The sequence below is a fragment of the Heloderma suspectum genome, chromosome 5 (assembly GCF_057233095.1).
Source record: "Heloderma suspectum isolate Gila_16-S chromosome 5, 16-S_ref, whole genome shotgun sequence".
NCBI lineage: Eukaryota > Metazoa > Chordata > Lepidosauria > Squamata > Helodermatidae > Heloderma > Heloderma suspectum.
In genome coordinates this window covers 113,865,114-113,937,202 of record NC_139462.1, presented here as the reverse complement: position 1 = coordinate 113,937,202, position 72,089 = coordinate 113,865,114, and positions in this window count along the sequence as shown.

The following is a 72,089-nucleotide window of genomic DNA, read 5'->3' as shown; positions in this document are numbered from 1 at the left end:
GTAGATAAAGCTGCCCACAGCAGCAGCTGACATGAGTACTCTTACCTGGCAATATCTGCTGATAAATCTGCTCAGGAGCAGCTGCCAACAACTCTAGATACAGTTCCCCTGGAACCATACCACTTGACTATGCAACAAAGGGATGGCGGAATGCTCCCACATGTACCACACTGACCCTTTCTGACCAGATATCCCTCCTCATCTCACCTTATCATGGAATGCTCTGTGCTGCTCTTTGCAGGTATAGAGTTCACAACCATGAAAAGTAGCATGGGGATGTTCATAAGCAAGCAGCCAAACCTGAGCATCTTACTACATGAGTAGACTGCTGGGCTGGGACAGCACCAGCCTCTCTCTTCAAATGGAGCCTTCTCTATCTGACAGAGCTGCTGCACCAACCTGGAAGTGGAGCACCATTCAGTGATTTTTTTATTTTCTTATTTCATTTCTATACCGCCCGATAGCTGAAGCTCTCTGGGCGGTTCCGAAGCTCACCTGTGATTAAAGATGGGCAAGCTCACCCTGGATTAACTTGGAAATGAACCAAATTCTTCTTCAACAACAACTTGGAGGAGTCCAGGCAATTTTTCTGAGCCAATCCGATACCACCCTGTACATTTCAGCAAGCATTCCTTTTAACAAAAGGGTAAAGATGCTGTAGAGAATGGGATACCTACAACAACTCTCGGGCAAATTCAAAAGGAGAAGACAAGGACCCTGAATGGCTCCCCACCCTTAGAATTTGCCCCTGGAGCCTCTTTACCCTACCCCATAGAGCCATGTTTGGGTGGCGGCGGCGGGTGGGGATGGTGGCAGAGATGTGTGTGGGGGAAAGATGATCATTCCCATTAGCTCAAACTGTATTGCAAGCTGGAGGAAGGGGGGGGGGCTTGTTAAAAAAACATAAAACTCACCTCGCTTTGAGATTGGCGTTAATGAGCCCCTGAACATTTTTCCTGAGCCCAATTTGGCTCCTATTTGGGGCCTCTTGAAAATCTGGTGGCTGGAGCAATGGATCGGGAGCATTTCAACCAGTGGCTTCTTCTTCTGCAGCTTGTAACAGGACCCTCCCCAGACTGCCAGATTTGTAAAGGCTGCAAGAGATCTGTCAACTGGGGTCAGGCAAGAGGCTAGAGATCTCCCAGCCAACAGATCAAATGTTTGTTGCAATGTCTGTTCAGATACTAAAAGGTCTGTACTGGGGAAAGTTTGTTTCTCTTTGAAGGGGAACATGCATGAAAGCAATCTGGAAGTGGAGTACCAACTTGACTTGGCAGCTGGGTCAAACAGGACACAGGCTGGTTCAAACTGATTCTTGCCTATGGAAAGCTAGCACATTAGGGAGTTCCAGCATGGTTTTTCGCCGTAAGTGTGAATTTGAAGAATAACATGCCAGAAAGGGCAATGCCAAAGAAAATAATCCTTTTGAATTGTCATAAAACATCTCTAAACTCTCTAGAATTTTTTTTCACAATCTATACTTTTAATTAAAAAAAAACACACACTTGAAGGCTCTGACTGTTCTGTCTCCAACCAGCAGACTGTAAGGTAGCCTGCATTGTAAGAGATGGCAGGAACATAAAAGATTTGCCGTAGATAACCAAAACCTACTTACATGTTAACTATCTGTTTGTTTGCTGAGAATTTAGGATGGTGCAAATAAATTCAAAAGCACTGACTGTACTACAAGGTGGTGCTACAGGAAAAACAAATATTTTGAATGTGTCTGGTGTTGTATACATGGATAAGGACAGAGAAAGAATTGCTAGCTCCAAATCACATTCTAGACAAACAGCCCTGTGTTTATTAAAGCTGAGTGCCTACCATTGCAAAAAATGACTGATGCACTCGATTCAAAGAGCCAGATGCAGCCACTGAAAAATATCCAGTGTCTAGCCAAGTTTGCAAGCTGCCTACTACTGCCAATTTTCTTTTTGTCTGAAATACTATGCAGTAGCTCTCGTTAACTGAAAACATTAAGAGAGTATCTTATGAAAGATACATCCCTACCCAATGCATAAGTCCCACTGAATTCAATGGGACTTATTCCCAAGAAAGTGTGCAGGGGCTGCAAACCACAATTTTAATCCAAAGAAAACCAGATATTTTGATGTAGGCTGTTCCTCCATTTTTTAGGCGGCGGGAGTTATCTTTATGATGTGGGAGGAAAAATCAATTACTGTAGCATATACTCTGCTAACAATAAATTTCATCCAAAATATTCACTGTAGTTATAAGGTGTAAGAATGACCAGTTACCCTTATGTAAGTAATTCAGAGCCATGGTGGGGGGTGGAGTGGGTAGCCATATCCAAACCTAGGCCTGGATGGTGCATTCCCCACCCAGCAATTCTCAAGCCAGCCTTCAAATACAAACAAGAAGTTATACACTGGCAGCTAGTGGTCTTGAACATTTACACAATGGTTTGTAATAAAGCAAACTCCCCAAGTCCAGCAGCCCCAGTTTTGAATTGTGCATGTCCTTATATCAACCTTGTAAATAAGGTCACAAATTTACTCAACCACTGACCGTTATTATTATTATTATTATTATTTCTTTCCATTTTTATATTGCCCAATAGTGAAAGCTCTCTGGGCAGTTTACAAAAATTACAAACCAAAAATACAAGATAATAAAACATATATAAAATTGTAACATATAAAAATTAAAGCAATGGGGGGAGCAATCCTACTGATGCTAGTCAGTGGCTAGACAGCCATAGGATATGTGGTTTTCTGGGAACCGACCTCGGACCCTGCGCTCCAAGGTCTGTTCCCGGAGAACCGAGCTTCCCCCCTTCTGCGCCACCTCGCAGGCAGTGCGGAATGGCCTTGTGCTCCACGCTCAGATGAGGAGTGCAGAGCGGCCAAAACAGGGCATTCCAGAGGGTGTTCCAGGGCGGGGAAGGCGGAAATGCTGGTATGACACATCCCATGTGTCATCTGGCAGCCTCCTCCCCCACTCCACCTTCCCACAGCTAGACAGCTGAAATCGGCTGTCTAGCCACAAATGCAGGGTGGAAGTGCGGCAGGAACGGTTCCCTCCGTGCCTCTCCTGCCTGGCATTGGATAGGCGGTCGCCTCCAAGTTCGGATTGCACCCTTAAAGAGTTAAAAATAATTTCACTAAGTTACTAGACCTGATAAAGACAGCTGACATAAATGATCCATCATATTTATTTATTTACAATATTTGTATACCGCTCCATATCTAGAACATATGCCATTAAATGCCTGGGAGTAGAGGATAGTCTTAGGGTGCAATCTTATGCATGTTTAGACAGAAAAAAGCCCTACAATTCCCAGCATGCCCCAACCAGACATGGCTAGCTCGGGCATGCTGGGAGTTGTAGGACTTTTTTTTCTGTCTAAACATGCATAGGTCTGTGCCCTTAACCTGGCACCAAAAAGTTGACAGCCATATATTATTATTATTATTATTATTATTAGCCATATGCAATCAAATGGCTTGAGGAGATAAGACACAGGAAGAGAGAGAAAATTAATTTTCTTCTTCTACCTTATAAAAGCCTTCCTGTCAGATCGCCTGGAGTTCATTCTTACTCATCTCAGGCAAACAGTTGAGGAGTGGTACATAACAGCTTATTGACTAGTTCTCCTAATACATGTTATTTAATGTGTGAACAAGGTCACAGTGTGATCTGGATCTTACCTGCAAAAGTCACATTTACTCATCATGAAGCCTAAAACTGATTCTGAATTTCCCAGTTCTAGTAAGAGTTTGGTTTTAAAAATCAAGTTATTCCATTACTGAAGGGTAGTTTTGACCTGAGCAGGGAGAAGTGAACTATGAAGAAATAGCACCAAGCAAGTTCTTTTTCACTGCTGGAATACAAGGTGCATTCCATTTGCTGGCATATAAAGTTGACTTTGGCACTCACTCCAAGCTGTACACAGTTATAATAGACATTAATAGGGATTATATTTAAAGACATTGCACTGCCATTATAAGAGCACAGTCTTTATTGTAGTATCTGTTTCAGTACATTGTCTGGCTACAAGAGAGGTGGCAGACGCAAATATGCATTTATTCTGGCTCTAACAATGTGTGTGTGCATGCAATAACATTAAAAAGAAATATTGAAGGTCTGTACAACCTGTGAGCCAAGCCAAAACAAAGCCCATTAATAAAATAATTAGCTGGCCAAATGCAATGCTAAACTGCAGTTTAGAATTATGAGAACAATCTGCTGCAAACCTAGGGGCCGTACAATCTCCCCCCTCCTCCAGCAGGGCCACAAGGAGGGGATCTGCTTCCATTTTTGGTCAACTGTAGTTTGCAATGTCATCCAAACTCAAACTGTGGTTAATCTTAAATGCGGTTAGTGGAAACAAGTCAACTTCAAATAATAGCTTACAAAGTTGGTTTGTTTCCAGAATTATAGTTAGCCACAGTTTAGAGTTTGGATATCATGCTAAACTGTGGTTAATCTAAACACAGAAGCCAAAACTTCCAATCTCCTCCTCGCAGCCACAAGGAGGAACACGTGAACTGAAAGTTCATTCTTGTAACATTAAACTTTAGTTTAGCATTTAGTTTAGTATCCAAATGCAGCTATTGTGACCTACCAGGTGCTTAACAATTGCTTCAATTCCCAGATAGACAGAAAAAAGGAGGTTTATCAAGCATCCAGAGAGCTGCCATACGCAGTTGGTGGGTCACAAGTTGTGCAGTCTGTTCTATTGCATATATTGGTAACAGTCTTTGAAATACCAGAGTTTAGCACATCGTTACAATTAAGAATGCACTTCACCATGGAAGCTGACTAAAAGTATAGGATTTGGATAAAGGCCACTTTCCAAAGTGATGCAATGAACACCTTTTCTCTTCCAACATGATTTGGCATTTACTAATGCAGGGTGTCAAGCATACACACAACACTTTAACTTACCATCTGGAGTACCCAGAATGGCCTGTCGCATCCTGGTTTCACTTCACACTATTCAATGCTTTCCAGGAGGCAAACATCCTGTCTTGGGCAATGGCAGTAGTCTGTGCCATAGCATCAGACACTGTGTGCAATGTAGCATTCTTGCCATGCTGCAATGTAGCATGGCAAGAACTGAGATGAGCATAATATCATGTTAAATTTACAAGAATATCACGTTAAATTTGCAGTCAAAAGAAGCCTATATCTGTCCTAGAGCTCCACTGTTTCAATAAATGAAGATCAAAACTATCTAACATAACACAGAAAATACCAGAGGGCTAGTACTCAGTTAAGTATCTACTTGGTTCTTCTGCAAGTGAATTTGCACTGGAGACAGATAGGGTGTTTTTTTTCTTCAGAGACTGAGGGTGCTATGAGAATGGCATCATTAAACATGGCTTGTACCTTCACCTTACTATCATATCTGGTAAACAGATTTTACAAGATTTGTAGTGCATCTCTTCAAAATATAATATGTCCCTGTTCCTCCAATATTTGGGATTAGGGGAGATAATGATGAAACACACTAAACTTAAACCCATGACCAAAGCAGCAAGATTAAGCACTAGCCATCTTGAACACTATTTTTAGTGGAAGGACAGGATATAAATCTAATACATAAATACATAAATACATAAGTATCTTAAAAACTAGATGCTAAGACTCATGTCTCATCATATAAAGTACTGGTGATAGGGCAAACTAACAGTGCAAAAGACGATATCCCAAGTACAACCTTGGATGTTACCACTAAATACTACCAACTGCTGTTACAATCTTCTCAACAGTCATCTGATGGTGTTCTTTGCAATGTCTCATGTTAAAGTTACTCAGGCTGTATTTGTACCTTTCACCCTGCACAGTGTTTCAATACAAGATCCTTTGTTGTTGTTGTTCAGTCGTTAAGTCGTGCCCGACTCTTCGTGACCCCATGGACCATAGCACGCCAGGCCTTCCTGTCCTCTGCGCTCTCCTGGAGAGTGGTCAAGTTCATATTCATTGCATCGGTGATGCTAGCTAGCCATCTCATCTTCTGCCGTCCCCTTCTCCTTTTGCCTTCAGTCTTTCCCAGCATCAGGGTCTTTTCCAGAGAGTTTTCTCTTCACATTAGGTGGCCAAAATATTTGAGCTTCACTTTCAGTATCTGTCCTTCCAATGAGCACTCAGGGTTGATTTCCTTTAGGATGGACTGATTTGACCTCCTTGCAGTCCAGGGGACTCGTAAGAGTCTTCTCCAGCACCACAGTTCGAAAGCATCAATTCTTTGGCGCTCAGCCTTCCTTATAGTCCAGCTCTCACAGCCATACATTACTAATGGGAAAACCGTAGCTTTGATTAGACAGACCTTTGTCGGCAAGGTGATGTCTCTGCTTCTTACTAGGGATGTACGAAACTCACTTACCTTTGCTCCGTCCCTCCCCGCGGAATCCTCGATGGGGGGTGAAGGCTATCCAGTCCTCCCCCCCAGAATCCTTGATGGCTGGCTTCACTCCGCGGCCAGGCCACGCAGCAGCCAGCCAGGGCCGTCCGCAGCCGGATTTCCAGCCGCGGACAGCCTGGTGAGGACGCAAATGGCAACCGCCGTAGCGGCCACCATTTGCGTCCAGCCAGACAACCATGATAGGCTACGTAAGAATTTACGTAGCCTATCACGGCTAACCTAAAAAAAAAAACCCGCAGCGTACGCAAATGGCGGCAGCTACGGCGTGCGCCATTTGCGTTCCCTATTTTTTACCGATTTATCTTAAGTAAATATATACGTAAGATAAAACAGCGGGGGGAAAAGGGGAACGCAAATAGCGTAGTGGACGCTATTTGCGTTCCTTTATTTTTTGCCATTCTAGCCTATGTAAATATTTAGGAATGCAATATATATTTTAGGAACGTAAATATAAAGGAACGCAAATAGCGTCCACTACACTATTTGTGTTCCCCCTTTTTTTTGCCGTTTTATCTTACGTAAATATTTACGTAAGATAAATTGGTGAAAAAAAGGGAATGCAAATGGCAGCCGCCGTAGCCGCCGCCATTTGCGTACGCTGCGGGGTTTTTTTGTTTTTGAGGTTAGCTGTGATAGGCTACATAAATTCTTACGTAGTCTATCATGGTCCAAGGATGGCAATGGCGGCGGCAGCAGCCCTGCCGCGGCCAGCCAGGAGACCAGCCGCCGCCGCCGAATCCGCCCCAGGTAAGTGCCGTCCCGGGGGGATTCCGCGGGGGGGCAGGGGGGCAGGAGACTGTTCCACCACGGATTCCGGGGGTGCAGATTCTAAAGAATCCGGCATCACTAGAATCTGTGGCGGAATTCTCCGCCATCCCTATTTCTTACTATGCTGACTAGGTTTGCCATAGCTTTCCTCCCAAGGAGCAAGTGTCTTTTAATTTCATGGCTACAATCACCGTCTGCGGTGATCTTGGAGCCCAAGAAAATAAAATCTGTCACTGCTGCCATTTCTTCCCCTTCTATATGCCAGGAAGTGATAGGGCAGATGCCACGACCTTAGTTTTTTTAATGTTGAGATTCAGACCAGCTTTTGCACTCTCCACTTTCACTCTCAACAAGAGGCTCTTTAGATCCTCTTCGCTTTCTGCCATTAGGGTGGTATCGTCTGCGTATCGGAGGTTGTTGATAATTCTCCCAGCAATCTTAATTCCGACCTCTGATTCATCCAACCCGGCGTTTCTCATGATGTACTCTGCATATAAGTTAAATAAGCAGGGCGACAATATGCAGCCTTGTTGTACACCTTTCCCAATTTGGAACCAATTGGTTGTTCCATGTCTGGTTCTTACTGCTGCTTCTTGGCCCTCGTACAGGTTTCTCAGGAGACAGGTAAGGTGGTCTGGTACTCCCATCTCTTTAAGAATTTGCCCCAGTTTGTTGTGATCCACACAATCAAAGGCTTTAGCATAGTCAATGAAGCAGAAATAGACGTTTTTCTGGAATTCTCTTGCTTTCTCCATGATCCAGCGAATGTTGGCGATTTGATCTCTAGTTCCTCTGCCTCTTCGAAACCCAGCTTGTACTTCCGGTAGTTCTCGGTTCACATACTGCTGACGCCTACCTTGTAGGATTTTGAGCATAACCTTGCTGGCATGTGAAATGGTAGGGATGTCAGAGAATTTCTCCACGAATCTCGGGGAGGCCGAATGCCAGCGCATTTGGCCCCCCAAAATTGGTGGAGAAACGGTCTGCCCCCCAGCCCCCCACGGCACAGGACTTACCTTGTGCGAATGTCCCTGGCGGCGGCGGCGGCTCAGCGGCGGTTTGGCGGCGGCAGCCAGTCTTCCGACCGGCTGCCGCCGCCGCCTTTTCCAAGTTAAAAAAAAAAAAGTGATAGGCTACGTAAAGATTTACGTCACCTATCACGGCTAGATTTTTAAAAAACACCGTGATAGGCTACGTGGACGTTTGCGTAGCCTATCACGGCTGACTGGAAAAAAACAACAACACATGCGTACACAAATGGCGGCGCCCATGGGCGCCGCCATTTGCGTTCCTTATTTTGGCACGTGTAGTCTACATAAACATTTACGTAGACTACAGCAAAAATAAGGGGAACGCAAATAGCGTTTGTTTGTGTTTTTTTCACTCAGCTGTGATAGGCTACGTAAACATTTACGTAGCCTATCACGGCTGACTGCAGGGACGCAAATGGCGGTGGCTACGGCCGCTGCCATTTGCGTCCTGGCAGGACAGGAGGATTCGTGGCCAGAGGGATGGGGCGCCTCCCCCCTGGCCAAAATTTCGGGGGGGAGGGATGGGGCGTCTCCCCCCCGGCCAAAATTTCGGGGGGGAGGGATGGGGCGCCTCACCCAGCCAGAATTTTGGGAGGAGGGACGGAGCGCCTCCCCCCCACCGTGAATCAAGCTTCGGGCTCAGGTAAGGGACTTTCATACATTCCTAGAAATGAGCGCAATTGTACAGTAGTTTGAACACTCTTTGGCGTTGCCCTTCTTTGGAATTGGAATGTAAACTGACCTTTTCCAGTCTTGTGGCCACTGTTGAGTGTTCCAAATGTGTTGGCATATTGAATGAAGCACTTTAACAGCATCATCTTTTAGGATTTTAAATAGCTCAGCTGGAATACTGTCATCTCTGCTAACTTTGTTATTAGTAATGCTTCCTAAGGCCCACTTGATTTCACTCTCTAGGATATCCGGCTCAAGTTCAGTGACCGCACTATCATGGCTATCATGGACATTAAGGTCTTTCCTGTATAGTTCTTCTTTGTATTCTTTCCACCTCTTCTTAATCTCATCTGCTTCTATTAGGGATGTCAGAGAATTCCGCCATGGATCTCGGTGAGGCCGAATGCCAGTGCATTCAGCCCCCCCGAACTCCGTGGCAGAACGGCCTGCCACCACCCCATCCCCCCGCGGATCCCCCCCCGGGACGAGACTCACCTGGGGTGGATCTTCCGGGTGGCAGCGGCTCTGGTGGCAGCACCGGCGCCGGCGGCCTGTCTTCCAACCGGCTGCCGCCACCGCCATTTCCAGGCTTGTGTGTAAAAATAAGAAAGAAAGAGACGTGATAGGCTACGTAAATCTTTACGTAGCCTATCATGGTTTGGTGGGTTTAAAAAAAAAAACCACGTACGCAAATGGCGGCAGCTACGGCCGCCGCCATTTGCATTCCTTCTTTTTACTGTCTTAACCTACGTAAATATTTATGTAGACTATGATGGCGAAAATAGAGGGGAACGCAAATAGTGTAGCAGGCACTATTTGCGTCCTCTTTTGATCAGCCGTTTTAGCCTACGTAAAGATTTACGTAGGCTAAAACGGTGAATGAATAAGGGATGCAAATAGCGCCCGCCACGCTATTTGCGTTCCCCTTTATTTTTGCCATCATAGTCTACGTAAATATTTACGTAGATTAAGATGGCCAAAAAGAAGGAACACAAATGGCAGCGGCCATAGCCACCGCCATTTGCGTACGCGGTTGTTGTTTTTTTGTTTGTTTTACCCAGAGCCCTCCGCGGCCGGAAATCCAGCTGCGGACAGCTCTGGCCTGGCCGGCTTCTCTGTGGAGCTGCCGCAGAGCACAGCCGGCCGTTCGAGGATTCCGGGGGGAGGAACGGAGCGCCTCCCCCCCTGGCCAGGATTCCGGGGGGAGGGACGGAATGCCTCCTCCCCACCATCAACATAATCCGCAAAAGGTAAATCACTTTCGTACATCCCTAGCTTTTGTTAGGTCCCTGCCTTCTTTATCCTTTATCATGTCCGTCTTTGCACAAAACGTTCCCTTGAGATCTCCGATTTTCTTGAAAAGATCTCTAGTCTTTCCCATTCTATTGTTTTCCTTGATTTCTTTGCATTGTTCATTTAAGAAGGCCTTCTTGTCTCTCCTTGCTATTCTCTGGAACTCTGCATTCAGTTGGCTATATCTTCCCTTTTCTCCCTTGCTTTTCACTTCCCTTCTTTACTCAGCTACTTGTAAAGCCTCATCAGACGTAGGCTTTCCCTACGTTCTTCAATTTAAGCCGAAATTTTGCAAGAAGCAGCACATGATCTGAGCCACAGTCAGCTCCAGGTCTTGTTTTTACTGACTGTATGGAGCTTCTCCATCTTTGGCTGCAAAGGACATAATCAATCTGATTTCGATATTGACCATCTGGTGATGTCCATGTGTAGAGTCGCCTCTTGTGCTGTTGGAAAAGAGTGTTTGCTATGATCAGCGTGTTCTCTGAGGAAAGAAGGGAAGCGAAAAGCAAGGGAGAAAGGGGAAGATATATCCAACGGAATGCAGAGTTACAGAGAATAGCAAGGAGAGACAAGAAGGCCTTCTTAAATGAACAATGCAAAGAAATCGAGGAAAACAACAGAATGGGAAAGACTAGAGATCTCTTCAAGAAAATTGGAGATCTCAAGGGAACGTTTTGTGCAAAGACGGGCATGATAAAGGACAAAGAAGGCAGGGACCTAACAGAAGCAGATGAGATTAAGAAGAGGTGGCAAGAATACACAGAAGAACTATACAGGAAAGATCTGAATGTCCCTGATAGCCATGATAGCCATGATAGTGCGGTCACTGAACTTGAGCCGGACATCCTCGAGAGTGAAGTCAAGTGGGCCTTAGGAAGCATTAGTAACAACAAAGCTAGCAGAGATGACAGTCTTCCAGCTGAGCTATTTAAAATCCTAAAAGATGATGCTGTTAAAGTGCTGCACTCAATATGCCAACAAATTTGGAACACTCAACAATGGCCGCAAGACTGGAAAAGGTCAGTTTACATTCCAATTCCAAAGAAGGGCAACGCCAAAGAGTGTTCAAACTACCGCACAATTGCGCTCATTTCACATGCCAGCAAGGTGATGCTCAAAGTCCTACAAGCTAGGCTTCAGCAGTATGCGAACCGAGAACTACCGGAAGTACAAGCTGGGTTTCGAAGAGGCAGAGGAACTAGAGATCAAATCGCCAACATTCGCTGGATCATGGAGGAAGCAAGAGAATTCCAGAAAAACATCTATTTCTGCTTCATTGACTACGCTAAAGCCTTTGATTGTGTGGATCACAACAAACTGTGGCAAATTCTTAAAGTGATGGGAGTACCAGACCACCTTACCTGTCTCCTGAGAAACCTGTATGAGGGTCAAGAAGCAATAGTCAGAACCAGACATGGAACAACCGAGTGGTTCAAAATTGGGAAAGGAGTACGACAAGGCTGCATATTGTCACCCTGCTTATTTAACTTATATGCAGAGTACATCATGAGAAACGCTGGGTTGGATGAATCAGAGGTCGGAATTAAGATTGCCGGGAGAATTATCAACAACCTCCGATATGCAGACGATACCACCCTAATGGCAGAAAGCGAAGAGGATCTCAAGAGCCTCTTGTTGAGGGTGAAAGAGGAGAGTGCAAAAGCTGGTTTGAAACTCAACATTAAAAAAACGAAGATCATGGAATCTGGCCCTATCACTTCCTGGCATATAGAAGGGGAAGAAATGGAAGGAGTAACAGATTTTACTTTCTTGGGCTCCAAGATCACCACAGACAGTGACTGTAGCCATGAAATTAAAAGACGCTTGCTCCTTGGGAGCAAAGCTATGGCAAACCTAGACAGCATAGTAAGAAGCAGAGACATCACCTTGCCGACAAAGGTCTGTCTAATCAAAGCTATGGTTTTCCCAGTAGTCATGTATGGCTGTGAGAGCTCGACTATAAGGAAGGCTGAGCGCCGAAGAATTGATGCTTTCGAACTGTGGTGCTGGAGAAGACTCTTATGAGTCCCCTGGACTGCAAGGAGGTCAAATCAGTCAATCCTAAAGGAAATCAACCCTGAGTGCTCATTGGAAGGACAGATACTGAAGCTGAAGCTCAAATATTTTGGCCACCTAATGCGAAGAGAAAACTCCCTGGAAAAGACCCTGATGCTGGGAAAGACTGAAGGCAAAAGGAGAAGGGGACGGCAGAGGATGAGATGGCTAGATAGCATCACCGATGCAATGAATATGAACTTGAGCACGCTCCGGGAGAGAGCGCAGGACAGGAAGGCCTGGCGTGCTATGGTCCATGGGGTCACGAAGAGTCAGACACAACTGAACGACTGAACAACATGCTCAGCTTTTCTTGCTTCATGTGTCCCTGATGGACCAAAGTTGATTCCATGAAAATCCAGATAATACTCCAACACACTTCTCATTCTGTTGTCGTGAAGACTCCCTCCTGGACTGCATCACTCCAGCTGCAGATGTGGAATTGCCTTGGTTCAATTATCTCCCATTAAAAAAAGAACTTCCTACACAAAAACCTATCTGCCAGACAGAAGGGTTTATCCTAGTTTTTCCTTGACATGGTAGTTTTCTACATGTAGGGAGACCTTTCTGTAAGCAAGGGGGGCAATGAAGCATGGCAATTTTCCACCTACACCCTGAAGTATCAGCCTGGAAAAGCTGTTAAATGTATAAACTGGCCTTAAACATTACATTGCCATCCTACAAACATACAACAGCATGGGCATTTAGAAGCAGGGTGCCAGAAATAGAGGACATTTAAACAAGAACAGGTAAGGGGGAGAACTAATTGGGGAAGAACCATGATTTCTGAAAATTACCTCAAGATTTTCCACCACTAAACCCCTAACATATACAAAACCGAATCCCATAAAAACTGAAGTCCTAACTATATCCTTAGAAAAAACATTTTAGTTGGACTATATTTTAAAAGCTGCAAAGTGGGAAGTTCCTTAAGTGTGTCAATAGTTTCAATAACAAAACAGCTTTAAAACTAATTTGGTTTTCATCATTAAACTTGACCTGTCTTTGTGTAATTTATACATTACAGAAGATTAAAATAGTCTGACGGCTGCACTTTTGTTGACTGTGGCATTTCCAAGCTTGTGCTTAATAAGAATTATCCCCCACCCCTATACCAGAGTGCAAACCTTTTCAGTTCAGTATGAATTCTTTTGCAGTTTCTTTATATTCCACTGAAAAGTAGGAAACCTACAGAAACTTCATACATCTAGGTTTTATTATCCTGTGAATCTATTAAACCTATCTGACAGATGGAGTTGGAGATGCTAGATCATCACATTGCAAAATACTTACTTGCTGACATTGAGAGGTAAGTGCTTTGGATGGGCCATAATGTCTGCCACACCAGCACTTTGCTAACAACCACGGTGCTCAAAAATAGTTCAACAGTACATAATACTGTTGCATTGTTAATGGTAAACACATATCAACCTGCACAGGGCCTGGGGGAGATTGCCCCCAGAGTCCCATGTAAAATGCCCTGCACTTCCCAGGAGGAGAATGGAAAATAAATATAATGCTTAAGTAACAGTGGACACTCCACCCATTACATGTTCTGAAGTGATCTGAAATATGACTAATCTACAAAAATAAATATAGATGGATGCATGGCAACCCTACTACTCTCTAGTCCATCAGCTTTAAATCTTTCCTTTGTACATGTACATCAGCCTGTTAAGACAGGCACATTTTCCTTCAGCTCTGGAAAGACAATAAGTGAGTACACAGGCCAACATACAAGTACAATGATTTAAGGTTGATGGACTAGCAAGTAGCAGAGTTGCTGTATGCCCATAATTTAACAGACTGTTCACATTCATATTCCAGATCAGTTCAGAACATGTAATGGGCGAAGGTAACCCAAAGTAGTAAGGATCAGTACTGGCGTGAGACATTGTGCTGCCTGAAGCAGAAACCAAATGCATGCCCCTCCCCGCAGCTTGGGCCAGCACTAGCTGTACTGCTCATAGCACTGCTTCAAACAGGTCACTTCTCCCTTCTGCATGGCAGGGCCAACCCTGATAGTGAAATAACCAGAAAGACTCAATGATGCTAAAAATAACCCCAACTCTAGTCACTGTTTTAAAACCCTAACCCTTTGTTATACTGCCTGAATATGTGGAAACCATTCTTATTTGCTTGGTATTTACAGCCCAACACACATTCTCATTGTTATGGACACCAGGTAGGGAAATGCATGAAAGCTTCAGAATTTGAACCATCCTACTATATTTCTCCTCTAACTCTGCAATTCAAAATGCGGACATGCAGAAAGACAGCAGGGAGTACCATTTAAATGTCCATGGCTACCACATGTACTGCTGAAAATGCTAGTTGCTTTTCAGCTTAAAAATTTAAACTTAAATGAATTGCCCCTTCAGCATAATCCAGGAGCTCTTTAGCATTTTCCTCTATTTTCATTGTAGACACACTGGAGAATGAATCAAGGAAGGATCACTGATGGTCTCCAGATGACAGTTTTTAAGAATCCATACATTAACCTTCTAACTCACTGTACAGGACTTTACACAACTGGAAAGTAGTTTTGAATGTCTACCACTTTCATGCATGTAGTTCTGCTCAGGAATAATTCAATCTTCTATTGAAGTACAGTTCAGTAGAGATGTACCCATGTATGAGAATTTACGTGACCCAACACCATTCTGACTGAGTTCCTAGATCTCAGTGAGATGAAATCTGCAGTGTGCAATGATGGCTTTTCAGACACTTGAATACAGTGCAGCAAAGCAATCGTTGTTTGTGATACAGATGTTGATTCACGATGTCATAGTGGGACAGAGCAAAATGAGCATCTGTATCAGGTGAATATGGTCAAACGGGATTTGCAGTATTTTGTAATACTTTTAGGTTTCGAAAAACTAATGTCTGTACAGACTAACATGTTTAGAACTGTTAAGGACATGTTTAGACCAACACAGTCAGGTCCAATGTGCAACATTTTCAATTTAATAAAGTTATTTGGGGCAATAAAAAACAACAGCCACTTCAAATAAATATTTCGAACTAAGTCCTGGGCTCATGACATTAACCAGGAATTTTGCTCACATTTCTAGCGTAATCAGGATGGTACTTGTACATATCAGAAATACAGGCATTTATATTACTACAACGTATTTCAGCTGTATAAAATATGCAATTTTAAGTACATCTCAATTAATCTCTGCAGTTTAAGAATAAGTTGCAGGAAGAAGAACACAAGTATAGTTTGCTCAATATCCAATCATGGAACAAAGGCGTCAAAATATGATTCACCTGCAAAGTAAGTATCAAATGAAGAACCGTTGTTTATCTAAGGTTCAGCTTAGGTATATTCATGTAAAATGTATCCATTTATTATGCCAGTCCACCAAATTCCATCTCAAATTGTTAAACACATGAAGCAAATCACATGTAATTAAAGGGGGAGTCACACGAACACCTTCATGTGTTGAAAGCTCATGCAACCAGATTATAGGATCACTCCAGATACACACTCACTGGCTGTGTATTTACCATGTATGAAATCATGCGATGCACTAGTATGCACATATGGTTGCTTTCACACAGCCACTGAACATGCAGCTAGTGTACACCATCGACAGGGTGTGGGGCTAGCCAAAATGACTTCTCATCCCTCTCACACAAGCTATGAAGGGTGTGAAGGGTTCATGTGAACCCTAAACTGCTAACTTCCATTAAGATATGTATAGCTTTAATATAGAATATAACTTTGGTGATCATAAATGAAAGAAGGAACTAAGGCTGAATCTAAACAGCAACAGTTTTTGAGGTGATTCCTTTTAAATCAGGATTTTCATGAAATCAGGTTAGCTCGTCCCAGGACAAACAGTGGCTGGTAAAGCGGTTTATACATTAAAACAAAACCTGCTTTCATGGGGCAAACAGCACCTGAAACCGCATTAGTTCGAGGTTGGGTGGGTGGAGTCCTGTGAGTAGAAATGAACATCATCAGCTGTGTAGGTGTGGTGCACCAAATGAGACCTCCCCCTCCACACACTCAGTGAGGTGCAATGGAGGACAAATTACTTCCAAGCAGGCATGTTTAGCAGACAGCTGTCCTCCATCTCCAGCCCTTCTCTGTGGGATTATTATTATTATTATTTATTACATTTCTATGCCATCCAATAGCCGGAGCTCTCTGGGCAGTTTACAAAGATTAGGGATCATTTAGGGGCCATCAACTTTTAAAATCAGATTTATTTATTTCATTTATATCCCACCTTTTTTCCTCTTTAAGGAACCCAAGGCGGCATACACAATCCTCCTCCTCTCCATTTTAGCCTCACAATGACAACCCTGTGAGGTAGGTTGGGCTGAGAGTCTGTGACTGGCCCAAAGTCACCCAGTGAGCTTCCATGGCCGAGTGGCCCAGATCTCCTGGCTCCCAGTCCAACACTCTAGCCACTACACCACACTGGCTCTCCAGTGAGACCCTGCATACCTGTGAACCTCCATAAGAGCACACCTTCACGCGTGCATAACAGCGCACTTGGAGGCTTGCTCTCCACCACTTCCACTTCCACAGTTAGTGAAGTGTAATTGGAGAGAGCTACTTCAGAGAAAACATATTTATGCCACACATGTTCGCAAACAAACAGTTTCAAAGCAACAGGGCTGGCTGCCCGCCCCCTCCACGCTCCCACGCTCAGTGAATATTTAAAACAAAGGAATTCTTCTGCTCCTTTACTTGGCAAAGTACAATTGAAGTTACTTCTGGATAGACATGTTTAGCCCTCTGCTCTCCCCACACCCTCCGCCACACAACTTTCCCTTCTGCCAATCAGCACCACTCCCTGCAATGCACACCTATCACACTTCAGGTCACAAAGACTCCCAAACCTCCACAGTTTCCAAATACCGGATTTTACAGCAAGAAGCAGCATGCTTGCAACTGAGATGGACATGCGTCATTTGCCACAATCGTCTTCAGTCCGCAGCAAGACAAGAGTAAATACCCCATGTAGATAGGTGCCAGGTGTCCCATTTTTGCTTCTCTTTCAGTTCTCTAACAATGTTTACTTATAAAGTGAACATCGTCATATATGGCATATATGAAGAATGAATTCTTACAATACTGAGTGTTAATATATTTTAAAAGGATTTATTCTCCCGTAATACATTCAGAACTGAGAAGCAGGCAAAGCTCTTTGTGAACAGCAATATCACTGTTCGGTATCATTTTTAAAAAATTAAAATCCCGTATTTAAAATTTTGTAGTGTTCCAATCTCTTTTCAGGATGACTGAAAATATCATTTGCTCTAAAAACCTTATGGCTTAGCAGTATTATCACTATACTGGAAGCACTCAGTGCCTGTTTCACATAAAGTCCTATTAATTTATCATTAAATGATCCAGCAGTGGTTCTGGAACTTCTAGGGGAGAAAAAACAATGGCCAGGAACCGAAGAACCATGAAACTAATTCTGCAAGTCTAAGTCTCCCTTAAACTGTTTTTCTGTCCCATCTCTCTTAAAACAGCAAACCTCCGCTCTCATATGGTGTGGCAACTTGCCTTTAAATCAGATGAAAGTTTCTAAAGCAATTTGGGCTGGAGGGGTGATGGTGGTCAGACATAGCAAGTGTGACTTGCAGTCATCACAATATTTTGTACAACTTTGGGGAAAACCCAGGAGAAAAACAGAAGTCACTAAATAGATGCATGTACAAAAATAATTAAAGGAGACATTACCACAAAATAAAAGCAATGGTGTTTTAATATATCTATATCTATACCTGTCGCATTTGTTTAATAAATTGGCCATGCTCCTTTTCTTTTAAATATGCAGAATAAGCCTATGAAGCATTCCACTAGTGCTGGGGAGGCCCCTCAGCAAGGCATCCTCAGTGGGCCCCTTAACCTGGAAGAGGTGGTATGCACACACAGAGAGTCTTCTCATGTCTCCTGGGACCTTGGGTTATCTGTGTACAGCAAGTGGCCATTTTGCCTGTTTCAGGGTCCCAACAAATGCCTGACACACACACCCCTCTCAGCCCACTCTGCTAAATGTCTGTGTATCACACTGTTTTTAAAGAGACATTAAGAAAAAGGCAGTTCTCATATGGATCCAACTTTGAATATTAAAATAATTGAGAAAGGTTAATTCAAGCAAAAGTCTAGGTAGCTCATGGATAAGTTGACCCTTATATTTAGGGCTGCCAACTTTCTTTCCTGGTAGGGCTCCTATGCCTTTAACAGCAGCCTGGCACACAGAAATTTAGCAGGTAAAGCTTTTTCTAGTATATTGATAAAGCAGTGGGAAAAGCTTTACTAATGTAACTTTTGTGTATCAAGCTGCTCTCAGGAGGGAGAAAGAAAAGCTGACAATCCAACCTATAACGCATGGAGCCTGAAAACTTTTTTGAACTTGAAGACACAGGGTAAATCCAGATACTTTTTTTTTTTTACCAACACCCTGGCTGCATCTATATGGCACCACTTTGAGCCTCCACCCCGTCGCAACTGCACAGCAATGCAGCTTCGAGTCAGCATGCCCCGCAACACACTCGCGATGTACTGTGCGCTTCCTTTATAGACTCTCCGTGCCTTTTTTTTTTTTTTTGCCAGTTTACTGAAATGTGCAGCTGTGCAGTGCTGTGAGTATGGGGGTGTGACACTTCAGTGGATGTTTTGTATTTGAGGGGCTCTGCTGTGTCTTTCTGTCCCTTTTTAGGTAAAAAGTGACTGTTTGAGGTTCCTTCATTTCTGCACCATCAGTTTGTCAGTTCCCCAGCCTGAGACTCTCACAATGGTTCGCACTCACAAGCATGAGAGCTACATGCCTAGCCATCGCTCCAAAATGGTGGCCAGAGCGATGTTGGTCCTTCCCCAAGAGCTCCCTGCCAGCCCTTGGGCACTGAGTCCACAACTGTTGCGAAGATACAAAGCTGCAAAACTGTGCAAAAGTGTGTTTAAATAGATGAAAACACCCCTCTGTGCCTCTGTAACTGCACAGCTGCAAAGGGATGGGGGGAGTAAAGGGGCATCACAGAATGATACAGGCACTACACATGCCTTTAACATACCCACTGTAAAATGCGAAGTCGGTTCGGGGAAGGAACAGATGGTCCGCAACCACGGGGGAACCCGCAGCAAACTCCCCAACTCACAGTAAAATGACTCCTTGGAACGCCGCATTTTCTGGGCGAAAACCACGGATGGATTGGCTGCAAAGTCGTGACTATGTCATCTATCACGAGGGACCTCAACTCGCACCCACCCCGGAATAAAAGTCCGGTATAGATGGGGCCGCTGTGGTGAGATCTATAATGCCTATCTGAAACACAGACCAATCTTCCGAAAAACTGGAAAATCTTTTTTGGTATAAATGTAGCAGCATCCCAGTCTGGCATACATTCAACCCATACAGGCAACTCAGTTCCATGAAGATCCCATGTATAGGCACTAGAAGTAACAGGTGAAAACTGACACCTGAATGCATCCCTCCTGTTTCAAGAGCAACAGTGCACAGGCAGAGTCAGCTATCCTTGTTTATGTATCTTCACTTCAAAGCCAATGCAGCTTTTCCATATTGGCACAAAATAGCTTGTTGCAAGCAATGTTAGAGTTCCAAGGGCAGAGAAATAATAACATGTTTGCAGGCTTTTGTTTTGTTTTGGCAACAGATGACCTTTGCAAGCTGTACGTATCGGCTGGTTTTCAAATTCCTGCATGTGCAAGTGGAGCGTGTCTCCTTGTGCACAGCGAATGGAGATCATTGCCAATTGGCCCTCCACCTGCAGCCCTCTCACTTCCTGAAAAACCACTCCAGAGGTTCAAAGGAACCCTCCAGAGTGGCATGCCATATGGTGGTGCTGCAGCACAGAGCATTTGGAACATCACCATGTGTGAGTGAGGCTTCTGCCCACACATGCGGAGTTTTAGATTTTTTTCCCCACCCTACTTTTTCTTCCTCCTTTATTTTAAGCACATTCTCACATCACATGGATTAGTGGGAACCCCATTTTCTATGATGAAAGGAAGGTGAGACATATGACTGCTAAGCAAACAAACAAATAACATCCTGGCATACAGAAATTTGGCCGGTGAAGCTTTTCCAGGCGTGGAAATACAGAGAATGCATCACCTGCTGGATTTTTGTGTTCTGGCTACTGTTAAATGTCCAGACACAGAGGGAACGGCAGGAAAGTTGACAACCCCAGTCTAAACACCTTTCAAACTGCCTTCTTATCTCAAAATGAAATGCTTGATAACAGGTATGCTTTCCAAAACCCTGGATATGATTTTTTGGAGAAACTGAATGCATAGTGTTTTTTATTTTGTTTTGTCATTCCAGTCTGAAAAAGTAAGTGGATGTGTAGTGTAATAAGGAATATGATTAAAAACAGGTCACTAATGCCTAATGGTAATCATATAAAATTATATCTCCGTGGAATTATTGCAATTGCAACAAGCTCCTTGATGTCCTCGTTTAATTTTTAAATTCAATATACCTCATATGATACTCATTTCATCTGAAAGATTCTAGGATTGTCTAGACTCAGAGATGATTAGGTAAGAAGAGAAGATTCAGTCAGTGTGTCTTCCCCCATCATGAAATACTTCTCTAGGAAATGGAACTGCTGAAAAAAATTTGCCTTCTTTGCAACTCCTAATGGTACAGGAGTCATCTGAGGTCTGCATTAAAAGCGCAATCCTATGGCTGCTAGACAATGAATAGACGGCCATAGGATTGTTCAGTTCTGGGAACTGAACTTGGAGCCCGTGCTCCGAGATCGGTTTCCAGAACACCACCTCCTCGCCACCTCATAAGAAGCGCAGTTCACCACGGGCTCCGGGCGCAGAAGAGCAGCGCAGAGCGAGGCAAAAGGGGAAGTTCCCAGGGGCGGGGAAGGGTGGGGTGGGCAGAGCGGAAGTGCCAGTATGACGCTTCCTATGCATCATCCAGCCTTCCCCTGCCCCCCCGCTCTGCAGTCCCACAGGTAGACAGCCGAAATTGGCCATTTAGCTGCAAAAGCAGGGCAGCTGGAGCACAGAAGAGAGGTTCCCCTCTACGTTCCGCCCACCCTGCATTGGATAGTCGGTTCTCTCCGAATTTGGAGGCAGCTGACTATCCACATAGGATTGCACCCTAAGTTACCCTAATGACCACCCTAAGACATATACACTCCCTATGCCTACTCCTTTCTTTCTAAGATCCTAATAAAATGCTTTTTAAAAAAGCAACATTAAACTGGTTTTCCCAGTAGCAACGTATGGCTGTGAGAGCTGGACTATAAGGAAGGCTGAGTGCCGAAGAATCGATGCTTTCGAACTGTGGTGCTGGAGAAGACTCTTACGAGTCCCCTGGACTGCAAGGAGGTCAAATCGGTCAGTCCTAAAGGAAATCAAACCAGACTGCTCATTGGAAGGACAGATACTGAAGCTGAAGCTCAAATATTTTGGCCACCTAATGCGAAGAGAAAACTCCCTGGAAAAGACCCTGAGGCTGAGAAAGATTGAAGGCAAAAGGAGAAGGGGACGGCAGGGGATGAGATGGCTAGATAGCATCACCGATGCAATGAATATGAACTTGAGCACTCTCCAGGAGAGAGCAGAGGACAAGAAGGCCTGGTGTGCTATGGTCCATGGGGTCATGAAGAGTCAGACATGACTTAACGACTGAACAAGTAAGGCTCTAGTCCTAAATATATTTATTTTGAATTAAGTCCCACTGAAATCAATGGGATTTGGATTGAACACGGCTGATTATGTGCTGATGTGTCATGGTGCACCTTCAACTTTGGCATCCTTGGTAAGTTTGCCACTCATCCACTTCTGATCAGATATCTCAGATGTGAACAGAAAGCTCAGACAAACAATCCAACTACCCAGGCTGGCTGACTTGTCTATATCACCCTGCCTGCCAAGTGGTAAGGAGAATGAGGTGCAGATTTGTGGGTTATCTAGAACTAATCAGACTGATTTACTAACAGAGCATTCCTAAGCATGTTTACTCAGAAGTAAGTCCCACTGAACACACCGTTATTTATTCCCTAGTAAGTTTGCTCAGGGACAGCAGTCTAGATGGTTCAATGCATACAGTCCTACATTACCACTTGGTTGGTAATGGCCATCTGTATTCCTCCCTCAGCCCTGCCAAGTAAAAACATGCTTAGGATGACTGTACATTACAGTTGTCAGTTTTTTAACTGGCCCTGCTCCTGAGCCATTAACAGCAGCCCCTAAATAATGAAGAGATTTAGGGGAAGCTTTTCCATCACTTTATTCCAGCAAAAAGATGTTAAAAAAAAATAAATTAAAAAAAACACCTTCTGAACTTCTGCATGGTAGAACTGCTGTTAAAGGCACAAGAGCAGACTAGATAAAAAGTTGGCAATTCTTGCTAAAACGGCGACATGGCAAGAAGAGATGTCTGAAATATCTTCAGAGAAACAGCATGCCTAGAGTAGCGCTCACCGTCGGGTCTACTCCGGAAAGGGCGGTTGCAGGAATGTAGCCTGGCTCTTTTATCCTTTGCACGTTTACTTCCCCACCACTTCCAACGGGACAGACTCCCCTGAACAAACGGGCGCAGGATGTCAACCCAAGTCACTTATTATAACTAATGCCAAGCGTGACGGATCCAAGTTAATGCAACGTGAGTTAGCAACAGCCGTATCGACGACATTTTGACAGTCACGTAAACGAACTCTTAATTTTATGTATAATTTCAAGGAAAAACAAAAAGTACCAGCAAGGTTCGCACAGAAACCACACGCAAACAGCCCTCCCTCTGACAGACTTCGCACAGAACGGAGCAAGGCTGCGCCCCGGCACTGAAGCATTGCACTGATTTCCCCGCCTTCAAACGACGCACAGGTTAAGACTCGGGGGTTTGTATAAGCTCATGCAAGGGGCAGGCAAAGCCGGCGAGCCCCCAGCCAGGCCAGAGCCGAAAGCCAAGCACGCGCTGCTGCTCTCGCAGCCCTACCGCCTGTAGAGCTGGCTTCCTCCAGCTGCGCGGAGATGCTGGCCACTCTCCTCACGTTCATGGCCGGCGGAGTTGAAGGCGCGCGGCGGCGGCAGCGGGCGACGAGTTCCCGAGTCTCTGTCCGCAAGCGGCGGCGGCGGCGACAGAATAGCGCGGGAGGTTTTGCCACCTCACCTCACAGGGCGGGGAAACGCGCCAAGCAGCCGAGGACCCTCCACCAATGCACCTCCAGCCCCGCTCTGCGTGGGAACCTCCCACCAGCCGCGCCGCAACAACCTGCTGCTGGCTGACTTGCAAGAGAAGAACCCGGCGGGAGAAAAGCCGTTGCGAAGTCGGCTGGAGAGGTGCTGAGTGAAGAGAGCCGGCGTGGTGTGGCGATTCTAGCCCCCGCTTGGCCATGGAAGCGGACTGGGTGACTTTGGGCCAGTCACAGACTCTCAGCCCAACCGACCTCACAGGGTTGTTGTTGTTGTGAGGATAAAATGGAGACGAGGAGGGAGATAATGTAAGCCGCCTTGGGTTCCTTGCAAGAGGAAAAACGGCGGAATAGAAATGCAATCAATCGATAAGAGAAAGCCCCTGACCAGTGGGAAAGCCCGTGGCCGCAAGCCTTTGCCTGTTGATTCAGAAATAAGTCCCGTGCAGTTCAAACGGGTCACTCCTTCCCAAGGAGGTGTGCACAGACTTAACGCATGCGGGGGAATGGGCCACAAGGCTAAGATCCTGAGCAGGGTTACTTGGCAGGGAGGCCGCTTAAGTGAATACGGATAGGATGCAGTGGAGGGTTTGCAATCCTAAACCCACTTTCTTGGGAGTAAGCCCAGTGAATTAGGTGGGCTGAGGACTTCCTTCCAAATAAGTGTACATAGGATTGGGCTGGGAAGTCTTCTAAGCCACAGATTTAAGGCTCCATTCAGGGACCACCATTAGGAAGGGGAGGCTGGTGGCTCCGATTTTGGTGAATCCATTCTGGGTTTCAGTCAGAACTCTAAAGGAGCTATTCAAGATACTGAACCTATTTGGGGTTAGGGTTCAGCACCTTGGATAGCTCCTGTAGAGTTCTGGCTGGTTCTGACTGAAACCCCAAATGGATTCACAGCCCCACTGAAATCGGAGCCACCAGCCTCCACTGCCATTACGTAGAGTGAGGGGACCACCTTAGGCAGCAGATGGGGGGGGGGTGGCAGCAGCAGGTCCTGGCCGTTGCCCCTCTGTTGGAGGATGGCACTGTGTATGCCACATGGCATGTTCTTGGCCCCCTAAATTAGCCTGCCACCTCAGGTGTGGTGGAGGATGTTATCCCCTCATGAGTGTTAAAGTAAGATTCAATTGCCGGTGCAGTTCACATTGCTACCTGAAATGGGGAGGCACCATCTTGTCCTTCACTTCAAGCAGCAAAATGTCTGGTGCTGGCCCTGGCCCCGTTCCTAATTTGCTGAGGGTGAGTCCTTTACTTATGCCTCCTCATTCTCTTGCTGGGCTCCTGTGGCTTTAAAAGCTGCATGGCAGGCAGACATCCAGCTGGGACCTTTCTCCCAGCACAGAGTTGCAGGGTGGAATGCTGCACTTGTTGAATTTATGCTTGCTACTGGCTGCAGTTGAAGGCATAAAGCTTCTGTCACAGGAAAAGGGGCTGCTATTCCCCACCACCACCCCAGTTTCTTTAACACTGGCATGACTGACAGGCCAAAATTGAACTGATGCCAACTTTCTTTAGCTGAGACATGGGGTAGCTGCACCTTTTGAATGTCTGCTTTATGCAGCTCTTAAAAGGCACAGGGCCTCTGGCAGCAAAAATGGTGGCAACAACCTTGCCTCCAATTTGTACCATAAATATCCATTCTCTCAAAGGAATGGACACCAGATAGTTCACTTTTATGTGATCTTTAAGATTTTGAGCTGCAATGCTATTTCCCTTTTATTCATTGTGGTTTTAAATTCAAACTTTCTAATCTACTATCTGGCAGTTGGAGTTCTTTAACATGTGAAAACTAGTACAAACATGGGGGGGGGACCCTGTGTCAAAACCTATCCTCCCCCCCAGTTTTAACCCTGGACACCATACAAAGGTCACCAAAATAGAAGGTTTTGTGTAATTCTTTTGAAAAATGTTCTATATTTGCTTTTTGCCTATCACAATAAGTTATGATCTTCAACAGATTCTATGTGGGGTTGGGAGGACTGACACTGTGACACAACATTGAATTTCCCAGCATCTGTTGAGTTGCAGGCAGCTGCAGGTCAAACTGGATACCACAACATCAGATACAGTTTGGGTCTGCCCCACTCGTGTATTAAGCAGAGTATGGGGGTATTCAATGTGAGAACAAAAGGGTTGCACAGGTGAGTAGGAGGGTCTCTCTTCTTCCCTCTCTACAGTGGTGCATTTATATCAATTCCCCCTGGATTTAAAAAAAAATATCCCATGAATAGGGCCACAATCCTATACACATGTACCTGGGAGTAGATCCCATTGAACCCAATGAGGGTTACTTCTAAGTAGACATATATAGGACATATACATGATGCAATGTTATACACACTTGCCTAAATAAATCTCATTGAGCTCAACGGGGTTTACTTCTGAGTAGGCATGTATAGGTTTTTCCGAAAGGAAAACCATGCTGGTACAGCCAGAAGTATAATACCTGAGACAAAAGATAGTCTGGGCCACTTCCCATAACAAGCAATTCTTCTAATAGCAAGAACAGTTTCACCAAGATGCTGGAAATGTTTGAAAGTATTGAAAATCAAACCCCACTTAATGCATTATCAGTCACAATTCCTTTGAATTAAAGGAGGTGAAGTAGCCTGACCTGCAAGATGTTCATTGCCTACGATTGCACAAAGAATGGTTTGTAGCAAAGGCCCCATGATAAGGAGAGACACCTAAGCAAAGAGAGGCCTTTGGTTTGATGTTTCCAAATACTGGAATAAAAATTGGTGTGCATATTCAGGATACAGTTCATACCTGTGATTTATCATTTACAACCTTTTTCATGTGTGGGTAGGTAGGTGGGGAGATATTTTTAAAAAGTAATTGAGATGTCAGAATGAAAGCTGGTGTGCTCAGCTCTCAGATATATTTCCAAGGGGCCCCCAATGAGATTAAAAAATATATTGTAATATATCCTTGAACGCTGAGAGGTCAGACTGAAATAATGTCATACATATATTCTGTGTTTCATTTCTGAACACCTCCTGGACTTCCATGCCTATTTTTAACAGAGGGGAGAGAAAAGACACAGAATACGTGTCTTTTCTGTACTGTAGTATCTCAAGTGTGGCCTCTCAAAACATAATGCTTTATGAGTGAAATTAACCTACTGTGGAATGGAACTCTTAAGATACAAGAGCCCTCTTCAAGTCTGGATCCATTTACCCTACTTCGCTACATATTCTGTGTGTTGCTGCTGCAGGTTATTAACAGAATTAGGTGTATGATAGCATGTCAGTCAAAATTCCTCTGCATTTACCAATTCAGAACCTCAGATCTGCTGTCTAAAGAGGTACAGCCAGACACAGGTTTAATACCTTAGTCAGAGCTACACCTAGCAGACTAACTTAGTACTGAAGATATGAATCCCTGCAAAAACCACAATCCTTTGTTAGCTTTGTATATGGCAATCAACCTCCAACCCCACCCAAATACCCTGAATGAGTCAAATAGTCCAACACATCCACAGCTCTTATCTTGCCATGTTAATCTCCCCTGTGCTTACAATTGTCCTGCTTGCTTTTACCACCTTTTTGAAGCTTACAAAAGTAAAAATAAATGCACTGTGATGGAAATTGTACTCGTTTGAACAAATCTCACTGCTAACAGTGCCTTCGATATCTGTCTTTACAACTGTGTTGTTAGCTCTACAAAAACTTGTATTTATTGGTTCTCCCGACCACCTCTTGTTTTAAATGTTTGTTGTTACCTTGTCTTAGGAGCTTAAAGGCACAATCCTATTGACTGAACCCTTGCTGCTTGGAAGCCCCTGAACTCAGAGGCCTCTGAGATTCCTGTGCCCTACCAGGCTGAAGCCAGCAGGGTGGGAGGAGCGGTGAAGGTGATCTTTGCCTCCCTGTCCTCCGATCTCTCATATTTTCACTAACAGGGCTTTTTCAGCCTGTCTAGCGAAGGCGCTTTTGAGGGAGAGGGAAGGAGTCGGGAGGACGCTCAGAATAAATCATATCCTGGCCTTTTTAGTCTCTTCCCCTCCCCACCCACTGAACTCTCCCTTTTCCCCCTCTGCGAAGTCAAGCCTTGGAAGGGGGAATCAGAGATCTGCCCTCTGGGAAGCAGCCAGCATGGTTCTCTCTGCACCAGCAGTGAGGGGACAGATCTCCGATTCCCCCTTCCAAGGCTGGAGCACTGTCTCTGACCTCAGAAGGGGTTTTCCAAGCCATTCTATGGCCCCTGGAATGCTTGCCCAGGGACCATAGAATTGCTCTCTAACTTATTCCTTGTTACAGTGACCTTCTTTTATTTCCAAACATGCAAAATGTTACTTCATTTGTACCCAAGGGTTGTATCCAAAGGTGTCATTTCACTAGTGCATGGGTGCACAACGTGCAGCTCCCAAAACATTTAGGGAAGCCCAAGGGTGCCCTCACTTTCCCACCACCACTGCTGAATTTTCTCCTGCCTGTACTGTTTACTCCCTCCCGCATAGATCCTCATACAGATTGCTCATCCCCTGTCACTGCTAGAAGTGCTGAAAGTGAAATTTGTTTCAGGATCACTTGGTTGTGTCTGTGCACATGCATGATGTGCATGTTTATATGTGTCCGTGCTTATATATATGCGCATGTATGTGTGTGTGGCCTATAGATCCCTCCAAGCCAGCATTACATGTGGCTCACTGGGCTGATGAGGTTGTGCACTCCCACTGGGCTGATGAGGTTGTGCACTCCTGCACTAGCACAAAGCTTCTACTGGTTACAGAAATCCCATTTTCTCCTTTGTGCAAGTATCAAATCCAGTACTTCAATTCTGCTCATGCAACCCATTGTACAAGTGTTTTCACAACCCATTATGACTTCATTACACTAACTGTTGCTTGCACTAGTTGTTGTGCTAGTGCTTGAACGACTGCTAGTGGAATGTCACCTTTTGTAATTTTTCCACTAGTTTTACATTGCAAGCAGCCCTTAGTCAAAATGGGGATCTAAGGGTGAAATCCAACATCAGACAAGCGGATTTTTGTTTGTGCAATGGGACTTTCCCTTCCTCAGCTCCCATGTGCTCCAGAGGGATCCCTAACCCTCCAGAGCAGATGTTAAAGGTGCAGGATGGGCTGCAGCAGGGAGAGGGAATTGCTCCCTGTCCCACTGAGGCCATTCTATTGGTAAAAAAGGTAAAGGTGTCCCCAACCAGTCGTGTCCGACTCTAGGGTGCGGTGCTCATCCCCGTTTCTAAGCCGAAGAGCCAGCGCTGTCCGAAGACGCTTCCGTGGTCATGTGGCCGGCATGACTGAACACCGAGGTGCATGGAATGCTGTTACCTTTCCCGCCGAGGCGGTACCTATTTATCTACTTGCAATTTCTTGCTTTCAAACTGCTAGGTTGGCAGAAGCTGGGACTGAAGACGGGAGCTCACTCCGTCACGCAGCACTCGGGTCTCGAACTGCTGTCCTGCCGACCTTCCAGTCTGCAGTTCAGCGTCTTAACCACTAAGCCACCGTGGCCCCATTCTATTGGTAGGAGGCACTAAATGCATACATACAACCCCAGATTCCCTCAGATTCTTGGCTTTCCCCCTTTTGCCTGAACATCGAACCTGTGAATTGGTGATGCTGGTAGTTTTTCTCTCAAGTTCATTGCCTTGGTCTGGAGTGATCTTTACAATGGATGTCATCTGAGGTTTGGGGGAGGAGAACAAAAGTATTTTAGTTTCAAAATACTTCAAAAGTTTCAAAAGAATAAAAAAAATTGCAAAAGAAACAAAGCAATGTATTTTAAGAGTATTTGTTGTGTTTACTTTTTGATATATAAATGATACCATCCAGAGAAATAGGTGCTTCTGAGGAGGAAACACAAGAAGTCTGAAACACAGGGTTAGGAGGGGGCTACTTAAGGGTTGATATGGATGGATATGGATGGATGAGACATTCAACGAATGGTGAGTATTTTTAGAAGCGAACTATTGTTGCTGAAACTTTCAAAGCTGATGACGTTTGCGGGCAAGGGCAAACTTCTGGACATCTGCCAGATTGGACGTTTGGCCCTCCAACCCATTTGAATTCAACACTCCTGGTTTAGATAATTAGCTATAAATACGCATATTGAATTAGAGAATAATAAATAATATAAATCTGATAGAATGGACAATTAGACAGAAACTATGAATGATGTATAACACTTCTTTATTGCTGCTAGAGGCATTTGTGGGATGAGTTACACAAGCTGTAGTGATATTCAAAAATGCTTTGGGAACTCTGAAATCACTTCAACACTAATTGTTATTAAAGCATTTGTTGTCATGATCAGGCTCTCCCTTAAATTGTTCCACTAATAACCCTTCCTTCATATAGTGTTGAATGTGTTTATAAAAAATGTATGCATTTAATGTTTTCCGTGCCCTGTATTGTCTTCTTGAGGAAACACAGAAAATAAACAAGGAAGCAAAGTACTTCAGAGAATAGACTAGCCAATTTCTGCTTCTGTATAGCTGAGGAAAGAAACAAAGGCATAATTCTAAGTGGGTTGTTTATTTGTTCAGTTGCTTCTGACTCTTCGTGACTTCATGGACCAGCCCATGTCAGAGCTTCCTGTCGGCCGTCACCACCCCCAGGTCCCCCAAGGTCGAGTCCGTCACCTCCAGAATATCATCCATCCATCTTGCCCTTGGTCAGCCCCTCTTCCTTTTGCCTTCCACTTTCTCTAGCATCAGCATCTTCTCCAGGGTGTCCTGTCTTCTCCTTATGTGGCCAAAGTACTTCAGTTTTACCTTTAATATCATTCCCTCAAGTGAGCAGTCTGGCTTTATTTCCTGGAGTATGATCTTCTTGCAGTCCAAGGCACTCTCAGAATTTTTCTCCAAGACCAAAAGCATCTATTGTCCTTCGCTCAGTCTTCCTTATGGTCCAGCTCTTGCAGCCATAGGTTACTACGGGGAATACCATTGCTTTAACTATGCTGACCTTTGTTGTCAGTGTGATGTCTCTGCTCTTAACTATTTTATCAAGATTGGTCATTGCTCTCCTCCCAAGAAGTAAACGTCTTCTGATTTTCTGGCTGCACTCAGCATCTGCAGTAATCTTTGTGCCTAGAAAGACAAAGTCTGTCACTGCCTCCACATGTTCTCCCTCTATATGCCAATTATCAATCAATCTGGTTGCCATAATCTTGGGTTTTTTGAGGTTTAACTGCAACTCAGCTTTTGCACTTTCTTCTTTCACCTTCGTCACAAAGTTCCTCAGCTCCTCCTCGCTTTCAGCCATCAAAGTGGTATCATCTGCATATCTGAGATCGTTAACGTTTCTTCCAGCAATTTTAACTCCAGCCTTGGCTTCATCCAGCCCAGCACATCGCATGATGTGTTCTGTGTACAGGTTGAATAGGTAGGGTGAGAGTATACAACCCTACCATACTCCTTTCCCAATCTTAAACCAGTCCGTTGTTCTGTGGTCTGTTCTTACCGTTGCTACTTGGTCGTCATACAGATTCCTCAGAAGGCAGACAAGATGACTTGGTATCCCCATACCACCAAGAACTTGGCACTTATTTCACATGCCAGTAAGGTAATGCTCAAGATCTTGCAAGGTAGACTCCAGCAATTCATGGAATGAGAATTGCCAGATGTACAAGCTGGGTTTAGAAAAGGCAGAGGAACTAGAGACCAAATTGCCAATATCCGCTGGATAATGGAGAAAGCCACGAGTTTCAGAAAAACATCTATTTCTGTTTTATTGACTATTCTAAGTGGGAGGGGGGACAAAAGAAGATTCATAGCAAAGTTCAGCATTCAGGTTTTACATATAATCAAGATTATACTGCAAAAAAGTAGTGGTAAGGGGCATTTGTCATTATTTTCTTTTTATAGTAGAAAACAGAAGGGAGAAAGAAGAAACGCTCCTCCTGTAGCAGAAAAAAGAGACCCTCCCATTGGTTATTACAGTACTATGGTAATGAACTAATGAAATCCAATACACAAATAACTGAATAATGTGTATGATTCATTATTGGTAGAATTCAATAAATCATGGAAGTTAGCAATATAGATCAGCCGTGGTACCAAGCTGTCATCTGTCAACAGTGAAATGTAACAGAGAGTCTACAACATCTTTGAAAAGGATCCAAATAGAACAGATCAGTTTCACAACTGAGAAGTTTCTTGAGTAGGAAGAAATGGCTGGCCCTTAGCCTGTCTCATATAGCCTTAGGGCACAAACCTATGCATGTTTAGACAGACAAAAAGTCCTACAACTCCCAATATGCCCCATCATAGCTGGCTGGGGAATGCTGGGAGTTGAAGGACTTTTTGTCTGTCTAAACATGCATCGGATTGCGCCCTTAATCATTTTATTTGTGCTTGTTTATGCATTTTTTTAAATGTCTATCCTACTCCTGCCTGTCCTAAAGGTGATCCCAATATAATATCAGTGCTGCAGTTGGGTAATTTTAGACCCTGGGGTTTTAATGGTCTTATAGGGGACCCTTTAAGCACACAACTCACATTTCTCTTTCCCCAGCCCCCCTCCAGTCACCTTTTCATGCTTTCAAACTGCTTCTGCATTCCTGACATGTTAGAATGACAACAACAAAACAGGTAGCCCTATTAAAAAAATATTCTGAGCATGTATAGTTTTGCATTTTAAACTCACTTAAATCATAGCATCCTCATGACTATAGGAATAAAACAGAGTTTGCTTCTGCTGCCCTCATTACCTGCTGTTCCTTGGGTGGTCATTTATTATTTTATTTTATAATATTTATATACCCTTTCCAATTTTAAAAATCCCAAAGCAGTTTATACCAATTATAAAACAACACATCATGAAAAAAGCACAATAACATTTAGACAAGTTAATGGTTAGGAAAAGCCAGGGTAAACAATTTAGTTTTTAATAATCTTCAAAAGCACATGGTCATCAGTGCCTGACGTATCATAGAGGGAAGGTCATTCCAGAGGAAGAGGGCCACCACAGAGAAGGCCCATTGCCATGATGCTGCCAGATGAGACTGCAGGATGTGGCACCTACAGCAAGGCCTCCCTTGAAGATTGTAGTGGTCTAATGGATCTGCATAGGGGGATATGAGCTTTCAGAAGACCTGATTGTAAGTTGCTTAGGTGTTTATATGTCAATAATAATACCCTGAACACTCAGTAGCATGCTGACAGCCAGAGCGGCACTTTCAGCACAGGTCTTATGTATACATGGCAAGACACCCCATTCAACAGCCTTGATGCAGTACTGTGCCCTAGCTGCATCTTGCAAAACACCTTCTAAAGCAGCCCCACATAGAGAACACTGTTGTACTCCAGACTGAAGGTTACCAATGAATGGGTCACAGTAGTTAGTCTATCCCTGTCCAGGAACTACGGATGGCGGAGAAATCTGCCACAGACTCCAATGAGCCTATCCTTATGTAGCCTATCACAGCCAAGGGCAGGGACACAAATGGCGTAGCAGACGCCATTTGCGTCCCTGCTGTTTGCCGTGATAGGCTACATTAATATTTACGTAGCCTATCATGGTTTAGGGCAGGGACGCAAATGGCAGCTGCTATGCCGGACGCCATTTGCGTGGCAGCAGCCGGAAATCCGGCTGCGGACGGGCCCGGCTGGCGGCTCCGTGGACTCGCCACGGAACGGAGCTGGCCATGGAGGATTCCAGAGGGAGGAATGGATAGCCTCCCCCCCCGGCAGACCCCTTCAGTGGATGGGTAAGTAGGTTTCGTACACCCCTACCAGGAACAGACACAGTTGACATACCTCCAGAAGCTGGTAAAAGATGCTCTATGCCATAGAAGTCACTTGAGCTTCCAATGACAATAATTAATCTAGGAGCACCCCCAAAATGTGTACTCGTTCCTTCACGGGGAGTGCAACCCTATCCAGAACAGGTAAACTCCCAAATCCCTGGACTAGGGAACCACTAGCTGCACTACTATATAATATAACTGTAAAAGTCCCTCTCTTTCATAGATGCATAGTGCACTTCTCCCAGGGTTGGTGCACAGAGAAGGACTTCTTCTGAAGACCCCAATGCACAGGCAGGATGAGCATGTAAACAGTTCTATATGAAGTACGGATTTCTCTGGAAGAGACATCTGTTCAAATTATTTGAAAAATTCGGCTTTTGGGTTAAAAAACAGTCTCAGTATGAGAGACTCTGGAAACTGACCGAGTAATACTTCATGCTAATGTGATAAAACAGAAAAAGCTAATAGTGATAACAACTTTGTTTTAGAGCTGAATACCTTAGAAGATTGTATTGTTTTTAGTCAAACAGGTTTTGCTTTGTTATTTAAAAGCCCGAATGCTTAACTTACACAGTACTGAGAGAATATAAAATGCCCAATGAAGATAATGACCTACAATAATAATAATTGTTAGTATGCATGGTTGAATATAAAATAAGGATATACCCAAAATGTAAATCATGGGTAAGATATTTTACCAATGTTAGAAGTTCCACATCACACCAGTCACTCCTAGGCTGATTTCACAGTGCCAAAGATTTACAGAGAACAACAGTTCAGGGCTACAGGGGAAGATCACCCCATTCATAGAAATAGATTAGGGCACCTACATACATTAGAGAGTCATAGGAGAGGGTTCCAGGTTTGTAAATCAATCATACAAAATACAATGGAACATGTATCAAAGAAAACAACTTTGGTCTCATTTACTCTGAGGAAACTACCACATTTGAAGTATGAGAGCCAGTGCAGCATAGAGACTGGAGCGTTGGACTAGGACTGGGGAGACAAGGACATATCCCCATTTCACAGGAGATTAGCTGTCTACATAAAAAAGTACTGGTGGTCTGGTATTATTGTTCCACTATATTAAAAAGGGTGAGAGACCTGACCCCCAAATTATAGGCCAGTTAGCTTTCTGGATATAGTATCAAAAGTTTATCAAAGGTTTTTGTTGAATAAGGTTGAAGCTTGGGCAGAGGAGAATGATATGTTAGTTGAAGAACAAGTTGGATCTTGACATGGGAAAAGAAGAATCGATCAGTGTTTGGTGCTTATCCATTTGATACATAAAAGTCCGAGCAGGTCAGAAGGAGGTTTGTATGTGGCCTTTGTGGCCTTTACTTTGGCATTTGATTTAATAGATAGAGAACATTTATGGGGAAAACTGTTACACATTAATAGACAAGCGTTTGTTTCTTATTCAGAAACTTTATTCCTATACTGACCTAAGAGCCCGTATAGGTCTGTCAGGATCCCTCTCTAATGAGGTTAACACTAGAAGAAAAGTTCAGCAGAGCTTCTTCCTGGTTCCCTTCCTGTTCAAGTTTTATGTGAATAACCTAGTATTTGGTTTAGGTTCTCTGGATTGTTTTCCCCCATCAGTTGGAAATAAAAAGATTCAGATTTGTATGCTGATGACATGGCACTTCTATCCACCACCTAAGTAGTTCTAAGGGGACTTCTAAACAAGCTAGGCAAGGTCTGTAGCTTGGAGAATTCAGTTATACATTGTTCTAAAACGAAGATAATGGTCTTTTCAAGGAGGAAGCACCTTCATAAAGCACATTATTAAGCAATGTTCCAGTTTCAAATACAGAGGATACACTTCTCCTCTAGAAGCAGTTGGAAAGCTCATATAGAGGCAGTAAGACTCTCCACTTGGACAGCAAAGTAATTCTAACTTTTGGGAGGATTAAAGGGGCCTCCTTGGTATTCAGCCAAGGTATTCCCTCAGCTCTTATATGGGGCTAAGATATGGTGTCAGGGACTGGTCTCTGTAGTTGAGCCCATCCAGAATGGGTTCCTGAAGGAACTGTTGGCACCGTCTTTGGGGGTTCCTTCCTCGTTATTGAGATTGGAAGTTGGACTCCCATCTGTTAAGGCAATAATTCTCAAAGTATGTATTTTGTTCCTGCCAACCTAGCAGTTCGAAAGCAAGAAATTGCAAGTAGATAAATAGGTACTGCCTTGGCAGGAAAGGTAACAGCGTTCCGTGCACCTCGGTGTTCAGTCATGCCAGCCACATGACCACGGAAGCGTCTTCGGACAGCGCTAGCTCTTCAGCTTAGAAATGGAGATGAGCACCACACCCTAGGGTCGGACACGACTGGTTGGGGACACCTTTACCTTTTATGTAAATTTTTGTGAACCGCCCAGAGAGCTTCGGCTATTGGACGGTATAGAAATGAAATGAATGAATGAATGAATGAATAAATAAATGTATTTTTTATGGTAAAAGGTTGCTGAATGCCAAGGAAGAAACCCTGGCAAAACAATAGCTTGTTGAGGAACTTGCCAAAGGTGGATGTGACCATTATTGGCTAACATGGGCACAGCTTTATTTTAGAGAGGCTCAGATTGCCTTCGTTCAGAAGGATAAACTGTTCATCAGAGAGAGAGTTTTTGAGGTAGCTTGTTATGAAAATATACGTGCTAGCCAATTTCAAACATTTTCCCCATGGTTCAGCCTTTTTAAGAGAGGATGATACTTTCAACAGTACCTTAAGCAGTTGACTTCTGTTGCCCTTAGAACTACCCTTCATTTTCAAACAATGCCCTACGCGTATTTGGAAGGGAAATATACAGGGATCCCCTATGCACAGTAGTTGTGTATTTGTGGCACTGGAGAAGTAGAAGACATAGTGCATTACTTGTTACACTGTCCCCTCTATAAGGAAACCAGGGTACGATTTCTGGGGGATCTTTTTAATATAAGAGCTGGATGGCCTCTGGCTGACATTATTTGTTGGCAGATTATAGTAAATCCTTCACAAACTGTTACAGTAGCAACACAAAAAATCTATCATAATTTTTTAAAGAATGTCTGCAGTGGACTGCAGTGGAGATCATCTGTTACAGACCTTTTGTAAATGTATGTCACTGTTTGCTTTGCTTTTATAGGTATATTTTGTACTCTGCATCAACACATTTTATATCGTATTGTATTTTGTAATGGCCTTTGTACCACAGACAAATTCATTTCAAATCCCTACTCAGCTCACTGAGTGACCATTGGGCCAGTTGTTATCTGCCAGCCTAACTTACATCACAGGATTGTTGTGAGAAAAGTATGATTCATTAGGGGGCGGGGGCGGGGATGAACCATGTACGCTGCTCCCAGCTCCTTGGAGGTAGGGCAGGATAAATATTAACAAAAATATCCGAAAAGGCCCACATAGGTAACACCACATTCACATTTGTCCATAAATTGGAGGAAAACTGTAAAACTGACGGTTGAAAAATAAATGAAACCATTGTACCAAGGGAATGTCAATATTCTTATCCAGTACGGAAGAGAGATTTTTGGACTGAGCTCTGGCAGAAACTAAAATTCTGAGATTTGTTTCAGTAACCATTTGCTCTGTGACACTCAAATTTATCTATTTCTAGCCTGAACTGGCTTTCCCACATTTGTTTCATGCTATTATTTCTGAATAACTGCAGAGCCTCAAAAGAGGCTCTAGATAAAGAATGATGCAGCAGATAACAAACTTTGCTTTGCTATATTCTTGGCGAATATAGGATTGCCGCTGTGATGACAAGAATAGAAGATGACATTATCACACATTCCAAATCCTCCTTTTATTCTTACAGCATCGTTGAATCCACATGGCCTGTTTTGTTTTGTTTTGTTTTTAACCATGTTGTCTCTCTTAATTTGAATAATTAAGTTCTCTGTTGTCATGGAAATCTTCTCCATAAAATCCTTGAAAACTAGCTCTGAACCTGGCTCTGCAGCATCTCTACATAGGATCAGCGGGATTCACATTGGTCTTGAGGTCTGCATGGAGTGAGGAAGAGATTACAGATTCAGCTGGATTAATTTCTTCTTGGTGCTATGCAGGTCTGAGATTATGTGAATGGTTCTGAGACAAAGAAGCAATGGCTGATCCCCATTGTAGAACAGCACATACAACTTAATCTCCAACTTTGCTAATAGAACAACTATCATGTTTCCTTTTTCTTCTGCGCTCTACCTAGCAGCTGGACTTCATATTTTAAAAAATGGGGATCTGCAGTTGCTTCTTTGTTCCAGAATCCTAGGTGTGACCTCAGACCTGCATAGCATACCTAGCAAAGATTAGGGGTGCTTCCAGATGGAGGGCTCTTAGCAATAACAGTCAAAAGACATTGTGCAGCTACTCTGCCTCTTCTTCCTTAACAGTTTTTTTTTTCTGGCAAAAAGAAAAAGGAGCAGTGGGAAAACACAGGAGGTTTACAAGTATAAGATTATGAAGTCTGTGAATGAGGCAGTTTGATTGCACAATAAAAGCCTTGTCTGGAAACTCCCTAAACCAATTAACAGCAACATTCTGTGCCTGTCTTCTTAGAAGTAAGTCTGTCTCAGTTCAATGGGGCTTATTTTCAAGTAAATACATATAGGATTGCAGCCTAATGGTGTGATCCTATGCATGCCTACTCAGAAATAAACATCATTGAGTCCAATGAAGCTTACAGGTCGGAGTCTCAATTGGTTCTTCGCTCCATTTTGGGCCTGAGCTTAGATGCAGACTTCATGGCTACAAAATGAAGCCAATGTTATTGTCTACAGACACACACACACCCTGCCACTTCCACCTGCCCTCTGCTTTGTGTCACATCCTGCCTGTTGAAGAGTTCTGGGGAACTCAGAGCTTGCTATTTTGTGTCATTTTGGTACCGATAAAGGTATTGCCCAGCTGTGCATTACATTCCTTGATTGCTATGGGCAGTGATCAATATGGGGACAGTACTGATCCCCATCCTGTACTGGGGACATAAGAAAATAAGAATTACCTTACTGGATCAGACCAAGGCCTGTCTACTACAGACCAAGGCCTGCCTACTACTACTACACTGTTACTAACAGCAACCAGGCATGGTTGGTAGTAGTAGTTGTATCCCAGCTTTCCATTAAAATAAACGTTCAAGGCATCTTACAATCAACTTGACATATTAAAAGAATAATACATTACAAAATAATCAACAATGTAATAGAAGAGGCAGCAGAAAAAAAAGTTCCTAGAAAGATGTCAGGGAGATTGAAATGAAACTCAGAAAGCCAAATTCCTCCCAGAAAAGAATGTCTTTGCACAGCAGCAGCAGGCTATCCGAGAGGGAGGGAGCTGAGCTTCCATTCGGCACAGCCATGTAGGCCTCTCACTTCCCAACCAAATGCAGCTCAGATGTTGGTGGGATGCAGGGAAGAGTCTCCACAGATCTCAAAGGTGGGTACTGGTAGGCTCAGATGGGAGAGGATGGTCATTTAAATAATCCTGGTCTCAAACTGTTAGGGCTTGCAAGGTCATAACCAGCAATTTTAACTGGGTCCAGAAATGGACTGGAAGCTTGTTGTAATAAAGGAGCCACAAATGCCCGATAATCAGCTCCAGTCCACAGCCAGCCTGATCAAAGTATTCTGGACCAGCTGAAGTTTCCAATCACATTTCAGAGGCAGTAGTCCAGTTGCAATGTAACTAAAGCATGTGTCACCATGGTCAGATCTCCTTTCTCTAGCAATGGTGCACCAACCAAAATTGGGCAAAATGTATTCCTGGTCACAGTTGCCTCATGGACATCTAGGTTCAGAGCCAGAGCCAGAGCCAGAAGAGCTTGAGAGTGCAAATCCACAGCCCTGTCTCCACAACAATGGAAGGAGAAGGGAGGAGTGGCTCACACGCATTTTTGTAGGAGCTGCTTTTGGTCTGGGCTGGGCTCCATGTGAGTGTGCCTTGCATCATTCTAAGTGGCTTCACATAACTTACTTCTGGGTGTGGGGTGAGGGTTTGTAGTGAACGTCATCTGAACAGCAGGGGCTGCTCAGCCAATAAGAGAGGCTCCCCCACTCCAGGCTCCATAAGGAAGGTGCAAAGTAGTTACTTCCCCTTGTGCGCATTTATAAGACAAGCCTCCCAATGAGCCCCCTTTGTAGCCCATTACTGCACTTGATCGCGGTAACAGAGGGGTGACAGAAACAACCCCCCCATGTGCATATTTGTAAGACAAGCCTCCCAACGAGCACCAAGCCTTATTGAACACAATAGGAGTTACTTCCAAGTAGACACACACATGCTTGTACTGGGAAAAGGGGGGGGACACAGAGATGGGAAACCAGCCCCCTTTCTAACTGCAGGATCTCTATAAGGAAGGTGTGAAGTAGTTACTTCCTAAGGCAATAAACCAAGCCATGGAGGATCGGAGGATCGAAATTGCATTTTACAGACTTTAAACTCTGTATTCAATCAGGGGGATCTCTGTAAATTCTTACGCGGGCATTCGGAGGGCAAACCTCATTGACCACAATGGGAGTTACTTCTGAGTAGACACTAATTGGTTTGTGCAGGGACGAGAAACACACAGGAAACACCCCTTGACTGGGGTCATGGTGAAAGGCACACCCCTGGGCAGGGCTAGCATACCTGAGGTCAATGCGGGGATTTGGGCACACAGCAGCTATACTGCCGAGAACCCAACTTGAGGAAAAGAATCGGACTTTAAGCAGTCTCAGGAAATCCAAGTTTTCCCTGATAAGCTCCAGGGTGGCTGCTAGATGGCCACAAAGTCATGTATCCCTAACGACCTCAACACACAGCAGGCTCAGAGTAAATCGCTGCTGGAGACACCCCCCATGTCTTCAGTGTGAGTGCAACAACATCCAAGAAAGGTTGAATTCCTCTCCCTAGATCAGCTGCCCTCCTAACCAGGTCTTGTCAAGATTAAGCTTCAGTTTATTCAACCCCATCTATTCCATTACCATTTCCAAGCACTGATTCAGAACCTCAGTTGTCTCTCTGGAATCTGATGGAAATGAGATAGGCTTTGCTTGAAATGCAGGAGCTCATTGTGACAGTCTCCAAGGGCAGTCCAAAAATTTCATGCAGCTGTATTGATCCATATCAACAAATCAGTTCTAGGAGCTTTCATCACCAGGAGCACTTCTTTGGTAAAGCGAATAGGTCCTAATTGCCCATTCCAGACCAAGTCATCCCAAATACTTTGCATTCCAACATGGAACCATATATTGTTGCTTGGAAAATTCATTTCCCGCACAGCTACAGTGAGCATCACAGCTAAGCTCGGAGGGAGCAGGGAATTCTGAGGGGGGATGGCAAATGACATCAGAGTCCCTGCTAATGAAAAAGTGCCGGGGCTGCCTCCCTGAGAGCCCTGCCTCCGCTACACCACTGATCTCAGAGTCAGGCGGTGTAGAGGGCAGGGCCAGGGTGCACAGCCCTGTCACTCTACCCATGTTAAGCCCTCACATGTTCAGGTGAATGCCTGAACAGGGCTGTAGTATCTGGTGTCACCTGCACATTGTTAACACCATACAGCCAGATTTAAATGGATCTAGATAATTCGTATCATCCAAGAAAAATAAATAGTGGGGGATTTCCTGGTGAAAAACATTTCCTGCCTTGGCTGGAGAGCAAATGGCATTATGTGGGGAGGGGAAGGGAGGCGCAGCAGGAAAATCAGATCAGGGCTCTACAGCTACTTTTTCTTCAAAATAAAAATGGACAAGTGAAGCATGCTTTTTTAAAAACAAAGTTATTATTGTAACATGTTGTTTTGCTAAACCAATGCACAGGGCAAGACTGTTGGAGAGAGGGCCAGACTTGTGAGCAAAGCCGACAGTGGGCCCCACATGGTTCTCTGTAAGATATAATTTCTTGCCATACATCCCTTATCCATTTTCAAAATGATTATTTCCAATATTTGGAAACCATCCGCTTTATTCCACTTTAATCTTCTTGTTTCTAGTGTAAGCAAATCCAGATTCTTTAGCCTTACCCATAGGAGTTGCATTTTACACAATTCCTTTAGCCTCTGAGCCTTTTCGTATGATCGCCACAGCCCGCTGTGGCTTATTTAAGCCCCAGTGGATTGTGTGCTGACAGCCATTGTGAGTATTCAGTTATCGTGATGTGTGAATTCGGACAGGGTGGGTTGTTGCCATGGTTAACAAACCACCAACAACCCATAGCCTGTTTTTGGGTTGTGGGTGGTTTGTTAACCACGGTTCAACTGTCATGATAAGCTGCAGCAACCGCCTGCCATGGCATGAATATTCACAATGGCTGCCGGCATGCACCACAACACACCATGGCTTAAATATGCCATGGTGGGCTGTGGCGATCGTGCGAACAAGGCCTCTGAATTTTTAGCAGTTTCTCATCTTCTTAACATTTGGTAGCCTTTATGTGAAGCTCCTGGGGGCTTGCTGGCAGCTGACAACTGCAAATACTTTAAGGATGCAATCCTATGCAAGTTTAGACAGAAAAAAGGCCTGCACCTCCCAGCATGCCCCAGCCAGCATAGCACAGCTGGCTGGGGCATGCTGGGAGTTGTAGCCCTTTTTTTCTGTCTAAACTTGCATAGGATTGCACCCTAAATTGTTCTATTTAGACCCTTGAGTCCCTCAAATAAATAAGCCAAGATTATTTTAACATCTCTCCCCCCACCAAATGTGATATGTGTGCATGTGAGTGTGTGTGTGTGTGTGTGTGTGTGTGTGTAAAACAGGAAGTGGGAGGAAGGGTTCTGTGTCCTTCTCTTATGCTTTTCACGACATCCCAAAGGTTTAGTGAGTAATGTGGTTACTCATAATGGTGTACTGCCACAGTATGATGGGGTAAAACATATGTTTTTAAGAAATAAGATATATATTAATTCCCCTGTTTGTGTGTCTGCAATCCCTCTTCCCTGGTGAGCCTGAGGGTGCATAGTTAATCACTGCATTAGCCTGTCATATCTGTTACCGCAGACCTGACACTAAAGTCACAGCCAGTCTCAAGAAGGCAGCAATTATTTCTTACTGAATTGCTGAGTCTAGGACTTCTGCTCAGTGCAACCTGACAACGTCCATCTACCTTTGGGGTGGGGGGTGGGGAGTGAGTGACAAGTATGTGATGAAATGGACAGTCTCACATTAGTTCTGAACTAATCTAAAAGCCACCCTAGTGAATAGTGCATTTATTTGTATATTTCAGAAATGTACAATTGAAGCCATTGGTTCAGAGGTAAAAGGCACACACAATTTCTTTATAAAAATTGATCCTAGTCTGTGTTACGAGGACAGCCAATTTCTCAGTTCTAAAAAGAAAAGTGGCAAGGTTTTGGTGTGTTTTTTTAAACCATGACAAAAAGATCAGAAGAGAACAGAAGTAAACACAAGCCCCTTCCCGATCCGATTTATGTCCCTTGTAAATGTTTAATTATTTTTGAGAAGGAGTCCATATAATGTTTAGTGAACTGTTTAATGAAATCAGTGGAAGGAAGTTAATCTAGGACCCTTGTATTTGCATTAGGGCAGGGCCTGTGGGTGGCCATACCCAGTCGAGTGATATCACTGAAATGTGTATTACCTGGTTGATGATAAAATTTGTCCAGCTCTGTTACAAATCAAACAGCTTTCCCCCAAGTGCTTCTCCAGCTTGGAATGAGATTCTGCATAAGTCAGTATACAGCAGACCCCAAGCCAGCTGCATTATAAACATTATTTAATATTAAACGTTACTATTAACTGTGCACTATCTTGTTTTCTTTTGGAAAGGCAGCGAGGCCTGAAAGATGTGCAGAACCATAACAAGCATGCACAGTACTGCATAAGAGAAAGGATGTAGCATAATTGACATTTATAACGGCTCCAGGGACAATACACAGCTTTCTGTGGAACGCATTAAGGAACTGCACCAATACAACCTCCAAATCCATATTGTCACCTTCTCCCTTAGCTAGGTTAAAAATAGGCTTTATGTTGTCTTAGAATATGTTATTCTTTTTTGATATAATAACTTTATTTTTTATAAAATGAAAAACAAAACAACAACAACAACAACAACAACATAAACACACAATACACATACACTAAAATATCTCTTAAGATTGTAAGATATCTACCTTTGGCTCCCCTTACACAACAAATGCTTATTATTATTCTCTACTTCTTATCTTAGTTGTATATCATACATTGAGTTCACAGACATTATCTCATTTCTCTCCTAATTTTTAATAACAACAACAACAAAAAGGAGAACTAACCATCTCAAAGTTCAAAATCCACATACATAAATATCATTTTTCTCTATTTCTTGTACAAATTCTATAAAAGGTTTCCAATCTAACATAAATTTAGTTGTTGATCCTCCTTTAATTATAATAGTAAGTTTTGCCATCTCTGCCAGTTCCATTCTTTTCATGATCCACTCACTCACAGTTGGTATCATTTCATTCTTCCACTTTTGTGCATACAATAACCTTGCAGCCGTTGTTATGTAGAGAAAGAGGGTTCCCCGCTTCGCTTTTACGTGTTTATGTTAGACCCAATAAAAAAGTCTCTGGCTTCAATTCTATAGTAGTCTTTAATATTCTTTGAGCTAAAGACTGTATTCATTTCCAAAATATTTTAACTTTTTTACAAGTCCACCATAAATGATAAAACGTTCCATCCTGATCTTCACATTTCCAACATTTTCCAGAAACACCCTTATACATTTTAGACAGTTTGAACGGTGACATATACCATCTATACATCATCTTATAAAAATTATCTTTAAGATTTGTACATAAAGTAAACTTTAGATCTTTTCCCCACATACTTTCCCACTCTTCCAAGAATATGTTATTCTAATGTATAACAAATAAAGGCCAATTCTCCATAAATGTATTTATTTAATTAATGTATTATATGTAATATCCCAAATTGTGATCCCCCAAATTAGAACAATATAAATTGTTCTCCAGTTATCTTCCTTTTCTTATTCATACTAACCTTAGATGTGAAAGCAATGTCCAAAATTCTGTAAAACCAAAGAATCCTGCTTAATGACAACAATTATTATTAGTAATAATATTACTTAATTAGAGCTGGTGTAGTGAATTGGCCAGCAGTGTCAACCAGATAAAGATCTTCCCCTAACTATGAATTCACTAGGTAGCAGTAGGCGAGCTACTATCTGAACCTCATCTCCAATCTGCAACAGCAGGATTATAATAGTGACCTACATTGCAGGGTTGTGGAGAGAATTACTGAGCTCACATGAAGCAATTTGAACACTCCGAAGTGTTAAATAAATGCTAAGCATGAATATAATGAAATAATCAGACAGTGCATGTTTTATACATGTTTTATCAGAAGTACATTTACTCAGAAATAAGTCCCACTGTGTTCAGCAGGGCTTATTCCCAGGTAAGTGTGCATAGGATTGCAGCCTAATAGTAGTAACATATTATTCTAAATTCTAGGAGCTTTTCTATATGAGGCTGTTAATCAATTAGGGTGCAATCCTATGGCCACTAGCCAGTGTCTGGACAGCCATAGGATTTTTTGTTTTTTAGGAACTGACCTCAGAGACAGCTCTCCAAGGTCAGTCCCCAGAAAACCGACTCCCTGCCCCCTGCCCCTCTGCCTCGAAGGCAGCACGGTTCATCCCTGGCTCCACACTTGGAAGAGCAGCATAGGGCAGGGGGAAAGGGGGTGTTCCTCTGGGTGGGGAAGGGACGGTGGAAACGCTGGTATGACACTTCCTATGCGCCGCCCAGCCCCCTCCCCCCCACTCTGCGCCACCCCATCTAGACAGCCAAAATCAGCCATCTAGCCACAAATGCAGGGCAGCTGGAGCACGGAGGAGCAGATCCCCTCTGTGATCCACCCTCCCTGCATTGGATAGTTCGTCGCCTCCAGGTTCAGAGGTGGCCGACTATCCCCATAGGATTGCACCCTATATCTACTTTTGGTTTTGTCACAGAATTGAGATTCAAGCACTACACAAAGAGCGTTTCCTTTCCAGCTTTTTTGCTATAAAACCTCTAGGTGGCATTGTGGTATAATGAAATAGCACAATTACACAAGTGGAAAAATTGTTTTCTCTAGTTTTCACAAATAATACAGCATTTTCCCTGCTCTAAAAAACTTACTGAAAGCGCCCTTTAAAAACAGAAGTGAAACTGGAGGGTCACAACATTGTCTAAAGTACCCATGAACAACCATGAGTAGGGAATGACAAGCACAGGATAAATGCCTTGTGTAGAAAAGCTCTAGAACATGTAGGGACCATACAAACTTAAATACAAGTCCTACACTGAGGCTTAGAAATCCAGAAGGATTAGACTGAACAGAACACATAACCCATTACAGGCATTAATTAGTTTAGGCAATGCTAAGATGGTAGTGTCATCACCAATTACTGCTGTTAAGAATCGTTACTTTAATTAAATGGTCAGGCTGTATTTTTTGCATTCAATTGCCATTTGACCCCACTGTTTACAATTTTTCCCTTTGCACACATATGTACATATATCTCCCAACTTCACTCATCTGATCAAATGGACTCTAGTCCACAAAAACTAATAACAAAATAAGTGTGTTTGTCTGTATGGTGCTACAAGACTTTTGGTTGTTTACACTGCAGTAGTCTAACATGGCTGCCCCTCTGGAAGTTGTTACCAAGCTATACTGGTGAACAGCAGGTCAACAGGGGCGGGAGGAGTCACACAGAGATCAAGAAGTTTCCACCACAGCTAGCCGCCCAGACCTGCAAAACTAAGTGAGAGAGCAGCAATGAAACCTGCTCCCTGAATTTTCCCCCTTTCAGAAAAAGGGGAAGCCAGAGGCCAAGAGAAGGCTTTGCTTCGATCTTTCACCTGTTCCCTCACAGCTTAAGACATCAGCACTCTGAAAGTGCTACCTAAAGACATTTGGCGGGTTTGCACATAACAAGAAGCCACAGTGGGTGAATTTCCCCATGTGGCTTCTTGTTGCAGCTGCAGTTGCCATTTTGAATATTCGAGCCATGGCAGGAGCACACTGTAGCTTGTCGTTCCAGGCGAACCTGGTGAGGGTGGGTTGTTGGGACGGTTAGCAAGCCACTTGCAACCCTAATGGGTTCTGGGTGGCTTGTTAACCACTCCAAGAACCCACTTGTGTCAGGTTGACACATAATGACAAGCTACAGTGCGCCCCCACCTCAGCTTCAATATTCAAAATGGTGGCTACCACCATAACAATAAACCCCACGGGGAAATTTACCCATGGTGGTTTCTCGTTACATGTGAACCAGGTCAGTACTTGCCAGATACTGATTATATATTTGGGGGTCTATGGACTATAGTCCCCCAAAAGAGCATAGAAACTCTTGATTAGATGTTGCAGGGGGGGGGGGCTAGAAGTACATCAATTAAATTTGTTTCATATTTAACAAGTTACCAATCTTCCAATCTTGAGACAGGTACAAAATGTTCTCTTCATATCCAGATGTTTGCCCCAGTAAGAACTGCATGATCAGATTATATAACCGTAACACTTTTATTTGATTTAATATGGACTCTCCATTCCGTGATAGACATTATCAATTAACAGTGGGATTTCATTATCTGTACAGTGTTTAGAAATAATTTACTCCATCCCTCAGGCTGTGGTTTTAAGTATTACAGCACACTGTCTTGGAATATAAAAACTTCTGGGTTTAATTGATAAAACAGAATAATACTTTTTTTTCTGTTTATCAGCCTAACTTCTGAGAAGGAAACTTCCTATAGATACTGATGGCTTTATAAGCCCTTGAAATATTCTAGCTTCTACTGCCCTCCAGTTTGCCCCTCTTTCTTCCCAATAAAGCTGGGGGAGGAATTTGGGGACATTTGTGGGGGATGGCAGGTGAAAGTTGTTTGACTTTCAGGTAGGAGGGATTGTAGCAGTTCAAGTTGTTTATGAGGTGGTCCAAGGGATTGTTGTTCTTTTTAAAAAAATTCAGCAAGGGAAGCTGCACCCTCAGCAGCACCCCAGCTGCCACATACTTTGAAACGGGGCCACTACAGCCCCTGTGAATGGTGCCACGTGGTGGAAAAAGATATGGCTATCCCCTTGGGCCCGTGAGTGCAGCCATCTTTTGTTCTGTACAAGCTCCCTGTGACATTCATGTAGCATCGTTCCCAGGGGTTTCAGTGGTCCCATTTAAAAGGACACCAGGATGCTATCAAGGGCACAGCTTGGCTTTTTAAAGTTTAGAAAGAACAAAAATCCCTCTGAGCAACTCATGAACAAGTGTAATGGCTACACCTCCACCCACCTAAAAGTCAAATGACTTTCATGGGCCCCTCACAAACGTTACCAAATGCCTCCCCCAGCTTTATTGGGAAGAGACGGGGCAAATTGGAGGGCAGCAGAATCTAGCAACAGGTGAGCAACACCACAAGAGGGATGGAGCGTTGGTATTGGGGTGCCATTACCCCTTCCCACACTTGAATGTGCCTGGTGAAGGGTCTCCAATAGCATCAAACATTGAGAGGAAGAGGTCTGTGCTTGAAATTATATAAAATCATGCTTTTTAACTGTTTGAGATTTTCCACTATAATCCATGGCTATAAACAATTTAATACAACACAGTAATTATTTAAAAGCTTGTGCCAGAGCTGACTGCCACTGTTGTTCATTAGGTAAGTGCAATGAATGACTTACTGTTGAATGATACAGACAACACACACATGCAAAATCCTAAAAATGGGTTTTAATGGTTTGTTGCTCAGCAAAAAGTACAGTTAGGCTGACATCCTATGCCCACTGACCTGGGAGTGGGAGTAAGGTCCATTTAACTCGATGGCACATACTTCTGAATAGGCATGTATAAGATCACAATGTTTGCGTGAGGTTTTCTGCCGGTTTGTTTAGTCCAGATGCTGTAATATTATTTTCAGCATTCTGCAAGGGAAGGAAGCATTTCCCTGCAATTCTTCATGTATTCTTCCATATCAGAGCCCCATGTCTGCCTCTCATAACTGTGTGACTTTCATTGCAAGTCTAGTAGACCCCAGAAGTGAGAGAGAGAGAGCTTCTCACATGACTCCAGAATTAAGAGAAAACATCTTAACAGGCAATCAATGACCTCAGTGACAATGGAGAGCCTTTTTAAAAAGGAAGTTTCACTGTAATACAGTCCCACTATAGTGCACATCTATTTTTATCTTGCTTTTAGCGATTTGGTAGAGACGTCTCAAATATATGCTTGCACTTATCAGAGGATTGGTTTATGTATGGAAGGCAATTCTAGGGGATGCTCTTAGAAAAAGAAGCCACACGTATGGATTTTCCATCAGTCAGTCCTACTCCAGAGGTAGGCTTCCCATTCACTGCCTTTCCTTCCCTAGGAATTGGCACTGGGGTGAATTTAGAATGGCTGCAGACATTGAATGACACAGCTGCTGTTTGTGCCACTCTGTCCCTGCTCAAAAGAAAAGGCTGCTGCCTGCAGGTTTCCAGGCTCTCAGTCAAGTAAGGAAACCAAATGCAGAAGCTTGCTTCCATATGTGGAACTCCTTGACTGCAGTGGGGTTTTGTGTTTAACATGCGCAGAGGTACCAAATGACAAACAATCCATAAATATTACGAACAACATCAACTGCGGAAGGAAAAAAAAACCCATCCCGCACACAGTATCCAACAATATTTTCTTTTTATCAGTAACTTGGAACATAAAAGTCAAACTAGATGTTACATATAATTGTGTGTTTCTTCCCTGCTTTCTGATTTAAAGGGAAATGGGAGGACACAGTGCTGAGGGGAACAGCAGGGAGGGGGAGGGGGCTTCCTAACCCTTGCACCCCTCTCAAAATCACTTCCTCAATTTTTCCCCAAAACAGGAAGAAAAATGCCTATCTCTTTATCTTTTTCCCTGCTGCTGGTAGGAAAGGAGCCCTATTGTCACTAGCAGCTCCTAAGACTGCTTTTCAGTTGTTGTTGTTTATAAAAACCACTGGGCAAATAAACAGGCAACTGCACTTAATGTGTAATTTGGTCCTAAGACTGGTATTATCACATAGAACAACACCCCACCCCACTTTTTTAGTATTTTATTTTTATGTATATTCGAATGTAATAAATAGAATTTAGTTTGTTAAAATTTAGGAAGTGAACTGACTTTAATATTAAAGAAAAGAAGTATGCTGTCACAGGTGATTTTCTAAAAAGTGTAAAAATTTACCAGGACATTGACATAATTTTGTTTCAAGCACAAAGCTTACTTCGGTGTAACATGAAGCAACCTTTATTAACAAAAAAAAGAGGTTTTCGCTAGCAGGGGGGTGCAAAGGGGGAGGACATTGACAAGGGGGGGGACTCAAGAGAACACACTGCAAGAGAAAACAGCAGGAGGTTCGGGGTGGGTCTGCTTACTTCAGAGTAACATCAAAATGTAAAGGTGTTCGCTAGCAAGGGAAGCACCGAAGCAGAGGACAGAGTTGGATATGGATATGCTTGGCTAAATTGGGGATAGGTGCTCTTGTGGTCTTGCACAACAGCGCAAGACACGAAAGAAAAACAAAACAAAACAACAAAGCTTGCGACTGTGTTCCTGCGTTTGTAAGGGCTCATAAAATTACTTCCTTTTTGCGATCTGATGCAGGATGGGGCGCGGATCAGTTTTGTTCTGGAAGCACCAAAGTAGAGGATGAAATTGACAAGGACATTTGCAAGAGGATGGTGATCTGAAAGGGCAGGGGACATTAATATCCATTCCCTTGTCATGGTCCGATCACTTACTTCCTAATGAGGTTTAGACTCTTGGTAGCCTTCCCCCGCTGCAAGGATGGGGGACCTATTAAAATGATCTGCCCCTGGAAGGTACTGGATTCCAATAGATTCCAGAGGGCTCTGGGGGATTTTCCTGCTGGTATGGCTGGTGCTCCTGTCGAAGCCCAGGTCGCTCTGTAGAATGCAGAGATGACTCGGGTGGTTGACACAATTGCACCCAAGCGCCCTCTCCCTCTGAGCAGAGCCCGGCCAGCTCCTTGGTATACACCTGAGCTGAGGGCAATGAAGCAAGAGGGGAGACGGCTAGAACGCAGGTGGAGGAAAACTCGTGCTGAGTCTGACTGAACACAGGTTAGAGCTCATTATCAAGCCTACTCTGTGGCGGTGAGGGTGGCAAAGAGATAGTTCTTCTCCACCAGCATTGCATCTTCTCAGTGTCATCCAGTGGAGCTTTTCTGAGTGGTTTACAGCCTGCTGAATTCTGGGCCAGGGAGAGAAACTGGAACCCTTGGTAGCACGCTGTTACAAGTTTGCATGGCACTTTGAAGAAAAAGTCACTCAGATTTGTCACAAGTTAGACACCATGATTAATTTACTTCCATTAGCATTCACTTCCATTAGCAAAGGCATTCAGAGCACCGTCGGGTCCAGTTTTATTGGATGAGTTTCAGTTATTGAGGCCTGAGGATGTGGACCAGGTGCTTGGCTGAGTACGGTCAACTATCTGTGTGCTCAAGCCTTGCCCTTCATAGCCCATCACATCAAATAAGGAGGGGATGTCTGGCTGGGTCCAGGAGGTTGTAAATTCCTCCTCGAGAGTGGGAGTGGTGCCAGCCTCTTTAAAAGAGGCGGTAATCAGGCCACTCCTGAAAAGCCTAACCTGGACCCAGAGGACATTATCAACTATAGGCCGGTGGCCAAAATCCCCTTCCTGGGCAAGGTGCTTGAGCGGGTGGTTGAAGGACACCTCCAGGCACTCTTGAATGAAATGGATTATCTAGATCCATTTCAACTGGGCTTCAGGCCTGGTTTTGGAATGGAAACTGCCTTGGTCGCCCTGTGGGATGACCTTTGGCAGGAGAGGAACAACCATGTGGATTCTCTCGGACCTCTCAGCGGCTTTTTATATCATAGAAAATGGAAAGGCTATCTGGGCTAGGAGTTGGAGGCACTGCACTGCAGTGGTTCTGCTCCTACTTGGATGGCCTATTCCAGAAGGTGGTGCTGGGCGATTACTGCTCTGTCCCTTGGCAATTGTGCCATGGGGTTCCACAGGGTTCTATTTTATCCCCCATGCTGTTCAACATCTACATGAAACCACTGGGGGAAGTTATCCGGAGGTGTGGGCTGAGGTGCCATCAATATGCGGATGACACCCAGCTCCACCTCTCTTTCTCATCAAACCCAGGTGAGGCAATGGCTGTTCTGAATCGGTGCCTGGGCACCATAATGGACTGGATTAGCGCCAATAAACTGAAACTCAATCCAGACAAGACGGAGGTATTTGTTATACATGGGGCTGCCTTTGAAAATGGTCCAGAAACTTCAGCTGGTCCAAAATAGGGCAGTGAGACTAGTAACAAGGACCAGCCAATGTGATCATATTATGCCAGTGCTCTTTCACCTGGACTGGCTGCAAGTCCATTTCCAGGCCCAATTCAAAGTTCTGGTACTAACATTCAAAGCCCTAAATGGCTCGGGGCCAAGTTATCTGAAGTCTTGTCTTATCTCATATACACCTGCTCTGACCCTAAGATCAGCATCAGCAGTCCTCCTCTGGGAGCCCCTGCCAAATGACATTAGGTGGGTAGTTACCAGGAGGAGGGCCTTTTCTGCTGTGGCACTCCAGTTGTGGATTGAGCTTCCCAAAAGATTGGCCTGGCACCTATGTTGTGTGCATTTCAGCACCAGGTGAAGACCTTTTTATTCTCCCAGGCATTTTAATGTTTCAGTTTGGTTTTATCTGGTACTGTATTTTAAATCTTTTGCTGCTAGCTTCTGTTTGATTATTTTTATATTGTAGTTTTAAGCTTTTATATTGTGTTTTATCAGTGGTATTTTATTGTTTCATAAGAACATAGGAACAGCCCTGCTGGATCAGACCAAGGGTCCACCTAGTCCAGCATTCTGTTAACACAGTGGCCACCCAGCGGTCGACCAGGAACCCACAAGCAGGACACGAGTGCAAGAACACCCTTGTATTTTGTATTTTATGGTTTTAATGGTTGTGAACCGCCCAGAGAGCTTCGGCTATTGGGTGGTATAAAATTTTAATATAATAAATACATAAATATAACCTGCTCAGTCCTTATTGGGCTTTCAAGGTAGGGGGACTGGTTACCCCCCTTTGTTTTTTTGTTAATGGAGGCTTTTGCAAACCTCCAGGGTTCCCTTGAGCATTCTGATATGTCTTTCTTTTTTCTCAATGACCTCATTTGGGCCAATCCTATCTGGCACTCAACCACCTGAGTTTGCTATTAATGCTGCTGTTATACTCACCCTCCCCCCCCCCTTCCCTTTCCTTGGTGAAATACATTTCCATTCTAACTTTGGGTGGGACAGTTTTATAGAAAAACGTCAAATAGAATGAAATCATATCATTTTTTTCTCACACCTTCTAAATCTTTCTGAGTATATTTTAATTGCTGCACTCCATCATGCTTTCTCCTGGCTCTCAAGACTACCAAGAATGCCAGAGGGACTGCTTGATAATAGACATTTAGGATACAGTAGGAATGATGCAGACAGCCCATATACATTGCTGTGTAGTAGCAGGGCTGGCTGTGTTATGCTGGGAATTGTAGGACTTCTTTCTATCTAATCGTGCATAGGATTGAGCCCTAAGATACTGATTTGAATATATATATTTTAGAAGGCATCTTGTGGACCTTTTTTAAAACAGCCATTCATAGAGAGGAGAACTAACATGAAAAGAAATGTATTTAATAATCTGTTTCAGTACTTTTAGAGCTGGCACGGCTAAAGTGACAGCAATTTGTGGAATTTAGCTGTATTCATAAAGCAGTCACCCAGTTGTTATGACAGATTTTTTTCTTTAAAAAATATAATTAACAAAGCCAAACAGTTTTGCGAACATCTTGTAGTTCACTGTGCCCATTACATTCTCTTTCCTGTCACTACTGTCATTTTGAAAACAATGCTGCCACATATGAATAAGAATCACTAGATGATGCATGGCAATTCAAGCAACCTGAAATGTATTTATGAGATGGTTCTTTGCCAAGTCTTCAGAAAAAACAATAGAATTGGCTTTGACACCATCCCATAAATATTATTAGAGTACAACTATGGTAAATACAATGATGCTACAATGCACACAATTCCCATGTTTTAAACATTACAAAATAGGACTCGATTATAAAGACCTGGATGTGCTAGTATGAAATGTTGTATTTAATCAAAGGTGTTATTAGAGTTTGCTCACAGCCTGATCCCAAGATCCAGAATACTTCGCTTTGGACACAAATTTTTCAATGACAGCGGAGCACCAAAATAAGTGGGATTGCACTGGTTCTGAGGGCCAGCCCCAGTGCCTCTGCCACAGCCTTTCTTGAGACTGCCATTCCTCCCTGTGCCCAGGCACACGACCGTGGCACCACACGGAGGCATGCAACAGGCTTTTCCAGTCCAGGCTGAGGCTAGTGTAGCTCCTGCGAGACCCATCACTGTGGGATCCAGCCTCTTTCCGCTACCTCATAGACTAACACTTCGAGCAGGAGTTGCTGCTGCCTCCCCTTACTGCTGCTCTTATTCATTTCCCCTGCCTAAGCCGTTACTGGCTCAGGACCCCTGCAAGAGCCAGAAGATAAACTTGATGTATGTTTGCTGCCATTGTACTCATCGCTCTGCACCGCCACCTCCCAATAGAGTAGGGGCGGGCCACTTATGGCCATCCAGATGCTTTGGCCTACAACTCCCATCACCCCTCAGCATTGGCAATGATGGCAAGGGTTGATGGGAGTTGTAGGCCAAAATATCTAGAGGACTGCATGTTGGCCAGCCCTGCAGTAGATGCTGGAGAAGGTCTCAAACTGCTACTGAGATCCTTCACTAATTGAACAATTGTGTTATCATGGGGTGCACTTGGTAGCACCCCCAGCATTTGGATCTGAATTCCCAGTGCTGTCATCCTTAGGGCTACTATTTTCCCAGTTCCAGTCAAGAGAGGAGGAGCCTGCACTTAGCCAGCATGAGGTCCTCCTAGGATATTTTAGCCTTTCAATGGGTAAGAGAGCAAACCTATGGCCCCTAGACTGCATCTGAGGGGCCATAGAATACTTCAGATTCCGAATCTGAGGCTGGAGAGAGTGCACCAACCTCAGATCCAGGAGTCCGAGCTCCTCACTCACTCCCCCTCACAGCCCATGTGGAGAGAACTGCCTTTATGAGCTCACAAATGCGAGCTTGGAGAGGAGGGAAGGGGGCAGTTTGGTGGGTGGGGAGAGGAGGAGACTGGGGTGGCTGGCTTACAAAGAATCCTCCAGCTACCTTCCTTCCCTCTCTGCAGAGCCCCAGCAGGGGGAGCGCGGAGGTGAAGATCTCCTCTATGCTGCTCTGCATAGGATCCCTGTCAGCCTCCAAGTTTGGAGGCTGACGGGAATCCCAGCAGGATTGCACCCTAAATCTCTAAAAGCTGTGGGGATTGCATGTAGATGTTGAACAGCATGGGGGATAAAATAGAGCCCTGTGGAACCCCATGGCATAATTGCCATGGCACAGAGCAATAATCCCCCAGCACCAACTTTTGGAGTTGGCCATCCAAGTAGTAGGAGCGTAACCTCTGCAGTGCAGTGCCTCCAGCTCCCAACCCAGGCAACCTATCCAGAAGGATACCATGGTCGATGGTATCAAAAGCTGCTGAGAAGTCCAGGACAATCAACAGGGTCGCACTCCCCCTGTCCCTCTCCCCGCAGAGGTCATCCCACAGGGCGACCAAGGTAGTTTCCATTCCAAAACCAGGCCTGAAGCCTGATTGAAATGGATCTAGTTAATCCATTTCATTCAAGAGTGCCTGGAGTTGTCCTGCAACCACCCGCTCAAGCACCTTGCCCAGGAAGAGGATATTAGCAAATGGCCTATAGTTGGTAACATCTTCTGGGCCCAGATTAGGCTTTTTTAGGAGTGGCCTGATTAACGCCTCCTTTAAAAAGGCTGGCAACACTCCCTCTCTCAAGGAGGAGTTGATAACCTCCTGGAACCAGCTGGACAGCCTCTCCCTATTAGATGTAATAAACCATGACAGGCAAGGGTCAAGCACAAAGGGGGTTGATCAGAGTTGGCCAAGCACCTTGTCTGCATCCTCAGACCTCCATAACTAAAACTCATCCAATAAAACTGGACCAGACAGTGCTCTGGGCACCTCTACTAGTGAAACTGCACTAACTGTGCTGTCCAAGTCGTGATGAATGTGAGTGACTTTATCTTCAAAATGCCGTGCAAACGTGTCACAGCATGCTACCGAGGGTTCCACCATCTCTCTTCCTGGCCCAGATTGCAGAAGGCCATGAACCACTAAGCAAAGCTCTGCTGGATGAGAAGCAATGCTGGTGGAAAAGAACTCTCTCTTTGCCACAGAGTAGGCTCAATAATGAGCTCTAACCTGTGTTCGGTCAGACTCAGCACAAGCCTTTCTCCACATGCATTCTAACTGTCTCCCCTCTTGCTTCATTGCCTTCAGCCCAGGTGTATCATGCCAAGGAGCTGGCCGGGATCTGCTCAGAGGGCGCTTGGGTGTGATCATGTCATCTGCCTTAGTCATCTCTGCATTCTACAGAGTAACCAGAGCTTTGACAGGACCACCAGCCATACCAGCAGGAAAAGAGCCCTCTGGAATCCATCAAAATCCCCCAGAGCCCTCTGGAATCCATTAGCCTCTGAGTGCAGACCATTTTATTAGGTCCCCACACTGGGAAGCCCTTTTATAGGCCCTCTATAAGACATGAAGAGGGGTTGTGTCTTACGAAAAGACTCGGGGTGTCTCCACCAGTGATTTACTTGGAGCCGGCTGCGTTTGGAGGTCATTAGGGATAGATGATGTCATGGCCATCCAGCAGCCACCCCGGAGCTTATCATGAAAAAAAAAGAGGATTTCCTGAGATTGCTTAAAGTCCAATTCTTTTCCTCAGGTCGGGTTCTCCCCAATGTAGTTGCTGTGTCCCCCAAACCCTGCATTAACCTCAGGTATGCTACCCCTGCCCAGGGGTGTGCCTTTCACCCTGACCCTGGTGAAGAGGTGTTTCCTCCCATTGTGCTGAATGATCCTTGCCCTTTTAATGCCCACAGAACTTACAGAGGACCCCCTCAACTGAGAAGGCACAGCATGATCTTGAGGCTCCAATTCTCCTTTGGTTTATTGCCTTAGGAAGAAACTACTTTGACCCTGCATTATAGAGATCCTGTGGGTTAAAATGGGGTCCCTGGGCAGCAACCCAAGTATACCCATAGTTTCCATCTTTGTGTTTTCTGCTCTCTTTCCCACAACAAACACATTACTGTCTCCTCTGAAGTAACTCCCATTGTGCTGAATGAGGCTTGCCCTCTGAATACTCGCATCAGAACTTACAGAGATCTCCCTCAATTGACATGGCACAGTTTAAAGCCCAAATTCCCTAAGTGCAGTAAAGCGTGATCTCGAGCCTCTGATTCTCCTTTGTTTGGTTTATTGCCTTAGGAAGAAACTACTTCCACCCTTCATTACAGAGATCCTGCAGGTTAAAATAGGGGCTGGTTTCCGTCTTTGTGTTTACTGCTCTCTTTCCCAACACAGGCATATGTGTGTCTACTCAGAAGTAACTCCCACTGTGCTCAATGAGGCTTGCTCCTGAAATGCAGGTGCATCTGGAGTTTCAGGGAAAAGGGAGGAGAGGGGGGAAGCCTCTCTTATTGGTTGAGTAGCACCTACCAGTCAGATGACATTCAAACTTTAGGAAGGAATGTAATATTTGGTCTGACTACGGCCTCATGCTTATGGAAGATGAGATACGGTGGATCAATATGTAAAACACAAAATTCTCTTGCCCTCCTTGAAGACATGATTGCCACAAGAAAGGCAACCTTCCAAGAGAGCAAACAAAGATCAACTGTAGCCAGGGCTCAAATGGTTTCAATGTGAAACCCTGGAGCATTAGTGTAGGGATGTATGAAAGTCACTTACCTTTTCACGAAATGTGATTCGAGGTGGGGGGGAGGTGCTCCGTCCCTCCCCCCAAAATTCTGGCCGGGGGTGGAGGCGCTCTGTCCCTCCCCCCTGAAATTCTGGCCGGGGGGGAGGTGCTCCATCCCTCCCACCCGAATCCTGGCCAGCCAGGTCTGTAAATGGTGGCGGCTGTAGCCGCCACCGTTTGCATCCCTGTAGTCAGCCATGATAGGCTACGTAAATGTTTACGTAGCCTATCATGGCTGAGTAAAAAAACAAAAACACGTGTATGCAAATGGCGGCGCCCATGGGCGCCGCCATTTGCATTCCTTATTTTGGCACGTCTAGTCTACGTAAACATTTACGTAGACTACGGCGAAAATAAGGGGAACGCAAATAGCGTAGGCGCTATGCTATTTGCGTTCCCCTTATTTTCACCGTAGTCTATGTAAATGTTTACGTAGACTAGACGTGCCAAAATAAGGAATGCAAACGGCGGTGCCCATGGGTGCCGCCATTTGCGTACGCGCGGTTTTTTGTTTGTTTTTTTACTCAGCTGTGATAGGCTACGTAAACATTTACATAGCCTATCACGGTATTTTTTAAAAATCTAGCCATGATAGGCTACGTAAATCTTTACGTAGCCTATCATGTTTGTTTTTTTTTTTTTACTGGAAATGGCGGCGGCGGCGGCCGGTCAGTAGACCGGCCGCTGCCACTGCTGCCGCCACACCGCCGCCACACCGCCACCGGAGCCGCCGCCACCAGGAAGATTCACCGAAGGTAAGTCCTGTCCCGGGGGGGCGGGGGGGCAGACCGTTTCACCACCAATTTTGGGTGGCTGAATGCGCTGGCATTCAGCCTCCCCGAGATTCGTGGCGAAATTCTCTGACATCCCTACATTAGTGAGAGACTCTACTGCGGAACCAGCATCTGTATTGGTGGTGCAAGATTTCTTAAACCCCGTAAGGATTGACGAGTGAGAGGATGGGTGAACACAGAGTAATGCTGTGTTGGGCCCTGGGCAGCCACCAAGTATACCCATATTGATAAGTATTTCAGTCTTTTTTCAAACAAGTGGTGCAAACCCCCAAGAATATCAGTATTTGAACTCAGAAATGGATCAAACTTATTATTTGCAGCAAAACATGCAAATGCTGCCCACTGGCTAGAATAAGAGCATCTCATGGTTGGCTTTCTTGCTGCATCCAACACTGCTTGTACTCCTGATGGTATTGACACCTGTTTGGTCCCTTCTGAATCCTCCATGCTGTCAAGTTCAGAGTTGGTAGATCTGGGTATCGGATCCAGCCTTGGTCTTCAGAAAGAAGGTCTGATACAAAACAGAAATGGAGAAACTCCCCTTTGAACAGATCCAGCAGGACTGTGAGTCACGTTGTCAGAAGGTTGCCCCTGCTGCCTTCTGAAATCCTCAGGTAGCCAGAATCAACATGCAGACAATAGGGCTCTTTTCCAAGGCTTTATTCCCATTCAACCTAATTACGCTTACAGATGCTAATTGCTTGATCCTATGAGTGAGACTTAAGAGAGCTGCGTATTCTAGAGTTCTAACCTTAGGAATCCATTGATCTCCATTTGGAGGGTCAGGCGGGAAACCTCTGTACTTATGGGCTAGGAGGAGAGAGTCCACCCCTTTCCCGTGGGGCATCAGGGCGCTGCTGTTGCCATCGCACCAAGCAGGCTGAGAGCCGCCTCTCAGCGCCCACCATCTTGTGCTTGAGGGTGCACCAGCACCTAGCATCCACAAACTGCTGTTGCTCTGCCCTCTCCCTGCCAGGGTCACTATCACTCTCAGGAATGTGTACTGGGAGGAGCTCTCCCCCTGGCTGCTCTTCTGAAATGTGCGTGGGTTCCTGTCCTGCGGTTTCTAACTCTTCCTCAGAATCAGAACTGCTTTGGGGCTCTCTGGGCTTGATCCAACCCTGACATCATCCCTGCTTCCCATGAGGGACAAGTTTCCTTGTCAGGGTGGAAACTGAGCTGATATAACCCCAGAGCAGTTCTAATTCTGAGGAGGATCAACAATCCGTGGGAGAGGAGCCAGCTCATCCCTCACAGGCACAGCAGCTGGCAGAGATTCCTCCTGCCGGCATTCCTGAGATAGATAGTGATCCTAGCAGTGAGAAAGTGTGGGAACAGGGCTTGCTAGGTGCTTGACACAGATGCAGGGAGCGACGAGCAATGGAGGGCGCGGAAAGGAGGCATAGCACCTATTTGGCGCACAAGCAACGGCCGCCTCCCGTGGACCCAAGGGAAAGAGGGAGGATCTCTCCCTAGCCCATACGTTCAGGGTCTTCAAGTGACTCTCCTTCAAATGGGGATCAACTGCCTACTCGGAGCATAGGCTACTCTACTATTCCTTGCTTAGTCGCTCATGATTAGCATCTGAAAGAGTCATTAAGTTGTAATTAAAGCCTTGAAAAGAATCCTTTTGTCTGTGTCTTGAGTTGGCTATTGGAGTCTACTGAAAGAGGCTGCTAGGGTGCTCCTGACACCCCTCATGCCCCCCTGGGAGCCACAGGCTTGTGGGGGTATCGTTGGTGGAAGCATCACAGCAGCAAAGGGCATGCAGATTGCTAGCGGGTTCCCAGGAACGTTCATCCAGCCCATAGCCTTTCCAGTCCACTAAATATTGCAGGCGCCTGCGGGAAAGGCGTGAGTCCAGGATCTCAGTGACCTCAAACTCCTCCCCCCACCACCAGCACTGGGGGCAGGGGGGAGCAGACTGAGTGATGGGGGTCGTTAGAGACCAGGGGGGAAAGTAAGGAGCGATGAAAAACAGGATGCATTTCCATGGAGGGGGGAAGAGCCAGGCGAAAAGTGACAGGGTTAATCTGGACCGTAATCTGGAAAGGGCCTGTGTGACATGGCTCGAGTTTTTTTACGGGAGAGTGAGAGGGGAGGTAGCAGGTGGACAACCAAACCCAGTCCCCCAGCTGCAGGGACGGACCTGGCTGGCGACGCCAGTCTGCAGTGTCTTCGTACGCCACTTTCCCTTGGTTAATGGAGTCCGGTAAAAAGGTGGTGCACCAAGTGCAGCTCCTCTAAAAACTCATGGGCCACAGGCACCGAGGATGGCCCAAGCGAGGAAGGGAAGGCCTTGGGATGGTACCCAAAATTGGCAAAATGGAATCTGGCAGGTAGATGCATGGCAGGCATTGTTATAAGTAGGGATGTCAGAGAAATCCATTTGAAAGTCAAATGGGACCGAATTCAGACACATCCGGTCCGCAGAACCCTCCCCTAGGACGGGGCGCACCAGTCCACTGGAACCAGAGCTCGTGCGGTACTTTTTTTTTTTTCTCTGCCGAAAATTTTATGAAGGTATTTACGAAGGAAACTTCACAAATCGGGACGAAAGATGGTGAAAGGGATTTTACGAAACTATTTAATAAATATGCAGTATCCTGCTACGGCGCGGCTTTCTTTCGCTGGGAGGGACGGGGTCACGAAGTGCACGTAGCCTGCCTGAGGCTGAGTCACGAACTGCACATAGCATCATCTCTTTTTTTTATTGTCTGTGTGTGAAGGTGAGGTCAGGTTCAGGTCAGGTGAGGTCAGGTGAGCGAGATCCCTCCGGGCTACCCCCCCACCCCACCAGGAAGATAACGTCATTGACGGGAGGGAACTCATCGACCATTTATCCCGCCTTCACATAGGACAGCGGTGTGTCCAGCAGCCTCAGTTGCTCCAGTCCAGACTCTAGACTAGAGACCAGAGGCGCCGCTGCTGCAGACAGACTGTCCGTCTCCAGCAGCTGCAAGGAGTGTGTTTCTGTGTCCCCCCGTTCTACGGCACTGCAATTCAACCTTTATTACAGTGAAGGTATGTTCTTTCATATCTTTACTTTACCTGAATATGCCCCTATGCTTAGTGATTTTGGGGTGGGTTGGAGGAGCAGGGGGAACTGGGAAGGCATCCTCCAGCAGCCTTTGTTAGGCCTGCCGGGAAGGACTCCATCCTCCATCCTCCTGGGCTTTCCAGGGTTAATCCACATGCTTTTCAACTCCATGTGCCCCTATGTATTTAGTGTTTCTGAGTGGGTTGGGGCGGGGGGAACTGGGAAGGCATCCTCCAGCAGCCTTTGTTAGGCCTGCCAGGAAGGATTCCATCCATCCTCCATCCTCCTGGGCTTTCCAGGATTAATCCATGTGCTTTTCAACTCCATGTGCCCCTATGTACTTAGTGTTTCTGAGTGGGTTGGGGTGGGGGGAACTGGGAAGGCATCCTCCAGCAGCCTATGTTAGGCCTGCCAGGAAGGACTCCATCCATCCTCCATCCTCCTGGTCTTTCCAGGATTAATCCACATGCTTTTCAACTCCATGTGCCCCTATGTACTTAGTGTTTCTGAGTGGGTTGGGGCGGGGGGAACTGGGAAGGCATCCTCCAGCAGCCTTTGTTAGGCCTGCCGGGAAGGACTCCATCCTCCAGCATCCTGTGTGTACTGTAGGCTTGTGTTTTTCAGGCCGCATGGATGGACTACATCCTCTATCCTGGGCTTTTCAGCCTAATCTGCTGTACAATATGCCCCTATTTAGTTAGCATTGGATGGCTGGATTGGTGGGTAACTACTTCTACACTGCACTATATCTGCGATTGTAGGCTGTTCACATGATTTCAGCTTTGCCACATGCATTTATGTCTCCTTCTGCCCAGAGACATGAACATGGAAAAAAGAGGATCCCGTGGTCAATCCAGCACTCAAAAGAGGCGTGGATGCCCGGCGAGGACATACACCACTGAGGTTGCATTTCAGCGGCATTTTAAGAATGAGATGGAAGAGGAGGAAGCCCAAGGTGTGACCAGCAGCGACAGCAGCCCCAGCACCAGTCCACCCCGCACCCGTAAGCCGCGCACACCACCAATTTCCGCTACAGAAAGTGGTACAGGCACAGCCGGCCACAACTCCAGAGGAAGAGGAAGAAAGTTCATGGATGGTGAGCAGAAGGGCAGTGTCTCCAAAGCAGATGAAAATGTTCCGAGGGAGACCCTACAGCAGCGGAATGAAAGTCAAGATATCTACGTCATTCCAAAGGATGAATCTGGTAAGACTCTGTCATCACAGGTGCTTGTAAATATCTGGATACATATCTTCGAATGTTTGAATAGTCCCTACATTAGCCTTCTGCAACCTGCAGCCTTCCAGATGTTTTGGGCTACAACTCCCAGCATTCTTGACCACTGGTCATGCCGGCTGGGCCTGATGGGAGTTGAAGTCCAAAACCTTTGGAGGGGAGCATTTGGGGAAGGGATCTTCTTCTTCAACACAACAAAACATACACGACTGTTTTACATTCATTCATATTCATTGCTGTGAACATATTTCATATTATTTAAATGTTACATGGTGCTCCAGTACTAAAGAAAACCCCAAGTCTTTAAAAGAACTGCAATACTTTCTCAAACGATACACCTTTTCGGTGGGAAAACACTTCAGTGTTTTGTGCTTGCTTTGTTTCCAAAGCCATTCATCATAGTTTGCTGTCTTGTTTGGGCTTGATCTCTTTTAACTAGAGCTGCAATTAGGGATGCACGAAAGTCACTTACCTGGTCTCGCAGCTTGCTTCGCGGTAGGGGGGAGGCGCTTCGCTGCTCCCCCCGAAGTTCAGGCCGAGGGGGGGGAGGCTTCCCTCCTCGCCCGGCCGAAATTCAGGCTGGGGAGAAGCGCCCCGTCTCCCCGGCCGCGAACTTCAAAAGAAAAAAAACCACGCCCCTGTGATAGGCTACGTGACGATTAACGTAGCCTATCACGGCTAGATCTGCAAAGTCAGCCGTGATAGGCTACGTTAATCGTCACGTAGCCTATCACAGGTGACTCTGAAAAAAAAAAAAGCGCTTATGCAAATGGCGGCCCCCATAGGGAGCCGCCATTCGCGTTCCTTATTTAGTCCCTGTAGTCTATGTAAAGATTTACGTAGACTACGGCGAAAATTAGGGCAACGCTATTTGCGTTGTCCTTATTTTCCCTGTAGTCTACATAAATCTTTACGTAGACTACAGCGACCAAATAAGGAACATGAATGGCGGCTCCCTATGGGGGCCGCCATTAGCCATACGCGCTTTTTTTTTTTTTAAGTCACCCATGATAGGCTACGTGACGATTAACGTAGCCTATCACGGCTGACTTTGCAAATCTAGCCGTGATAGGCTACGTTAATCGTTACGTAGCCTATCACAGGGGTGTTTTTGTTTTTTTTTTTACTTTTCTTGTAATGGTGGCGGCGGCAGCCGGTCAAAAGACCGGCTGCCGCCCCTGCCCCTGACGAAGACCTGCCGAACCGCCGCCGGGACCCGCTGCTGGGAGGGACATTCGTGAAAGGTAAGTCCCATCCGGGGGGGGCGGGGAGCGGGGGGGCGGAGAATTTCTCCCCGAACAACCTTCGGAGGACCGAATGCTCCTCAAGAATGATGAGAAATTCTCCCCCATCCCTAGCTGCAATGTGAATTGATTAAGCAATTACATTTCTGAGGATGGTTTTTAAAATGTTGCAGAAATCTGAGTCAGAGACTTATTTAGTCTCTTTAGTCTGACCCCCGATATGGCTACTACAAAAAGAGGGCCTGACTAATCAGGCACTGCTCCTGGGGGACCACAAATGCACCCTGGAAAAAGGCAGTGGGATTTGCCAAGTATGTGCTCAGGTCAGGACCAGCCCTATCGTTAGGGAGCAGCAAGGTGTTGTGGCACAGAACTGGGGGTGCTCCTCAGACTGCCTTGCAGCTCCTCAGCCAGCTTGTTGTCCTCTGGTGTGGTGGAAGAGGCTCTCCCATTGTCACTGTTCAAGTAAGATTCAGCTATCACTCTATGTAGGATGGAGGGGTGCCATTTTATCCTTTGCCTCAGGTCAGGAAGCAAAACGCTTTGGGCCAGCCCTGTAGATGCTGAGTCCCACACAGTGGTATAGTAGAGCTGATGCAAAGGAGTGGACCTTGCAAGGGAGCCAGATATCTCCTCCCCCGTGCTTTTCAGACTTTCACCAGTGAGGACACATTTAGATAACTCTCGTTGAGTTTCGAAGTCTGTACAGTACATTTTTTTTGCACCTTGTGTCATGTGTTTTTGCAGTGCTAGCTAGTGCAGTAGTAGCTTACATCTGCACCTTGTGTCATGTTGATTGATCGCAATTCCAAGCTATGTTTCATAGATTTCTACAACTACACAGTTTTACTCTCTTGGCTATTACTCATGTGTAAAAGTTGCATTTCTCATGAAACTCTGCTTCTATCTATTTTGAATCTTTACAGAGACACCCACAACCGTCCTCCCTGCATCAGACAGTGGAAGTGGGACAGGTGAACCAGGTCCACAGCTGCCTGCTGATAATCACCTCGTGGGTGGCGGCTCATGTGATTTTGAAAAAAAGGCCGGAGGAGTGTCATCAGTGATCCAGACAACGAAGATGATGATGAGCCCTTCTATATCAATGATGTCCCTGCTGAGACTGGGTCTGACTCTGTTCTCCACTTCCAGCCTTCTGGGTTCTTTGGGAGCAATCCCAAACCTCAGGAACAAACATCCCCTGCTAAGCACTGGTCAGCGCCATCAACAACACCAACAACAATACCATCCACAGATGAGCAGAAACGTGCAGCTCCCAATGCCACCTCATCTGGAACCGATACCCCCATTCCCCAAAGAAGAAATGGTGGTGGCAGGGTGAGCTCCTATGTGTGGTGCTTCTTCAAATTAGGGATGTTGGAGAATTTTTCCACGAATCTCCGGGAGGCCGAATGCCAATGCATTCGGCCCCCCGAAATTGGTGGGGAAATTCTCCGACACCCCCTGCCCCCCCGGGATGGGACTTACCTCGTGCAAATGTCCCTCGCGGCAGCGGGTCCCAGCGGCGGTTCGGCGGCAGTTGGGCGGCGGTTCGGCGGTGGCCGGTCTTCCAACCGGCTGCCGCCGCCGCCATTTCCAAGTAAAGTAAAGTAAAAAAAACTATGTAAAGATTTACGTAGCTTATCATGTCTAGATTTTCAAAGTCAGCTGTGATAGGCTACGTAAATCTTTACGTAGCCTATCATGGCTGACTTTGGGGGGGAAAAAAAGTGCGTACGCAAATAGCGTTGCCCTTATTTTCGCCGTAGTCTACGTAAATCTTTACGTAGACTACCTGTGCCCAAATAAGGAACGCAAATGGCGGCACCCATGGGCACCGCCATTTGCGTACGCACTTTTTTTTTCCCCAGTCAGCTGTGATAGGCTACGTAAAGATTTACATAGCCTATCATGGCTGACTTTGAAAATCTAGCCGTGATAGGCTACGTAAATCTTTATGTAGCCTATCACGTTTTGGTTTTTTTTACTTTACTTTTTTCTTTCGCGGCCGGGGAGACAGGGCACTCCCCCCCGGCCAGAATTTCAGTGGGGAGGGGCAGGGCACCTCCCCACCCACCAAGAATTTCAGGGGGAGAAACGGAGCGCCTCCCCCCCCCCGAAAAAAGCTGCGGGACCAGGTAAGGGACTTTCGTCCATCCCTACTTCAAATATGCAGAGAACGACCGCTATGTCGTGCTTTGCAATATTTGTAGAAGCTGTGTGCAGCTAGGAAAAGAAGGGGGCTGTGCACGAGTGGGCACGTCTGCCATGAGGCGACACATGGAGGTGTATCATGTGCCGCTTGTGCCAAGCGGGAAGCCACAACCATCCAAAAAGAACAGTACCGCCTTCTTTGCCTCATCTTCCAAAGACCTCACGCAAAGTGGTCTGGGTGAGAAGGGCACAGAAGGCAGCTTCGCTAAGAGGCAGGCGTCACTGGAGAAATGCCTCACGCTGACAGAGAAATTCCCCTCTGACAGCGTCCAGGCACGAAGATTGAATCAGGACTAGGGGTGAACGAAAGTCACTTACCTTTTCTCGCAGCTTTTTCGCGGTGGGGGGGAGCGCTTCGCTGCTCCCCCCACGAAGTTCAGGCCGGGGGGGGAGGCTTCCCGCCTCGCCCGGCCGAAATTCAGGCCGGGGGGGGAGGCTTCCCGCCTCGCCCGGCCGAAATTCAGGCCGGGGAGGAGGCTTCCCGCCTCGCCCGGCCGCGAACACGAAAGTAAAAAAAAAAAGTCCCCTGATAGGCTACGTGACGATTCACGTAGCCTATCACGGCTAGATCTGGAAAGTCAGCCGTGATAGGCTACGTGAATCGTCACGTAGCCTATCACGGGTAACTTTAAAAAAAAAAAAAAGCGCGTACGCGAATGGCGGCCCCCATAGGGAGCCGCCATTCGCGTTCCTTATTTAGTTGCTGTAGCCTACGTCAATGTTTACGTAGACTACGGCGAAAATAAGGGCAACGCAAATAGCGTTGCCCTTATTTTCGCCGTAGTCTATGTAAACATTGACGTAGACTACAGCGACCAAATAAGGAACGCGAATGGCGGCTCCCTATGGGGGCCGCCATTATCCGTACACACTTTTTTTTTTTTTTAAAGTCACCCGTGATAGGCTACGTGACGATTCACGTAGCCTATCACGGCTGACTTTGCAAATCTTGCCGTGATAGGCTACGTGAATCGTCACGTAGCCTATCAGGGGACGTTTTTTTTTTCTTCTTTCATTGCAATGGCGGGGGCGGCAGCCGGTCGAAAGACCGGCTGCCGCTCCCGCCCCGCTCGAACACCGGACGAACCGCCAGCCGGACCCGCCGCCGGGAGGGACATTCAGGGAAGGTAAGTCCCGTCCCGGGGGGGGGGGCGGGGGGCGGGGGGGGCAGAAGATTTCTCCCCGAAACTTGTTCGGGGGGCCGAACACGTTGGCGCTCGGCCCCCCGAAGTTTTGGGGAGAAATTCTCCGCCATCCCTAATCAGGACCTGACAGTGGTCATTGCAAAACGTATGCTTCCCTTCTCTCTGGTGGAAGATGAAGACTTTGTGCGCTTCATGAAGAGATTGTGCCCTCGGTGGGATGTCCCCTCTCATCACTACATTAGTGTAGGGTTGGCGGAGAATTTCTCCACGAATCTTCGGGAGACTGAGTGCTGACGCATTCGCCCCCCCAAAAGTGTTGGGGAAATTCTCCACCGGCCCCCCGCCCCCCCCCCGGGATGGGACTTACCTTCGGCGAATGTCCTTCTTGGTGGTGGGTCCCGGCAACGGTTCGGCAGCGTTTCGGCGGGGGCGGTGGCTGGTCTCCCGACTGGCTGCCACTGCCGCCATTGCAAAAAGAAAAAGTAAAGTAAAAAAAACCCACACCCGTGATAGGCTACGTAATGATTTACGTAGCCTATCATGGCTAGATTTCCAAAGTCAGCTGTGATAGGCTATGTAAATCGTCACGTAGCCTATCATGGCTGACTTTGGGGAAAAAAAACGCATACGCAAATGGCAGCGCCCATGGGGTGCCGCCATTTGCGTTCCTTATTTTGGCACGTCTAGTCTACGTAAAGATTTACGTAGACTACGGCGAAAATAAGGGCACGCTATTTGCATTGCCCTTATTTTCGCCGTAGTCTACGTAAATCTTTACGTAGACTAGACGTACCAAAATAAGGAACACAAATGGCGGTCCCCATGGGAGCCGCCATTTGCGTACGCATTTTTTTTTTCAAAGTCACCCGTGATAGGCTATGTGACGATTTACATAGCCTATCACGGCTGACTTTGGAAATCTAGCCGTGATAGGCTACGTAAATCATTACATAGCCTATCACGTGTGTGTGTGTGTTTACTTTTTTTTTCGCAGCCAGGTAGACGGGGCGCTCCTACCTGGCCTGAATTACGGCGGCGGGGGATGGGGCGCCTCCCCCCTGGCCTGAATTTCAGCTGGGCGAGGCGGGGCGCCTCCCCCCCCACCTGAACTTCGGGGGGAGAAGCGAAGCGCCTCCCCCCCACCGCAAAGCAAGCTGCAGGATGAGGTAAGTCCCTTTCGTCCATCCCTACATTAGTGGCATAGCCATTCCAGCCCTGGTTTCTGAAATCAGAAGGGTACTCCAACAGGTTTTGAAATGTGCAGTTGGAGGAAGTGTACATTTAACGAGTGACACATTGACAAGTAACTAAACAAAGTCTTATCTGTGTATCACCGCACAATGGGTATCCATCAGTGCGATCAGCCAACTGACTCGTAGAACAGCGACATTGGCCCTCACAATGCTCTCAGGGACACACAGCAGAAAACATCAGCAGTAGCATCAGTGGTGTTGTTCAGTCCTGGTTGGCCCCCTTAAATCTAACAGTGGGCTGTGTAGCAATAGACAATGCCTCCAACTACCTAAAAGCAGCCTGCATCGCACGGCTAAACCACGTTCAGTGTGTTGTGCACTGTTTGAACCTTGTGGTGCGTTCCGGATTGAGCAACGCATCTCCTAAAATAGGCAAGCTACTTAAGGTGGCCCGATCCATTTGCACCCACTTCAGGCAGTCCTGCTCAGCAATGGAGGCAATAGGCGCCATCCAACGTAGCCGTGGCCTTCCAGAACACAAATTCATTTTGGATGTGTGCACACGCTGGAACAGCACATTGCATATGCTTCAGAGACTCTGTGAGCAGAGATCAGCTATAAACGATTACATTACTGAGAAACAACACCACTCCATATTTTTTGTCACACTACATCAGTGGCTCTGGATGCAAGACCTGGTGGACATTTTAAACATATTCGATGAATGCACAATGCTACTGAGTGCAGACTATGCCACACTGGGCCAAGTTCTACCTGTGCTGAAGATTATAGAGGGGGTGCTGAGAAAACGCCATGCTGAGCTTTGTGAGTGTACCAGTGCTGTAGGCAGTCAAGTCCCCAATCCTGCAGTTAGGCTTGCTGCAGGAGCTGGGCACCAATAAACACATCACTTCGATGAGGGGGGACATGAAATTGTTGCTGCTGCATTCCTTGAACCACGGTTCCAGGATAGCACAACAAGGGTGGTGCTGCCAAACCAGAACCCTGGCTTCCAAAGTGTAAAAACCTATTTGACAGAGAAAGTCATGGAGTGCTGCCAGAGAGATGTGCTGGATGAGAAGGAGCTGGGGAAGAGTGAGGCTAGTAGGACTACTACCTCCCCTGAAGATAATATCTGCAGCAGTAGCACCATCACCAGCAGGAGGGGCGATGATGACGCCACAGCAGCTGCACCACCAACACAACACACAGACACAGGGGAATCTTGTCGAAAGTTCTACTTGTACTCCTCAATGGCAGTGGAGCTCGGTGTAAGTGGGAGCAGGCAGGGGGAATGTGCCAAAGCAGCCAGGAAAGGATCAGCTTATGATGTGGCTATCCAGGAACTGGAAGCTTATGCCAGAGAGAGTTTCTTGGGAACGCAGAGCAGCCCAGAGAGTGATCCTCTCCTATACTGGGAGACAAAATGTGGCATTTGGCCAAATCTGACCAAAGTTGCCATTTGGCATATATCTTGCCCTCCCTTGAGTGTGTCCTCTGAAAGGCTTTTCTCCACCACTGGCAACACTGTCACCACCCGCCGAAGCAGACTCACACCAGAACATGTCTCCACCCTTGCCTTCATATGCTCCAACAGGGGATGGATTCCCAAGGAGCACCTCCCTCCACCACCACCAGCTGTCAGCAGAGTAGAGCAGTCATCAAGTGATGAGGAGGACCCCTGGGATGATGATACTGCTGCTAATGTGAGCCAGAGTTCTGAGGGACAATGAGGCAGAATGATATAATTGTGAGTGTGGTCACAGTGAGGTGTCCCTCAGAACTTTGTCCAAACAAGCAGTCCCTGTCTGGCCTGGGCAGAGCCCAAAGCACTGGCGATATGTGGCGGAGCTTTATAATAACTCACATGCAGAGTCCAGTTGCACTGCCTGACTGTGTGTGGCAGACTATGCAACAGCGTACATCCCTACTACACACACACAGAGTTTTCTATGCATCCCAGTGTACTTTGCTGTCGACTGTATATGTGTATCTTTACCCCTCTGAATGTTAGTATGATTCTGATTCCCCAAATGTATGTATAGTTCTAATTCTCTTGATGTGTGCTTTTAATTCATTTAAAATTCTTTCATAAATCAAGGAATTGCTTTCAAAGACCTTGTTGTGGTCTCTCTCTGGACTCCCTCAGCTTTTGGGTTTTCCTAAGCACCGAGAGTTCTATGTGAAAAGATCCCCCTGGTATGCGTCCAGTAGGGATGGCGGAAAATTTCTCCAACGCATTCAGCACCCCGAAATTGGTGGGGAAATTCTCCGCCCCCCCACCCCCCCGGGATGGGACTTACCTCTGTCAAATGTCCCTCTCGGCGGCGGGTCCCGGCGGCGTTTCGGCGGGGGTGGGGGCGGCGGCCGGTCTTCCGACCGGTTGCCGCCTCCGCCATTTCCCAGTAAAGTTAAAAAAAAAAAGTGATAGGCTACGTAACGATTTACGTAGCCTATCACGGCTAGATTTTCAAAGTCAGCCATGATAGGCTACGTAAATCTTTACGTAGCCTATCACAGGTGACTTTGAAAAAAAAAAAGCGCTATTTGCGTTGCCCTTATTTTCGCCGTAGTCTACGTAAATCTTTACGTAGATTACCCGTGCCTAAATAAGGAACAGAAATGGCGGTGCCCATGGCCGCCTCCATTTGCGTACGCGCTTTTTTTTTTCCAAAGTCACCCGTGATAGGCTACGTAAAGATTTACATAGCCTATCACGGCTGACTGAAAATCTAGCCATGATAGGCAACGTAAATCGTTACGTAGCCTATCACGTTTTTTAAAAAAAACTTTTTTATTTCGAGGCCGGGGAGACGGAGTGCTCCCCCCGGCCAGGATTTCAGCAGCGAGGGATGGGGCGCCTCCCCCCCAGCCTGAATTTCGGCCGGGAGGGGCAGGGCGCCTCCCCCCCGCCAAGAATTTCAGGGGGAGAACTGAAGCGCCTCCCCCCCCCACCGAAAACAGCTGCGGGACCAGGTAAGGGACTTTCGTCCATCCTTAGCATCCAGTTTACATGTATGTGATATGCACCTCCACGTAAAACAAAGCATACTTCATAGAATCATAGGGTTGGAAGGGGCCTACAAGGCCATCGAGTCCAACCCCCTGCTCAATGCAGGAATCCAAGTCAGAGCATCCCTGACAGATGGCTGTCAAGCTTTGTCTTGAATGCATTCATTCATAACATCAGGGATGCTGACTGACCATCTCCCTATGAGGGAAGCTTACAGCAGCTGGGCTTGTTTGGCTGGGAAAGCATTCTTGTTGCGGTTAACAGTAAGCAAACACAGAGATCATTGTGTACAATTATCTAGATTTAAAAAATTATAGCTGTGGACTTGAACCAAGGAATTGTTACCTTTTTTTAAGAAAGAACTTTATATGCAAACAGAACAGATCAAAACAAAACACAGAAACAATTGTAACATTGGGCTGGGCACTGGCTGGCTGCAGGCCTTAGTTTGTCGGAGGATGCAGTTCCCGCTCCATGGCCTCCACCCTTCTTTGAAGGTCATCACCTGTGTGTAGAAAGAGAAGAATAAAGCACAATGGTAATATGCATCTTGCAGGCAGAGTTGTTAGCTCAGGTGCCATTCTGTAGTACTACTTACAGGTCCTGCTGAGCCTCTGGACAACTCTCATCAGACACATCAGGAGCACAAGAGGAGGGGCTTCATCTGTAAAAGAAGGGTGGCCTTCCTCCACAGATGCTGCTCCTCTTGCTGCTGGCTCTTCGATCTCCTCCTCCTCTTCCTCCTCCTCTTCTTCCTCTTCCTCCTCCTCCTCCTCCTCTCTCCTCTCCCTCTCCGTGGTCCTCAGTGCCTCCTCCGCCAGCAAGGCACGATGCACAGCTGTGGGATGTCACAGTAACAGAATGAATGCATTTATATATGTGGTGAGTGAACAAAACCACAGTCATTGATTGATTTGTCTATCACCATCCCCATTACCATAAGAACCACTGATTCTGTCCTCCCACCACAAGGTCTAATGATGAGGGGATAATTAGGGAGGCAGATTATACAGTACTGACAGTTTTGGTGTGATGGGGACTGTTGGACTTCTGTAAACATGCACAGGATTGCATTTCTAGTCACCCCATTTCTACATTTGCAATGCCATGGTATTTATTTATTCTATTGATGCATTGCATAAATGCCACCTTTTTTCCTAGCGCAAGGAACCCAAGGTGGCTCACATTAGCCTCTTCCTCTCCATTTAACGCTCACAACAAC